The sequence below is a fragment of the Marmota marmota genome, unplaced genomic scaffold (assembly GCF_001458135.2).
Source record: "Marmota marmota marmota unplaced genomic scaffold, marMar, whole genome shotgun sequence".
NCBI classification, from domain to species: Eukaryota; Metazoa; Chordata; class Mammalia; order Rodentia; family Sciuridae; genus Marmota; species Marmota marmota.
In genome coordinates, this window is record NW_026000082.1 from 36024874 (window position 1) to 36096962 (window position 72089).

A 72089-nucleotide genomic window follows, 5' to 3' on the forward strand; every position below is an offset into this window, starting at 1 on the left:
CAGCTGCAAGATGTCCCCCTTTCCTTGAGCCTGGGACACTACCTTTAAGTCCCTTTTGAGGGACTTACATCACCCACTCTGGGCAGGGGCTTGTGATGCCAATGTCCCATGGGTGGAATGGACCTCTGCTCAGTCATGGTCCCTTGTGCTAAGGGGGTTACAAGATCATCTGGGGTTTGGGGACCAGGTTCTGAGGAATGTGGAAGAGGGAGCCAGGGGGAGGGGGAAGGGCGAGAGGCTGGGCAGGAGACATGAGGGAGCTCCAGGCAGCGGGGCTGCAGCCAGGTGCTGGGCGCTCTACCCCCGGGGCCCCTGCCCAGCCCCCTGCCCACGGTGTCCCCGTCCCCATTGATTCCAGCTCTTGTGGAAAGAACAGTAGGCAGACACGTATGGAAAGACAAGAAATCTCATTTTGAATCCAGATTCCACCCTACTCTTCAGATGGGGAAACTGAGGCTCAGAGGCCTTAGAGAGGCCCTGAAACCCAGAGCCGGTGAGTGTCCACCAGGATTCAAACCCACTGTCAGTCAGGGGGTAGAATCTGTGTGCTTAACCCCACCCCTGAAGGGTTCTCTCCCTGCCCGTCCTACCTTGCCCTCAGGGCCTAGCTCACAGTTGAGCTGGGGGCCTGAGTGGGCCTGAGGCTCTCCAGAGAGGGCAAAGGGCGGGAAGGAGGGAGGTGGCCAGGCTGGCTGATCTACTGGCACCTGGAGAAAGCGGGGCTCGGGATAGAAAGGCTGAGAACTTGGGAGTTGTGAGCTTCCACTAAGCAAGTGGGTTTTATCAAAGGGGTGGAGAGATGGGGAGATGGTGGGCAATGACTTCGGTATCTTCAGTGGGGTCTAAAAGTCTTGTTTGCAAAGTTTTGTTCATCCCAACGGAAAACAAACCTGTGACTTTGGTATGCTGCCACCAGGTGGCAGTACAATTTGGCTACCCGTAGTAGATGCAACCCCATTAAAACAAACATTTCAGTCCTTTTCCAAAAAGATCCGTGTATTTAAAGAATCAGGATTAGGGACTCCTGGTGCTGGCCGCAGGCTGTGTTCCTCCACCGACTGTGTAGACAGAGGAGGCAGAGGAAGCCTACCCCAAGTGCACCTGCCCGTGCCCTGTGCCTCATCTATACTGTGAATGGGGAGATACGGGGGGATTAGATTTATATATAGTTTAAATTAAATTTCTTAGATTAAGATATTCCAATGCCTGTGATGCAATTTGCTTCATTCTTCCCTGACCCTTAACTTTGATCTTTCTGCCCTACACCGTGGGCTTCCTGATGGTCTGTCTTCCCCTTTCTGTCTGGATCTGGTCAACGACTGGAGTCCCCCCTAAATGGCTTCATGCCAACTGCAGATACTGGAAGGAGCAGGGGCAGAGTCCGCTGCCACCCTCCCCTCAGTTGACCCAGCTCTGAGGTGACAGCCCACTCTGCCAGCAGACCTCACGGGCACCGTGGCTTCACCCCTGTGGGTGCAACTCTTGACCACCTGCCCAAAAGACTGGTCCCTCCAGGCAGAGTCCCTGGCTCTTTCACCTCGGTAACTGTCCTAGGTCCTGACCACAACTCTGCCGATGAATGAACCGCCATTTGACGGCCCAGGAGACGGCTCCCAGAGGGAAAGGAGGCTGAGGAGGACAGTGGCGGGCAGTTACTGTGAGCCTACAGCGTGCCTGACAGGGACTGCGCAGCTAGTCCCCACCACATCCCAGGAGGTAGCGCCATTAAGATGTCAGCGAGGAAATGAGGCTCAGAGACTGGGACGGGGGAGCAGTCGAAGGATGCGTAACATGTCCCGGCCACAGCGTGGTGGCGATGGCAGCAAGCTCGCCCAGCATGCTTGGCTGAGTTAGGAGAGGCCTGTGGGGTTAGCACTTATGGGATTCCTAGTCCCTGCTGGGCTGTGGGGTGTCTGAGCTCACAGAGGTGCGACAGTCCCCTGAACACCCTCTTCGCTCTGGCTGGGGTTCAAAGCAGCCGGGACCCAAGCCTCAGCACCTTGTAGACCCACCCCAAGGGCCAGCCCCCCCAGGTCCCCGCAGCTCTTCCCACATGGCCCCAGATGGCCTTGACCATCTTAAACTTCACATCCTCGCCCCACAAGGTCCGGGCAGAGAGCCTCCAGGTACTTCTGGAGGGAAGGCCAGGACCTCACAGCAGCTGGCCAACCCTCCTCCAGCTCATGGGTCTGTGTGCGTGGAATGTCCACCTCCAGACCAATCAGGGTGGCCTGAAGGAGGGCTGGGTGGGTTAGCTCGGCCCTGAAAGCAGGACGAGGCGCAGGGAGTCTCCCCAAGGAAGGTCGGGCCCCGCGGTGGCGGGAGGGGATGGGTGCCAGGAGGCGGCACCTTTGATTTCTATTTTTCCCAGAGCTGAGAGCTCACGGGTGGAGCCCACCATCTCCAAGGGAGCTGCTGGCCTGAGCCCAGCCCTGAGCTCGATTCCAGGAGAGAGCTTCCTGCCCAGCTGCTCCCTTGTTGACTCGGGGGGCAGGGATGGGGCCTCGGCCTCCTGCCTGCACAAAGCTGTGGTGAGCGTCCAAGTGACCCAGGAGGCACCGGCCGCCCTGGCTCCTCCCCCCACGGCCGATGCCCGGCTGCTCCCAGCTCAGCCAACCTGCACACAAAGCCTTCTGCCTGGGCCTGGCTTTCCCGGCAGTGAAATGGCCAGAGGAATCCTAGGTGGCCAGGGATGGGGCCTTGGGAGACTGGCCCACGGAGGACACCACGGCCGTCCTGGAGAGGGCAGGAGGGCCCCTCTGAAGGGCCTGGCGTCTGTTGCCCACCCTGCGCGGTGCCTGCCTACTTTTCTAATAGTAGTACCCAGTTTTCTCGGGCACAAGGTGGGCTCCACCCTAGCTGTGAGCCACCAGTGTGTGGCCTTCCCTGGGGACTGTTGAGGGTCCAGGCAGAATCAGCACAGTGGCCCTCAGACCTCTGCTTCTTTCCCATGGAGATACGGAACTTGGGGCTGCTGCCACCATCTCGTCACCATGTTGCCACCACCAGTGAAGCCAGCACCCCCAAGGCCAGAGGCTGGAGGAACCAGATCCGGTGGCAGCCACGCCCCTTTAGCTGGCCTAACGCAAAGCCAGCTGCGCCTTCTGGAAATTTCAATGATAGGAGTCAAAGAAACTCCTCTTTTCTTAGCCTGTTGGGTTTCTGTCACTGGTAGAAGAGCCCTTTGGTGATTTGTCCTGGGGCTGGAGGACAGAGGGGGAGGCGGGTGGTGAGAGAAGGGTGGGGTCCCGCTCTCTCATGCAGACATCTTCTAGGCCCTGGGGCAGAGCTGGGCAGAGGTCCCCTCCTCCTGGCCAGGCTGATAGTATCAGCCACAAAAGTTCCTGGAGACAGGTGACTTCCAGAATGAGCAGAGGGTGTTGGTCCTGGCAGCTGTGGGTGTAGCTCACAGGTCCTCCTGGACAGGCACCTGTGGTCTGACTGAATGGAACAGCTGTTTGGCCAACACCAGGAGCAAAAATTAGGGTGTGGTTGGGGGGAAGAAGCCATTCAGTGGTAACATTGGGGACACCCTCACCTTCTGAGTGACCTCTCCCTCATAGGAGCCTGAAAGTGTCCTGCCATGGGAACAGCTGGGACTTGCCCCAGGCCCAGGGGGACACCGCCATGGCCAATGTCATGGCTACCGCACTGGGGTTTCAGGGCCAGACCAGACTGGGTGTAGAGCTCAGCCTCTGTGCTCCCATCTGCATGACCTTGGATAAGGCCCCTGTGCCTCTGAGCCTCAGTTTCCTCATCTACAAGGTCATGATAGACCAACTCCTGGGTTGTGGCGGAAGCAAATGCGAAAAGCAGACTCAGGACCTGGCACGGGGAAGAGCTCAGAGAGGTGGCTCCTTGTTGGTGGCTCTGGGATGGGCAGCTCTGAGGAGGAAGGAGGTGGGGTGAAGATGTGGGTGGGATGAGCAGCCGGAGGCTCTGGGTTCCAGTGCTCCCTCTCCCAGTTGGCAGACATTTACTGAGCATCTACTACATGCCAACATGTTTCGTTTTGTTGTGGTCCTAGGGATGGAACCCAGGGCCTTGCACATACTAGGCAAGTGCTCGACCACTGAGCTACGTCCCCAACCCTCTTTACTTTATTTTGAGACTGGGTCTCACTAAGTTGCTGAGGCTGACCTTGAACATGTGATCTGAGTGGCTGGGATGACAGGCATGTGCCACTGCTCCTGGCACCAGGCACCATTCTAAGGGCCAGGGATACAAAGTGAGCAAAACAGAGATAAACCTCTGTACTCTTGAACCTGGCATTTCTGCCAGGGGACACAAACCACAAAATAAGTAAAAAACATGATAGATGATGGTAATAGACAATATAATAGACTAAATAAAAATAAAATAGGTAGTGCTGAATATTGAGAGGAATAGAGCCGAGAAGGGAGGCCTCACTGAAGTGACACGTGACAATCAGAAGGGGAAGGGAAGGAGGCAGGCATTCTAAACAGAGTGGCCAGGGAGACGTGACAACCAGATGTAATGTGGCATCCCGGGGGATCCTGGGAGACAGGGAGGACAGTGGATGAAACCCAAGGGAATCTGATATCTTTCTTCCATACTCATGTAAAGTGTAAGGAAGTTTCTGTGTATCTTCTCAATTTTTCTCTAAATCTAAAACTGTTCTAAAATAAACGTGGGAGTGGGGGATCAATGAAAAGGCCCTGAGGCAGGAGTGGGCCTGGTGGGACTGACGGGGAACTGTTCCAGGGAGAGTGTGACAAAGGAGGCCAGGTAGGCAGCGGGCGTAAATGGTGAACAGGACTCTGCCCTGCTCGGGGTCGATGTGGAGCCACAGGGGGGCTTTGAGCACAGAAGTGACATCATCTGACCTGGGTTCTAACTCCGTTTCTCTAGCTTGCTGAAATCCGACTTTGTGGGGCAGGGGCTGAAGCAAGTAGGCTCCTGCGAGGTCCGGGGAGAGGATGGAGGGTCAGTCCAGGTTGGAAGCCGTGGAGGAGGTGAGCGCGGCCAGGTTCTGCACATGCAGTGTAGGCAGAGCTGATAGTTAGATGCAGAGAGGAAGTCGGGGGTGAAGAGGCCCCGGGCAACTGGAAGGAGGGAGTGGCCATTACATCAGATAGGGACACAGGTTTGCAGGGAAACCAGGACCTTGGCTCAGACACACTGAACTGGAGGTGCCCAGGAGTCAGGCATTCGAGAGCGAATGTCAAGAGGCCTCTGGAAATTCAGCTCTGGAGTTGAGGAGGGTGGTCTAAGCTGGAGGTGATAAATGTGGGAGTCCTCAGCAAAGAGACGGCGTCTAAATCCGTGGGAGCCGGGGTGTGAGGTCCTTGGGGAGCAAGAGCACAGACGCCTGCGTGCCTGCACCCAGTGGCCCTGAACGGCACCTAGAGATTCACAGGCACGCGCCTGTCATCCTGCCACACTCCCCAGTCTGCGCCTTGCATGCTCCCCCTGCAGCAGCTGGGCTCAGCCATGGGGTGGGGGGAGCACTGGTAATGACCACGCCAGAACCTGTTGGCTGAAATCCCCAGCTGACCTGGGGACCTGGGTGATCACAGAAAGTGAGGCCACTTGGCCCAGGTGTGTCTACCTGAGAGCCTGGAGGGAGGAGGCCTCGCACCCCCTTGGCTCTCCCAAGGAACACAGCTTGCTCGCGCTCGGGGCTGTGGCTCTGGGGAACAGCCTGGCCCGCAGGGTCTGCTGACCCTGAAACGCCCCACCTGGGCCAGTTCTCAGGGCTCTGCGCTCCAGTGCAGCCTGCTCGAGGGACACATCTCAGGAGAGGGAGCACATTAAGCTGTCGGTTCCCATCTGGGGTCCCAAAACAGAGGCAGGAAGGCGGTACCAGCTCCCATGCTATCTTTGCTATTGGAGAAAGCCAGCAGGAGGCTGCACAGGTGACCAGAAAGGTGGCTTCTCTGGCTTTTCTGCTCCGCTGGCCAAGTCAGTGGATCAGAAGTCCTATGAGCAGTGGCGCCCTGATTGACGCAGGGTGGGTGGTGATGGGTACAACAGGTGGTCAGTCTTGTTTGCTGGTAAAACCTTTAAACCCTGGGACTCCTGGGAGATGAGGGAAGTGAAGCGGCCTTGGACGAGGAGGGCTCACCGCCTGGCCTTGGGCTTCTGGAACCACCGGCGTGGGGACGTCGCCAGGTCTCTCGGCCCCTCCTGCAGGAGCATCTTGCTTGCTTTCTCATTCAAACTCCCAATTTCCGTGTGCAGCTTAGGAGGGGCCACAAGCTCTGTCTCCCACCGAGGCTAAGGGGCCTGCGATAGTCGGTGTGCACTGCGATGACAAAGTGGGCGGCTGAAAAGGCAGAGATTCAGTCCTCATGTTCTGGCGTCTGCAGAGTCCATAGGTCTGGTGAGACCGCCTCCCGCTGGGTCCTCCCTTGGTGGAAGGGGAGAGGCAGCTCCCTGGACCTCGCTCATAGGGGCACTGATCCCATTCACAGGGCTCTGCCCCGGGGCCTAAACACATCTCCAGGTTCCACATTCTAATTCCATTTCCCTGGAGTTAGGATTTCAGCATAGGAATCTGCAGGGAGACAGAGTATTCATAGCTGGGCAGGGCCTGCGTCTCCCTCCCAGGCTCCCTCTCTCCAGGGCAGGGCAGGCCAGCTGACTGAAACCTGGGCTCTTCTGTTTGTAGTGGTAACAAACAGCCCCAACCTCAGTGGCTGACACCAAAAACATACACTTTTTCTCCCAGGTCTGAGGGTGACTCTTACTGGCTCAATCCTCACCATCTGTGGCCGCCAACTGGGAATATTGTCCGTCCTGAGGAGAGAAGCAAGGGGCTTTCTGAATCACGTGGGTACAGAAGTTTCTGCTCAGCCTGGCACTGGGATGTCCTCTCATGCTCCACTGACCGGGGCGAGGCTCTGGCCGCACCGTGGGGATGGAATGAGCCCCTGGGAACAATTGTACCCATCTACTGCAGCCTCCCAGGAGGACTCTGGCTTCCACAGGGCTGGACATGGACTCGCTCATGCCAGGGGCAGGGCTACTGGGAGACAGCCCTGCTGGCTGGCCCTCTTTCTGTCCTTTCCACTCAGCTGCCCTCTGGGCTTACACTGGCTACAGTCAGTTTCTATGACTTTCCATATAAAAACCCCAGATAAAGCTGGGTACAGTGGCATGCATCTGTAGTCCCAGATACTCAGGAGGCTGAGGTAGGAGGATCGCTTGAGCCCAGGAGTTTGAGGCCAGCATGGGCAACTTAGCAAGACCCCATCTCCAATGAACAAACCAAAACACAGCTTCAAATAAGAAGAGAATACACACCATAAATCAAGGTGATGTCATGGAAACTCTAACAACTGACATTGGTAAACACCGGTACCAGGGCCTGGAGGGAAGCCCAGGGACCAGAGGAAGGAGAGCTGATAGGGGTCTCCACAGGAAGCAGAGACGGCAGATCTGACAGCCCAGCTCCTGACCCAGCCCCACAAACACCCACCCAGCCTCTGAGGTCTAGACCCCAGCCAGGACCGAGGCTTCCACTTCCCCGTCTAGTCCCAGCTTCTCAATGCTGCTGCCCGTTAGGAAGCCCCAGGGGAAATGAGGCAAGCAGCTCGTGCCCAGGTTCCTCCCAGCTCGGTCGAGCAGGCTCCCTGGGGTGGGCCCTGGACACAGCATTCTCGAGAGCTCCCCAGGGGGATTCTGAGGTGCAGCCAGAGCCGAGACCCACCGTTCTACTTCTCCCAAGCCCTGCAGAGGGTGGAGAGGGAGATGCCATCCCTGAGATGCCAGATCTTCAGTTTTCAACAGAAAATCCTCAAATCTAGATAATATGATATCTCCTTATTTTATAATATTAGTTCAAATGTATTAAATTCTATGTAGATAAAATAAAATAGATCTGCAAGCCACTAAAGAAGCACCTGAGCTATAAAGTCTTGAAATTTTGACATTTTTTATCCTGCTCCCAACCACATGGTCTTTGGAAGTCACTATGCTTTGGCTGGAGCTGCCTGAAGCCAACAAGTCCTAGTGACAGGTGCACTGGAGAGATGATGGACTGACCCCGCACACGTAACCATCTACCCCTTGATCTCAGCCTTGCTTTCTTGAGCACTTGGCTGATTGTGATCCCACTTGAATCCCACCCCCGGGCCGATGCTCCAGCAGAACAAAGAATGGGGGAGGCAAGTCCAAGTGGGGGCTTTCTCCTTATCCAAAGCTGCTCACCCCAAGTTCACTCTTGGGTCTTTCTTTTGAGTTGTTTTGGCTTTTAATAGCACTTAAAATGTATTTTTAAAAATCACCTTTATTGTAAAAATATTATTAAGTTTATTGTAGAAAATTTGGAGATGTGAAGCATAAAGAAGAAAATGAAAATCACGTACATCTTAATTTGAAAGATTCTGGGGTGTTCTGAGAGTGGCCCTGCTGCAGTGTAGATGAGAACCCAGGACCTTCTCCAGTGGGGCTCACTGGTTGCCATTTTCAAGAGCCAGGACATTCATCACCTCCATGGGGCTGACCCTTTTGACCTTTGATACTTGTCAGACAGAGAACACCTCACTGTGAGGTCTACGTTTCTTCTTCCTAATAATAACAACAATTCATCTTACAATTATAGAGATATTTTAGGGAACCACCTCTGCTGTCCAGGGGTGCTGTGCTGATGACTAGAAATGAACCAAGACCTCTGGCTGAGGCTGCATGTGCCCCCTGGTGGCAGCTGGGAGGGATGACTTTGGGCAGTCATGGGTCAAGCTTATGCTCAAGTCAGTGGTTCTGGAAGTGGGGGCCCAGGACTCAGCCTCACTTGGGAACTTATTAGAATTGTGATTTAAGGGGCTGGGGATGTGACACTGTGGTGGAGTGCTTGCCTAGCATACATGAGTCCCTAGGTTCAATCCCTAACACCACTAATAATAATAATAATAATAATAATTTTAAGCACCTGCCAGCTGGTGCATCAAAACTCACGGGGATGCAAGACTCCAATCAGGTTGGGACAAAGGCAGAGGAACTAACAGCAAATGCTGAGAAGGGAATAATGCACAGGCATTCAAAGGACACCCAAGAAGGAAGGAAGCATGGCTTCCTTTGCCAGAGCCTCTGAGACACTCATTCAACAGGTCCCTTCCTGGAGGAAATGCTTGAGAATTCCATTACTGTCAAAATGAAAAATCCCCACACCAACGCACCGGGCAGGGGGCTGGCTCTGGGGGAAGTCAGGTCTACGGCTCCGACAGGGTGAGGAATGGACGTGCCCCCTGAAGGTTCCCTGCAGCAAGGGTTTCCAGACAGCTGACGGCTCTCAGTGCATCCAGCTGTTTAGGAAATCTTTGCACCTGGCTGAGTCAAGCAGGAGTTTGTAGAGAAAATCTGACAAGAAAATCAAGGTTTCAGCAGAAACCAGAGACAGGCAGATGGGAGATGTCATAGCAAATACGCTATTTCAAATTTCTTCTTTTCTTTCCAGAAGCAATTCTGTGTAGACTTGTCATTCTCCTGGTACTGCTGCAGAGATGCTCTGACGACACCATATTTTACACGCTCCATCTATTAATTGACCCTTACTCTTTCAATAAATATTTATTCAGCACCTACTGTGTAGATGTCATCATTCTAGATTCTGGGTTTACAGCAGTAAACAGACAAAAATCTTGATCCTCATGGATCTTTTGTTCCAATGGTGGGGAAACAAATTTTGTAAAAGGGGCACATCTTGGAGAGCTTCATCTCCTGCATGTCTCCTCATCAATGTCCATTTTTTTTTTTGTTAATATTTATTTTTTAGTTTTCCGTGGGCACAACATCTTTATTTTATTTTTATGTGGTGCTGAGGATTGAACCCAGCGCCCCGAGAATGCAAGGCGAGCACTCTACCGCTTAAGCCACATCCCCAGCCCCCCCTTTTTTTTTTGGTACTAGGGATTAAACCAGGGGTGCTCAACCACTAAACCACATCCTCATTTTTTTTTTAAATTTTATTTACAGACAGGGTCTTGCTGAGTTGCTTAGAGCCTCACTAAATTGCTGAGGCTGGCTTTGAATTTGACATCCTCCTGCCTCAGCCTAGAGCCTCACTAAATTGCTGAGGTTGGCTTTGAACTTGAGATCCTCCTGCCTCAGCCTCCCAAGTCACTGGGATCACAGGCATGTGCCACCGAACGTGGCCTCAATTAACTCTTCAATTCTAGATTTTCAAAACCCAAATCTGGGCTTATTCTGAACTAGAAGAAAGAGGGCGACATTGCTGATTCAGGTAAGGAAAGTCAGCATAGGGCAGGGCTTCTAGAACACCATGCAGTTGGGGCTGGGGCTGGGGCTCGGGCTCAGTGGCAGAGCACTTGCCTAGCATGTGCAAGGCACTGGGTTTGATTCTCAGCACTACATAAAAATAAATAAAGGTTTTCTGTGTTCATCTACAACTTAAAAAAAAAATGCAGTGGAATCTCAGGAGATGTGTTCAGAATGCTGATTCAGATCAGGGTGATGGTTCTGGGGGAGAGCCCGAGTTCCTGGTCCTGACCCGGGTGCTGGTGCTGCTGGTCTGCGGCAGCTGAGGACACTTGAGTAGCACTGGTTTAGGGTGGGATCCCCTGTCCTCGTCAGGACTCCTTGCTGCCAGTCAGTGTTCTTTGATCCCCTAGTCCCCACAGCATCCCCTCCCGGCAGGGAACAAGACTCCTTAAAGGTGAGGGAGGAGCACCCAGCGAGGCTGAGGGCAGTGGAGGTCAGCAGGGGCGGGGCCAGGAGCAGATCCCCATCCCTGTCTGGGGGCTTGGCCATGCATGCCACAGGGCTCTGCGGGAACTCCAGCAGAGTGGCCCTCAAGGTGGCAGGAGCCTTTGGCAAGTGTTGCCAGGCCTGTGAAGAAGCCAGCTCGGCTGTACACGTCACTGTCACACCAGCCAGCATTTATATCTCAGTGGCCCTTTAACCCACATGGGCCTGGCTACCAATCCCTCCCCCCACCCCTCGCTCCCCAAAAACAGTTTCCTAGTTCGACTTCACAGAATGGGCTCCGGGGTAGGTTTTCTTCTATTTCTCCAGCTCCCTCTGCTGTGGTGTGAACGGCACCAGCAGCGATCTGATGGCAGCTGCTGGAAACATTCGGTCCGCCTGGGTGGCCTTGAGAGCCGGGTTCAGGTGCCCAGTGAGCATGGGGGAAGAGGATGATGGGAGAAAGGGCCATTCCCTTCCTCCAGACCAGGAGGCAAGGATTTTTATAGGACGCCTTGGAAAGACCTTCACAGGGAGGATGAATATATATAAAGTGGGGAGATGTGGCTAAAAAGAGGTTCTTCAGTGAGTCAAAACACACGCAGCCCATTCTTCCTGTAAATGTTTGACCATCTAGAGTGGCAAACAGGGCTTGGCGGCATGTAATAAACACAACGTACTAAGATGTGGAGGCACTTTATCCTGGGCCTAAAATAACAAAGACAACAACTCAAGATTTCCTTGGTGGAAAAGAACGTGCCAATGAGAACTCAGTACCGGGCACATTCCTTCAGGAAAGGCAAAGGCAAAAGCCCAGCCCAGCCCCAGCGTTTCCCTGGGGAACTCTGCTCATGGTATTAAGTGTGGTGTCTGCAAGAGACTTACTGGCCAAGACTCAGGCTATCCAGCAGCAAGGACAGAGGGTGAGGTGCCAAGAGCAGAATTTTCCAAAACTCAAGCCAAGATCAATTGTAACAATGGCCAAGAGAGGAAAACACGGGCCAAGAGAGGCAGCTGGCTTCTCAGAAGATGAAAACAGACAAAGCCTTTAAAAACAAGTGAGGATGATGGAGGCACTCGGGACTGCAGCAGACAGGGCACCCAGCAGGACACTGGTCACTAGGTAGCCAACAAGATTCTGGAAAACGGGAGAGGGCAAGGCATGGTGAAGGAAATTTGCCCTTGAGATTTTCTCACCAACTATATCCCCCAACCGTGCTCTTACTTGCTTTCTGAGGAAAGGAGGGTCACACCAGAAAACAAGGCAGTGCTGGCTTTCATCAGATGCTGGGGACAGGAGAGCTGGGAGAGCACCCGACAGAAACTACAGCAAATGAAGACCCTCTGTCCCTGGGCAGTGGCCCTGCCTCGCCACACCTGACGTGGGCAGGACAAGAGAGAACAAAAGGACAGCCCTCTCAGCCCCACTCGGACTGTCTACCTTGCTGTGTCCTCCTGAAAAGTTAAAAAGGCAGAAAACTAGTTTTATCAGTAAGAAAATGTTTATTCTTTTGAACCCCACAGGGGGAAAAAATAAAAGAATGCAGCCAAGACCAAGTATTTAACGAAAATAGTGTCTGAAGGGCAGCAAAATGGGGGAAACCTCAACACAAAGTCAGTGACAATTTTCCATGTTTTTGCACAAAGATGAAAAAATCTATGACAATTTTGATAACACTTTCATGGTGACGATTACACAAGATGATTCAAAAATGCAAATGGCAGCAACATGCACACCTGGCTAAAGCTAGGAGTTTTTATTTTAATCCCAAAATAAGATCTGTGATTAAAAGGATGATTCTTTTTAATACTTCTAGTTCACTGACTTGTCCTACTTAATTTGCTTTAAATGAGACATACATGCCAATTAACAGGAAATTTTAGAACTATGTCCTTCCAGGACCCATGGCAAGGAAGCAAAACCAATCTATTTGGTTTCTTAATTTTTCCTAGTTTCCAATACAATTTTGCTTTGTCCCTCTCTCCCAGTCCCTCCCCCCACCCCACCCAGATTTTAAAACACTTCCAAAAGTTGCCTGTGCAAACACTTTTTTCTACCAATGTATAATACAGAGTTGAAACCAATATCTTTGTGCAGTTTTGATTTTAAAATTCTTAAAAAAACAAAACAAAAAAACCAACCCTCCTTGGCACAAGAGCTGAGGAATAGTCTCGCCTCTTTTAAAGTGTCAAACACAAGATGATGAAAAGTCGATAAAGCACAGTTACGTGAAATGAGGGGGAAAAAAACCAACCTAGACCACAGCTTTTATTAGCCACATTACAGTCTCATACACAATCGCCACCAGCTTCCTCCCCAGGCGCTCGACACAGCACAGGACACCAGGTGCTTTCCATCAAAGGGAATGGAAGAGGTGGCCAGGTGGCAAGGGACAGCCGCTACCCGCCAGTTTCACAGCAGGATCTGCGGTGAGCTTGATACAGACAGGAAAGAGATGACTGAAGGGGGAAACAGTTTAGAGTGGTCAAGTTTCCTCTTGAAGTCTTTGCCCAGGCACTGTGAGAAGACTGCTGCCCGCCATTTCCTAGGACTAAACAGTGTTGGGAGGTGAATGTTTGGAACGGAACCCTGTTCGTCCCTACGCTAGTCACCTCGCTCAAGTCTCTCAGCCTAAATGATGCTCCTTGAATTGGTTTGGTCCTTGGAGGGGCTATCAATTTTCACTTTCTATAATATGGATAATCATCTTCTTTAATGCAGCTATAAATCAAAGCTGTTAGGTAACTTAACCCTTCACTCTAAAAACTAAGCTTCTGTCCTCATCCCACGTAAATCCAATGTGCAGTTTTTGCTTATTTATTTAAGAATAAAGCAAAACAAAGTGTTGAAAAGCAAAAACTCTGCTTTTTTTTTTTTCTTCAAGAGGAAACTATTTAAGAATACAGAAAAGGCAAAATTGGCTACTTGAAATCCAAGAATGGTTTTAATGTGTTGGCCAAGAAAAATAAACTGCAAAGTTCTGTGAGGTCTTCTAAAAATTTACAACTGATGGGCAGTTCTAATCAGACTTGGATGTCATCTTCCCCCCTTTTAAAAATGACAACATATACAGTCTCACAAAATACAATATAAACTTTTTTGTCTTGACTGCCAGAGATGCTGCTTTGTGAGGCCTTCTGGTAACCAAATGGTTGGGCAAACCCACAGCTGGCCTTCATTTCTTCAGGGGCTGGTAGACAGAGGCATTGGGATCAAGTCCAGATGGGCTGGTCTCCACAAATTTGGAAGAATAGTGGGGGGAAACGGGGCTCAGGGGGCTGGTGGTGGCACTGTACGTTATGCTGGGCATGACGGCCATGACTTCGGCTATCTTCTGTTTTAGGTCCTTGATTTCCTGGTCTTTCTGAAGGATTTGTCCTGTAAGATCAAAGACCTGCCATTAGGAAGGAGGGAGGGCTCACTCGGCACAATGCTCCCTTGGGCCAACCCCAGAGTGGCCTTGGTTCCCCTGGAACAACTCCAAGGCTTATGAGGCTTATGGCTTAAAAGAGCAAAGCAGACTTTTCCTTTACTGTAAAGGTCACATAGTGAATATTTTAGGCACTGTGGGCCGTGTACTGTCTTTGTCATTGTTTTCTTCCCCAACCCTAGGAAATGTAAAAGCCATTCTTAGTTCACAATGGTGTAAGAATAGGCAGAAGGCCAGATGCGGCCTATGGGATGCTGTTTACTGATTCCTAGCTTAGAGGTAAAAAGCGATTCTGCTCACATATGTGTGACAAGAGTGACAAAATCAATTTCCAGGAGCCACATCTTGAACTGGCAGTCATCTCCAACAGCCTAAGAGGGGTACTGGTTCTGAACTGTAGCTCTACCCACTGGGCTGGAATTCTTTCCTGGGGGGATGGGCTGAGCGTCAGACCAAAGAATATAAAACTGAGGCCTCAGAACTAGTGGTGCCAGATTCCCTCACAGAAGCAGAAGCTCTGGGACTGCTGCCCTAGGGAAACTCTCCAGTGGCCAAGGCTGCCATTGTGTCCCTGCCTCTTGGCACAGTGTGCCTCTGACCACCGCCCAGTGTGCAGCTGGCTGGCCATGTTAGCACCAAGATCCCGTTCAGCTTTCGGCACATCCTCCCTCTGTGTGATCACTGGGCCTCAGCTTTGTGATCTGATCAGCTCTGGCTGCTTCACGGCCTGTCCCCTTTGGGTCTTCTCCTATTGTCCCTGCCCCACTAACTTGAGGGTTTCCACTTCCTCAGCAAAGCCCTCCTTGGACCTGCCATCTAAATCAGCTCCCCAGACTCTCAGACTCTCAACCTGCCCTAACAACCTTCCTTTCTGTCCCTTATTCTCCACAATAATCATGATGACAGTGACTGACTCATAGGGCTTCACAGGTGCCAGATGATGTTCTAAGTGCTCACATCTACTAGCTCATTTCTTTCTCAGGACAACCCTAAGAGGTGGGAATTGTCATCACCACCCATTCTGCAGATGAAGAAATCAATGCATAAGAGGGGTCGAGTGACTTGCCCAAGGAATACAGACAGCAGAGAGCCAGGGCTCGACTCCATGCAGCCTGCTGCAGTCTACACTCCCAGCATTCTTCTGCCTCCTGAAACTAATTCTTTGAGTGATGATCTGTGTCCATCATCTCCCTGCTCAACTTAAGCCCTGTGAGAGCAGACACTGCGTCTCCATTTTTTCCCATCACCATCCCTCCACTGCCCAGCCTAGTGAAAAGCGGAGGCTCTGCAAGCTCTGAAGCTCACTCAAAGTCACTTAGTTAGCAAGAGCAGGATTTAAGCCCAGGATCACTATGTTCAAAAGCCCACAAGACTGCCATCGTGTCATGTGGCTCTGAGGGGAAGTAAATAAGAAAAGAGAGGGGCTGGGGCTCAGAGGTAGAGCACTTGCCTAGCACATGTGGGACACTGGGTTTGATCCTCAGCACCACATAAAATTAAATAAGTAAATAAACAAAATAAAGGTATTGTGTCCATTTACAACTAAGAAAAAGAAAAAAAAGAAAAAAGGTTGACTGTGAACTGCCCTTATTTTGACCGCTCATGAGTCCCCGGGAAGAGGACCGTGTACTTGGAGTGAGAGTGCTTGAGGCACATGTTTTAAAAGGATGTAGTAGAGATGAAAGTCATTTTGTGACCAGGATGAATCAAGTGATACAGAAAGGAAGGAGAAAAGCAACGGGGGGTTTTGATTTGAATTACAAAGCTGGATTCTTATTAGAATATTCTAAGCAGGACAGGGGAGGCGGGCAGTGGGGAAGGCAGCAGCCAGGAGCAGTGTTTGAAAGGGACTGCTCCCTCACTTCCTTCTTCTCCCCTAAGCTTCAAATGAGCATCAAATATCCTCCTCCGCTTTGAACAAAATAAGCTTCAGATGAATAAAATACCTAATGGCATCTGATACGTGAGCCACTCTATCTTTTCCAGTGCAGATTTGAGTTCTTTCATCAGGAACATGAACACATCTCACAGGTTTTGGGAAAGAGCCCCCCTCACTCCCGAGGATTCCTGTGCTGTCAGCGAAGCACAGCTGGGCTGGGAAGGCCCCTTGGCTCCTGAGACCAGGTGCTGCTTCCCCTCCAGGGGATCTTTTCAAGGATGCAAACCCAAGTGAGCAGGGGTGCAGTAGCCGGGTGCCCATTCCCCAGGGAGCTGAACCAGGCAAGCAAAAAGGCCGGTAATGGGTCAGAAACTCAGCTTCAGAGGTGGCTTCTCAGGAACCTTTGTTCACCACACCTTTCCCCCAAGTCCACAGACTAAGGCAGCCTGGTGCCCAATCCCCTTCTCTTGTCAATCATCTGGGCCGTCCCCAGCTACTTCTGTGGCCTCACTAACTTCCCCCAACTTCTACACCCACCCTTCACCCCCAGGGGTTTGGCTTCTCTCTCTGGTTTAGGCTGAAGGTTCCCACTGATTGACAAATCTCTCCTATCTGGGTGTCTGGGGCGCACCTCTAAAACAAAACACCCCAAACCAAACTCATGCTCCCTAAGCCGTGCTACCTCCCTTCCTTGGCTCCGGCTGGACCTCAGGCATCTCCTGACCTCAGGACCATTCCCTCTCCAGGAGTCAACTCCCCGGTACTTCAACTCCTGCACTGAAGACAGGAGAAGCTCTCACCTGACCCCTCTGCCTCCTCTCAACCTCACTTCTCAAATCCAAATTAGCAGCCAGAACACATCACCTCACACCTCTGGAAAATCTGGAGAATATATTCTCTGGCACGGCTTCATCAGTGTCCTCTTAACCTTCCACTCTTTTCTTTCATCCCCCAGCTTGAGGCCACTAGATTACTCACCCAGACATCCCCAACACTTTCTTTCTCTTGCTTATACTACTCCTTCATGTAACAGCGTTTCTCCCTGCCATTCTCTGTTCTCATTCATCCTTCCAAGCCTAGTCTTCAAAGCCCCCTCCTCCAGGAAGCCTCCCTGAATTCTTCTCTGGCCTCTCCCGCCCTCTGCCTCTGCTTCATGGCAGAGGCCATCTGCTTGGCTTGCCCTCGTGCAGCAATTCTGGAAGTGCAGGCAGGGTCTACAGTGTCAGAACTGCCTCGATAATAACACTAAGACAGCTCCTATTTGGGTGTCTGGGGCGCACCTCTAAAACAAAACACCCCAAACCAAACTCATGCACCCTAAAACATCAGCTGGTTTCTTCATCCTCATTTTGGGCGTGTAAAAATCTTTTCTACATTTTTTTGTTTTGGAAAAAAGTTTTTTTTTTTTTTCATAAAAATGTTATTTATGTAAAAATAGAATATGTTTATGTTATTTTAAGATGGATTAATAAATAATAGATTAATAAATAAAAATTTTAAGTTTTAATTTCAAATAGGTAGATGATGATAGATATAATCTACTTGAAATAAGCCTATCTGGGCTACACAATAATTTAAAAAATTTGCACACCACTGCCCTGGTAGATCCCCCACTGATCTGCTGTGTTCATCTCTGCCTCCCCTGGAGTTTTCAGGATAAGGATTTGCAGAGTACAGTTACTAGAAAAGTCCTGATGAAACAGTCTTTCCCATCTACTAAGCCAATTAACTGGAGGTTTTTTTCAGTATCCCACTCAGGAATCTAGTCAATTAGGTGGCTATCATTTTCTTGAAGAAAATCCAATTAAAAAAAAAAAAAGCCAAGGACTTTAACTATCTATCTATCTATTTATTAATTTCTATGTGACGCTGAGAATCGAACCCAGTGCCTCACGCATGCCAGGCAAGTGCTCTGCCACTGAACCACAACTCCAGGCCTCCAAATTTGTTTTCATCAGGTCACGTCCTGCCTCAGTTCAGATGTCTTCCAGAGCTCCTCTTGTCTCTCAGAGTAAAAGTCCCCAGTTCTTTCTGGGAACCACAAATCCTATAGAACCTGGTTGCTGCTATTCCCACCCTTGATATGATGCTGCATTCCCCGCTCCCTGCAGGACTTTGTACTTACCCTCCACCTTAGTGCTTTCCTCCAGCTACCTCCACTCTCTGCTCAAATGCTGCCTATTCAAGGGAACTTCTGTGATGCCAGAAGCTCCCCCCCCCCCACATGCCCTTGGCACCACTGCTTTATTTTTGCCATCAACCTTATCGTCCTTTGACATATTGCCCACTGGCTTGTCCACTGTCCCTCACCAGGGCTAAATCCTCGAATCCCCAGGGACTCTCGGGATGCCTGGCACACAGCAGGTCTCAGTGACAATCTGCTGAGTGGATGTCCTGCTCTCCAGACTCTCTTCCCACAGCTCCATCCAAGCACAGCCAGCTGCAGTTCCGAAGGCATAAGGCCCTGCCTCACCTCCTGAACCCTTGTGCTCCACTATGCTTCTTATTCACTGTGCCACCCCTTCCCATAATTCAAGCTCTAGCTCAGACATTAGTTCCTCTGAGACATGGCTTCCTCTGACTCCCCAGACTAGTTTAGTCCCTACCTCTCTCTCTGGATTCCCACAGGGCTGGTACATGCTGCTATGTCAGCACCTTTTGATGACTTCAGAGTCACCTACTTGTTCAACAACACCCTGAGCTCCTAGAACGTAGACACTCATAGTCTTTTCTGTACACCCTGCACTTAATATGCTTCCATCTCAAAATATGTCTGCAGGGCACTTACCAAACCACTTGAAGGGAAAACTGAAATGCCCTTTGGTTCAGAGCTCTATGGGGGAGGTCTGCTCTCCGAAGCCCCACCACCCCAACAGGGCCCACCACTCTCCTACCCTGGGCAATCTCAAGCTGCCGTTTTGCGTCGCCCAGTGCAGAGAACAGGTCCAGTTTGATTCTTGTCTCTGCGCTGAGGCTGTTCTCCAGGTGCTGTGTCTTATCTTGCATGGCGGAGAGGGCTGACATTAGCACCTCGGTGTCCTTCTCATTTTCCTTATACTTCCGAAGCTCCTATCAATATCATCAAAACAGCAATGCTACATGGTAGTTTTGGCATCGATGTCTAAAAATTAGCCTGAAATCACAAATTAAATCCCACTATTCTTGACCTGGCCAATAGAACACAGAAATCTGGTACTTTCATGGTATTCTCACTAGTTACAAGCATATGGCAAATGTATTTATATGGTGACATGTATACACAAAAACATTTAGTGGATAATCATTTGACTATATGAGGCACAATCTAGCTAAAAATGGCCTCTGCCTTCAAAGCAAACTCTTTCTTGCAAGCCTACTTCGGAACCATGGAGAACTTTTCCCTGCTGACTACTTGCAAATGCTGGTGTAATGCTGCTGTCAAATTTGCCAAAACTCTTCTCTAAACTTGCACTAAAAATTGCAGAAATATTCGTTATTTTGACAGGACAAACTGTAAAATAAGCCCACTTAAAATAGTTGGGAATATAGCCAATACAAATATATTTGAACTTTTTCTTTTAAGAGAGAAATCCAAACCTATTATGGAGACTTTAAAAATACAGAAGAGTTCAAAGAAAATGCAAATTACCCATAATTACACCACTGCAAAATGTGATATATTTTCTTTGAGCCTTTTTAATGTTTATGTGTATCTTTTAGCATAACTGAAATAATACATATATAATTTGTATAGCCTTTAAAAACTTGTCCTCTCAAATATTCTTCCAAAATAAAATTGTTAATAATATATATAATACTCCTATATGTGTATATATATAATAATTTGAATGAATCTTCCATTGTTAAGTTTCCTTTTTTTTTTTTTTTTTTTTTACATTTATATACCACTACACAAAACATCTTTGAGATATCAATCATCGGTAATATTTTTCAATATTTGCCTTAGGGCTGAATTCCTAAAAAGGTAAATACTTAAAAAATACCTGATTTTTTCCAGAAGTTTTATTTCCATCCACCAGCAATGCATGAAGCTATTTTGTAGCATCTTCACCAAGACTGATACTATCACTTAAAAATTCTTTGCCAGTTTCACAGAAGACAAATTATTTCTAATTTTAATCTGCATGTCTTTGATGATTAATATATTCTTACATTTTTTCAGTCATTAGTATTTCTTCTGTGAATTATCTGTTCATATTTTTGTTTATTTCTTTATATTTGAACTTTTCTTAGTTATTTTATGAGCTATTTACATGTTGAGGATATTCAGTAATTATTTATACTTGCTGCAATATGTATACCTTCCCCAGCTGATTTTATTTTACTCTGATTTCTTCCATTGCTTTTAGGTTTAGAAAGTATCCCTGTTTCAAGATGAAGTCTACTATGTTTTTGCTTAGCTATTTTGCATGCAACCCTTTATCTAGAATTTCTTTTTGTGTGCTGTGAGATGAGCTTCTAATTTTATTTTTTTCATCACTTATCCAGTTCCAAAGCCTGTTACAGACTCCTGCTCACCTCTCCTGGCTGCATTACCTTTACTATATACTTGAGGCTTTGTCTCCAGGTCATCTATTCTACTCCACTGACTTGCCAGTAATTCTTACCATTTGCTCATGATGTAAATTACTGTAACTTTACCATATATGACATTAATGAAGAGCTGATGGTAAGTACCTGTTTAAGGTACACATGGCCCCCTAAACTGGCTACACCCTGTCCTGGCATCTTTCCTCACCCTGCACTGCTCAAGACTACAGACTCTAAGGTTCAGAGTCATCCAGCAGGATCTGTTCCCTGGCAATGGACAGACAGACAGTTAGGCTCAGGAAAGATGTTAGGTCCCAAAGGACACTAATCTGGCCTATAACCTGAAAATGTTAAATGGATCTACAGAACGTCAAATCCTGGTGTAAAACATGTTCAGGGATTGCCAACACTTCTGGCTTGTATCAGAATCTGGCTATAATATGAAATGAGCTAGACAAAATTAAGAGTTCAATCTTTTTATCACCTATGAATTTTTAGAGCCATGGGATTTGGTCTGTATCAAAAGGCACTGTCTCCACCTTGCGGCACAGCACACAAAAATCTAGACTGAAAAAGGAGTTCCAGGTCAAGAGGAGACTTTTGTTTCCTCCTTACCTGAACTTTCAATTCTAGTTCCCTGATCTGGTCTTCTTTCACCTTCATGTCCATTGTGAGCTTCTTGCCTTCTGCTTCTAGTTCTCTGATCCGATTCCGTAAGGTTTCAGTGCACTCTCCCCTTTTGAAAAATAAGAGAAGGAAATAAATGAATTTCAAAGACTACAGGTTTACAGTTTTCCCTCTGTATCCATGGGGGATTGGTTCCAAGATTCCACGAATACCAAAATCCATGTATGCTCAACTTCTGTATATAAAATAGCTTAGCGCTAGCATATAACCTCTGCACATTCTCCCATATTTTAAAACTATCTCTAGATTACTTATAATACGTAAAGCAATGTAAATGTATGTACTTGTTATATTACATTGTTCAGGGAATAATGATAAAAATAAAAAGTCTGTACATGTTCAATAAAGATCCAGTTTATTTTTTTCAAATATTAACTATCTTGAGATGGCTGAATTTGCCGATGCTGATGGAGCCTACAGCTGTGGAGGGCTGACAGTACTTATATTATAGGACTGAGGTTTTTTCTTATACTCAAGGGTCTGTAAGTTTTTAACTTTTGGCTCAATATGTGCAATAACTGTCATCAACTGAGTGTCTCTACAAGCTAGGTACTTTACCCAAACTCCCTTTAGTACATTATCCCATTTTCCAGATAAGAAAGCTGAGGTAACACAGATAAAGTAGTCTCCTAGTGTGTAGGTCACAGAATTGAGATAAGAACAGGATTTCTTGCTTCCCAGTCCAGCATTCTTCCCACCAGGCCACAGTGACTTACTACACACAGAGCAGAGCTGGGTAGAACTGAACATGTACTATCTCTAGTAAGGCTCAATAAACACACAAAAATCCCTTGTTTTTCCACTTTTGGGGGATTATGCACTGTAAATTTCACCTTTGGTTAGTCACAAAGTTGCTGCAGCCTGGAATAAACAGAAAAACAAAAGAGCAACATTAGGCTGCTTCTCAGGGCTAAGGATGAGCTAAAGGGGATGAGGCAGTCCAGAGCTGCTGAACTACTAAGTGTTGAGGTTCCAGGCCTGAGAAGTAGGTGTCCTCTGATTACCAAAGGAAGATCCAGGGAGAGACGTGCTCAAGAGTAAAAGCCATTCCACCTAAGAGACGGCAAACAAGAGCCCTCCAAGGACAAGACCCAAACAAATAAGCTTAACTGGAAGCAAAAGCGATTTAGAGTAGACCCTGAAACCAACTGACTGATGACTCTCAGGCATGGGAGACACTAATGATGTGGTTAAGGTACTGCTGTATTGTGGCTCAGCGGTAGAGCGCTCACCTAGCACATGCGAGGCCCTGGGTTCGATCCTCAGCACCACGTATTAATAAATAAATAATAAAGGTATTATGTCCAACCACAATTAGAAAAAAAATATTTAAAAAAAAAAGTACTGCTATATCCTACTACGTAGAAGGTTTTAGAAAAGGTAGGTGCTAGATAAGTTAAGGAAAACACAGGCCATGCTGGATGAATATTCAAGTAAATATCCTGCAAGTGCAAGTGTATGGGAAATGCTAACACACACCTTGACACAAACAACCCATATCAGCAGCAGGCAGTCAGGGGTCTGTCTAGATCAGAGTCTGAGTCTGTCTAGATCAGATGGCCCCCAGTCCCCCAGTCTCAACCACCTGCAGTCTACAGTCTGTAGGGGGCGGCACACTGGGAAGAAACATTCTCACTATTCACTGCTATTTCCTGAAAGGTGACAAGATGATTCACCAATTATTCTGCAAATGCCAGAACCCTAAAGAAGGTTATTAACATGCCAAAGGTTGGCAACTAAATTACTTGTTTAATGCAATAAAGTAAAACTCAAGAAAGAATTGTGGTTGAATTATACCACATAGATACAAATTAGGACAAAAATTCAGCATGAAATAAAAAATTTACCCTCATTCTGTATCTGCAAGCCCATAACTGACCCCAATCATGCAGATGGAATTCAGGAGTCAAAAAACAAACAAAAAGAAGGTGAAGCAGAAACAAAGGAGTGGGGGGGGGGGAGACTGAACAATCTTCCTTCTTTACTGGAATTCATATGGCAGTTACATATCAGTTTTTGAAATATCTGCATGCAGGGGTACTTCTCAATGGTATGAGAAGTAGTTCCCAGTTTTCATCACCCCACACAATCTACACAAATATTTCTTTCTTGCTTTTCCTTCTTTTTCCTTTCCTCCCTCCCTTCCTTGAGTACTTTACACCACTGACCTACATCCCAGCCCTTATTAAAGTTGCTTAGGGCCTTAGGCTGGCTTCAAACTTGCAGATCCTTCTGCCTCAGCCTCCAGAGCATCTAGGATTATAGTCACTGCCATCATGCCTGGCTCAGCACTCCACAAATCTAATAGAAACTTGTATTTCACCTTTTTTTTTTTTCATCTATTTGATAGTTTGCTGATATCCAACAAAGCCAGGAGCAGTTAGTACACAGTGCCTGGGTAACCAAGATTCTATCATTCTTCCATTTTAAGATAAAAACTCAGAAACACCCACACTTAAGAGCCTTATAAAGGGAATAAAATTCCAGATGGGATCTCTCAACACATTTAGTAATCAGTTTTTCTGAAAGTAACTAGAGGCATTCTATAAGCAGCACTTGGTGCAGGGATGCTAAGTCCACTTTATAAGTGAGGTCATTAAGGAATGAATTTGTTACAAGACACACAGCCCTTAAAAGCAACCTATCCATGCAAGATTGTGGTCTGTCCAATCCTACCCTTGGCAGCAAATTCCCACATATGTCTTGGGACAAGGAAAGCCAACCTGGATTATACACTCCGGTGACATGAACTTACCTAGATGCAGCAGCAAATGCAACAGCCCGTGCAGCAGTGGCTTCTTCTAACTTCTTCCTTTTTTTTTCCTCCATTAACTGTTTTTCTACAAAACTCCGTGCTTCCTGCTCAGCTTTTAGCTTTTTCTCCAACTGGCTGATGTTCTGCTTGTCTTTTTGCTTCATTTGCACAGCATTATGTAACCTATATGAAAACAATTGTCATACAAAGTCTTCATAATAAGAAACAGGCTTCTTTTTTCTCATTTTAAGGTCAAGTAAAACGTATGAACAGCAAACCTTAAGTACCAACTTCCTGTGTGCCTGGGAAAACACAGCGTCATAACAATGCCTAAACACTAACAAACAGGCTGCTTACAAGACCCAGAATCAGTCCTACCCTCTGTTTTGTTAAGGTAAGTGATCTACAGCAGGTAGTCTAGAGTATAGGATACAAGAAGCTTCTAACTGAGGGGACAATCATTGTAGAACGAATTCCAGTGTCCTGCAGCACCTTAAAATAATTTTTGTCTGGGTAAAAAAAAAAAACACTGCTGGAACCAGCCCCACCAAAAAGAAAATAAGGCTAGAAGGGAGGAGTCTTTCTTATCCTGAATACAATCATGATGGGACCTACTGCAGACTTTTCTTACCAGCTGTAAGACATTTTCTTAATGTCCCTGAATCAGTTTCTTTGGAGTCACCCATAGCTTTACATATCAAAGTGAGGAGGTAACATTCCTCCTTATCAATGCTAAAACCACCACAAATGTTGGTCAAAAGCAATAGAGAGAGTTTTTGCCTGTAATGCTCAAATTCTGAAGTTACATTTAAAAAAATGCAGGACTCCTCTTCCAACAGGAAAAGCCCAGAGTCTATAATCGTAATCACTATGATGGGCACATATTGCTTAGATATTTAAAAAAAAAGACAGCTCTACATTGAGTCAAGTAATTCCAGAATGAATTAATGGAAAGCTTAAAAGAATTCACCCAGATCTGGCTTTTTGATTGCCTCTTCAAGAAAATCAAAGTTTAATGTCATTTTTTAATTCTATAAGTCAAAGTAGATATAATCTGCCCCTCTGGAAATTGTCACTCAGAGGAACAAGATTTTCCAACTGTGACTACTCCTAACAACTTTACTTATCATGGAAACTATTTTAAATTATTAAATGAAAAGGACAAAATATGAATAAACCTTTGTTGCAATGAAGTAAGTTTTTATAGATCTTGAACATCTGGTAGTACATTAAATATTTTAAACATTTTACTTAGAAACTTCTCTGCCAGGTCCCTTTGTCACCAGGAGGCTTGTGCTCCCACCCCTGGGAACATATAAAAACACTGATGGTCATTTTATATGGGGAACTGGGGAGGGTGCGTCCGGCCACCAGAGACCCGCCAGGTGCGCGTACTTGTTCTGCAGCAGCTCGTTCTCCTGCCGGAGCTGGCCCATTTCTGAGCGGATCCCTCGTTCGGTGCTGGAGAGGGAGCTGATCTGACTGCGGAGCTCCTGTTCCACTTGCCTGCTGGCCTGCAGGTCAGCCTTTAACTTTTTAATGTCTTGTTCCAGCCTAGGAGAAGGAGAAATGTAGCATTTTCATCCGGGAGGGGACATACCCAGGGCTGGGTGAAGGACACTGCCTGTAGTCCTGAACTGCTGGGTGGGTGGCAAACTGTCCCACTGGACTTCCGTATGAAATCTGCTTAGTTTTATCGCAGGATACCACCTAAGTCCCTACCCTTTCCTACTAAGGGTAATTTGATTTGCCCCAAATGTTTGCGACACTGATGGGTAAAGATGGTACTTGTGCATATGCTAATAAAGGATAAGAGAAGGCAGAAAGTGTGGCTGCAGGACACGGTGGCCTCCCTGTGGATGACTTTTCCATGCCTCTCAGCAAGGGGAGTATGTTAAAACAACCAGCTCATGACCCACCCCTTACAGTTCTGAGATACTCTGACAGCTCAGCCTCTAGGGTCTGAAATTCCCTCCCACCATGGCTGAGAAGGAAACAATGTTCACATCAACATCCTGACATGTTAGCTCCTTGCTAAAAATGTTTGTGCTAGTGGAGACTGTGGAAAAGAATGAAAAAAGGAACAACTGACATGCTCTAAAAAGGAGGCTATGATAAAATTCATGCTAGAAGGAATAAAAAACAGCAGCTGCTGTTTCATAAGGACGGATAGACCAGACCCTATCCTACGGGTTTAGTGCTGTGCACTCATTTTATCTCCATACTGGTAAAGTGCAATAAGGATTCCCATTTTTCTAGATGAAGAAATCCAGGCCAGGAAAACCTAGCAGCCCAAGATCCCTAAGGCAGCAGCCCCAGAGTTCCACGCTCTTTTCCACAAGGCCAAACGCAGTTGCATCATCCATAGCACAAGACAAGTGCTACCTGAGCTCTGTGGAGACAAGGCTGGGACAGGCTTTGCCAAGAGAATGAGAATTGAGTTGGCCCTGTAGGCTGGACAGGATTCGGAAAAGCAGAGGGGAGGCCGGACATTCTAAACTGGGGAGAGTGGTACATAGTCAAAAACTCAGAGCCAGGAACAGCCATAGATATCTGGGGGCAAGCACTAGGTGTGGCCTCTTAGGAAGGCTTGTACTGAAATCAGAGAGGGAAAGGATGTGGTAGATGGGACTGTGGTGCTGACGGTCAGGGTAAGAACATGCCATGTGAGACTGAAAAGACACTTTCTACCAGGATACAAACTCACAGGTAGACAAAGGTCACTTTGTTCTATTTATTTATTTATGTATTCATCTTTAGGTGCTGAAGATCAAATCCAGGGCTTTTTGCATGCAACACACACACTCTACCCCTAGGCCACATTCCCAGCCTCTGATTAAAACCTTGAACGTGGGGGTGGGGGTGAGGGTGGGGGGTGGGGGGACACGACATAGCTCAGTTGCTAGAGTGTTTGACTCGCATGCACAAGGCCCTGGGTTCAATCTCTAGCACTACCACCAAGAAAGAAAAGAAAAGAAAAGAAAAACTTGAACATGTCACTAATTTAAGAGAACCAAGATTTCTGCAAAGCATTGGTGTTCTCTCGAGAACTATGCACTCCACAGACGTTAGACATGTTTTACTAAGCAATAAATCTCTGGGGACTACCACAGTGACCCACACTTACTCAATAATGACCTCCCTTAGAAAGCCAAAGGGCAGCTTTACTCCCCTATCTACCATTGAACAGCTTGAAAATTCTCAAGTACCCCAAATCATGAAACACTGATGGTCATTTTATAGGTGCAAGCCCTAAGTGTCCCTGTCCAGTGCTTGGAAGCATGGCCAAGAAACACGGCCTGGGAACCTTGTGTTCCAGAAGCACTGCTAGGTCTCCTGACACAGCTCACTCCCACAGGAGGGGTCACCAGTTGACGTCATGCTACACTTTCCCTATTGCCAGGGTTATTCCAGTTCAGAGTACTCTTGGACTACTCTGAACAAGTACAGATTAGCATTTATACCATTGCCACATCACCCCTCATTCACCTGAAGCAACCCAAGGGACATATTCCAAAACAATTCAATGCTGTCAGGTTATCCCCATTAAGAACTTCAGTTGAAAATAAGTTAGATAATCACTTTCCTTAATGTCAATGTCGGCTGCAGTTAAAGGATTGCAGTTTTTAGTAGAAAAGGTAAATTTTCAGTTGAGAAAGGAACTTGGCAGGATTTGAGGTCAGGGTTCTGGACTTGGCTCTGGTGCCAACTTTGTGACCCTGGGCAAGGCTGTCACCTTCCAGGCCTGTTTCCTCATTTGAGTCTGGCACTCTCTAAAGTTCTTCCGGGGCTGGTCTAGGATTTCCAAAGCTGACATGTTAACAGATGCCTGCTAATTTGCTGCTTCAGATTAGCAAACTAAACTGTGTTCTATGCAGATGCACAGGAATCAAGTTCCACAGCCCAGCCCACTGAGGCAAAGTCTGTGCCACAGCTGGGAATGACAGCAAAACTAAATCTGCAGAGGCTACAGTCAATTGTTTTGTAGTTACTGCTTTCTTTCATTTTTAAATCCTGAAAAGCCATTTTTCTACCATAAACTAAGAACAACAATATTTATTCTGCAGCAAATTTCAGAGTTCCTAGAAAACTGCAAAATCCAAAAAGCTAAGGCAGTTAGTTATAAGATCAACAAGTGCAACACATAGCTTCTGAAACCCACCAAACACTCAACAATGTATTTTTAAAATGTGGAACTTCTATGAAAATTTTGTCAAAGACAAACAGCACACTATCAATAAAAGACAGAGTATGTTCACTTTGTGAAAATTCATAAATTTTACATGTAAAGTTTGTGCAGAGCTGTGTATGTGTGCTACACTGCAAAATAAAGGGTTTTACTTATTTGTTTATTTGTTTGTTTATTTATTTATACTGGGGATTGAACTCAGGGGCGTTAACCACTGAACCGCATCCCAGCCATTTTTCGTATTTTATTAAGAGGCACAGGGCCTCTATAAGTTGCTGAGGCTGGTTTTGAACTCGTGATCCTCCTACCTCAGCTGGGATTACAGGCGTGCACCATCACGCCCAGCAGAAAAGTTTTTCTTTGGTTATTTTTTGTTTTTGTTCTTAATAAAATATACTTTCACAAGATGTACAAGTAAAATACTTCATGATTTTTTTAACTGCTATCATTCACTTCATAAAATTATGAATTACTGTTTTCTAAACTGTTGAAGTAAACCTCTGAGTTAACATCAGCTTTCCGATTTAAGAAATAGTGAACTATAGGAACACTGACTAATGACATATAAAATAACTTACAGTGCTTAGTAGCAAAACTCTCAGGAACTTTTAAAATTATGATGAGCAATTTTTCACTGCCTCTCTACAGAAAGCATTAATTTAACCTTGAAGCTTCACTACCTATTTCAAATCTTTACTGAGGTAGGCAGTAAAACGATATACAACCTCATATCGGATTTGTTTTTTATTGCAAGAATAATACCAAGTCAGAGCAGGGCAGAGTGCTGCTTGCCTGTAATCCCAGCAGCTCAGGAAGCTGAAACAGGAGGATGGAAAGTTCAAAGCCAGCCTCAGCAACAGCAAGGTGCTAAGCAATTCAGTGAGACCTGTCTCTAATAAAATACAAAACAGGGCTGGGGATATGGCTGTGGTTTAGGGTCCCTAAATTCAATCCCTGGTACCCACCTCCCTCAAAAAAAGAATGATACCAAGTCAGTATAAAAAACAGAATACAATAGGAAAGCGTCGAGTATAAAAATGTAAATAACTCACAATCCATTCACCCAGACAGAACCATTCACTGTTCGTATTCGGTATACTTCTGTATGTCTTTTAAGTTTTTTCCACACATGTAAATATATTTCATATCGGTAAATGAGTACCACATATACAACTTATATATCCTAAGTATCTCTCACACTATTAGAAAATTTTCATATAACTAATTGCTGTATAGTGTTCCACTGTACGGATACACTCTACAATTCTATTTTCTAAGATATGGTTCAAACTTTGCATTTTCTCAGTAGATATGTGCCACGAGTTTTAAAAGAACTGCGTGAATTAATAAATTGAACCAAATAAAGCCAGTCAAGTGCTGGGGCATTTATTGAACAGATAACTCCTATTTCTCTTAATGGTGTACTTAGTTCCTAGGTGGTGAAGGTCAATACTTCCCAGGTAAAATACAGATATAGAATTAGTATTAAGTACTAAGCAGTTCTGATTAAATAGAGTTAAGAGGTTAGTGCAAAATCTTCAAATGTTATTTTTGAGATTTTATTAAACTGTGAATAGCTACAACCTAAATTAGAAGCAGGTGGTCATAAAGAAAATGAGCTAGAAGGAAGAGTTTATAACACTTGAAACTAATTTCAGTAAATAAAGAATTGAGGAAAAATATTCATCTATAAGTTTGGAACCTTCTTATCAGAGCCAAGTCCTATTCTCTTCCCTACCTTATGGAACCTGAAAGGATAAAAGAGAACTTTCTCCAGAAGAGTTACAATCTCATCCTCCACCCATCCCCCCAAAATATTGGGCCAGGCACTTAATCAAACTTCAGTAAGACTTAACCAGGAAGCATGCACTTCCTGTTTGCCCAGCTCCTACGGAACCAGTTTTCACCCTCACAAAGGCCTGCTGAGTGTCATCACCACTTTGAATACAGAGGGCCCATGGCAAAGGTGTAGTCTACCTGTACCAAACTATGTTCATTTTTGCCCATAGATTCTAAACTTTTATATATTATATATTAGGTCCAGGTAAGCTTTCTAGCTATCTTATTGATAATTTAAAAGAATATTTTTTATTGATAATTTATAAGGATGTTTTGAGGTTACCTCTGAATCCTGGCGTATTACTAATAAAGGCAGGACCATCTACAACAGTGCTTCCTCAGGTCCCCAAGTCAGATGACAAGGTTGACTTCAAAGCAGATTTATCAAATTGAGGCTTCCTCTTACCCACTCTAACTCATAACTATATTTCAGCTTCTTCCCAATGCAAGCCATATTTTGTAACTGATAATTAATTTAACTATAAAAGGAAAATATTTACATTTTAATAAGGAATAATCTCCTAACTGACCAAGAGAAGAAAGTCGAATATTAGCCTTAGACAGGCTAAATAGCAAAAACATCTTTGAGTATCTGGAAGGACAGCAGGTAGAAAAACAAAGTACAGTATACAAGTGTCCACTTTTATTTGAAAAGGGTATTTAAGTATCTGAAAAGGTAGAGAGATACTGAGTCTAAATGTTTGTAATTCTTATCTTTGATAAATGACTTTAATTACAGCCCACAACAAATACTGTAACTTCTTTGAAGTTTAAAGTCTCCAGTGTGCCCTGACAGTAAGTTCCTGCTTTTGAAGAAATTGGGAGCACAGGAGAAGCTGAAGGCGCAAAGGCAGAAAATTTACACATGAAGCCAATTCTGTAAAAAAGAGGCAGAGCTACTCTACATAGGCTTTCACCTAGGATGACAGGCTCTCTGCGCACTCTAACAGTCACGCCCACATGCATTCCAGAAAACCACAGGCTTGGTTGCTGGCTGGACCCCGTGAGCCCACGGGAGGATGAGCCTCAGCTTGGCTTTACCTCTGTGCACTAAAAACTGGCAACAGGGATGCACTCAATCAATCCTGCTGCTAGCTCTGAGGGAAAAGGAGCTTTCAGAAAGCCCTCTCCAAGTTACACAGCCCAGGGACCGAGGCAGGTTTCCTTCTGAACCGCACACACCAACCCAAATGACCCACTCCTTGTTTTCAGACAATGAGTGCCTTCTGCCTTAATGATGTCACCCCATGAGAAGAAAGATCTCCATTTTTCACTCTTACCCATTCTTTAAGGCCTAGTTATAAAACAACCACAAAAACTAATTTGCATGAGGTACCCCAGGTTCGTTCTTGTGGAGCCCTAAAGCCCTCACTGCTAGAACTTCATGTCATTCTGGTGTTTAATCTTTTCCTGTGTTAGGTATCTTATTTCTAAGAAGACTGTAAGTTCTTTGGAGCCAGAAATTGACTGTGCTGTAAAATTAGAAGCAGGAACTGTATTTTCTTAAGTTTCTCTAATTCTTACAGATTAATCCTCAAGCTGTGCCCGTCTCTTCAATGCTCAGAACAGAACACGGGTGGTGTCATGACATAGGAGGCTCTGGAAGTTATCTACAGCAGACCATCAAGTTTTTAACTTAAATAGCAACTGAAGGAGACAGGGTGAGATCTGCTTATGAAGAAAGTAGGTGAACAAGAAAGGAACAAATGAGCCAGCATGTTGCTGTACACCTGTAATACCAGTGACTCCAGAGGCTGAGGCAGGAAGATTGCAAGTTCAAAGCCAGCCTCAGCAACTTAGCAAGGCCCTAAGCAACGTAGCCTCAAAATAAAAAACGGCTGGGGATATAGCTCAGTCGGTAGAGTGCTTGCCTCACATGCACAAGGCCCTGGGTTCAATCCCAGCGCCACTAAATAAATAAATTTTTAAAAATAAAATAAAAAGAGCTGGGGATACAGTTCAGTGGTTAAGCGCTTCTGTGTTCAACCCCTGGTACCAAAAAAATTAAAGGAATGAATAAAGAACAACTGCTTCATTTGGATAAGTACCTAATTCCATAGGAATCCCTGGTATACACTGATCACAAAGACAAGACTTGAGGAAACGCACAGCTGAAAATTGAGCTCACAAATCAAAACTCTGTCCCCAGAAGAAATACCAAATATCCTGTGTCCCAAATGCTCCTCTGGCCTCTGGGTCATTCACACAGATGGAAAGTGGAAAGGACAGCATATGGGTCATTCACTTCTGTGAATGATCAAGTACGTGCCAAGCATATGGTGACACAGCCCATCCACAGTGAGGATCACACTAACTTGAAGCAATGCTGTAGTACATTCTATAAATCACAACTTTGGAAACACCAAAATGAAGCTGCCTCGGGTCTCACTGTGGTGACTACAATGCTTACCAGGCACAATCATCCAGAAATAGTCAACAGCCTGATGACCTCATTACTAGGTGAAATCATATTACAAAGTACCTTATGTCTCTGCTCCACAAAAGGAAACACATTAATTTTCCTTAAAGAATGGAAACAGAGACAGAAAAAGAATTCTAGAAAAAGAGACAAAAAAAGAATTCTTTCACACAACTGGTCATTCAGGATAATACGGTGCAGACTTCTTGAAGCTCTTCAGGAACAAAGCTACTAGTGTCAAGAACGAGCGGTTTTTAATAAGGTCCTTAAAGGAATGTGCTCAGATTTGATGATTTGTATCAAATGTCTAAAATGCTCACAGTTGTGGCAAGCCAAGAGGCACAGGAAGATTTGTGTAAAAGCATGTTTGTTGTAAAACCAAACATGCTGAATATACAATAACTTAACAGAAGAACTTAAATATTTAACAAACAAAAACAGAAGAACTTAAATATTTAACAGAAAACCAGCTAAATAAGTTATTGTATATTCATGTATCTGAATGCCATTAAAAACCTAAGTCACTGAAAAATCATTGAGGCTTTCACACAACTTTTCATCTCAGCAACTTGGGAGGCTGAGACAGGAGGATCACAAATTTGAGCCCAGCCTTGGTAACTTAGGGAGACCCTGGCTCAAAATTAAATAAAAAAAATTAAATAAAAAAGGGTTGGGGATATAGCTCAGTGATGAAGCAACCCTGAGTTCAATCCTGAGTACTACAAAAGAGGGGAAAAAAAGAAAGAAAAGTCACTAAAAATAATTTGATATATACATGATAAAGTCAGTGAAAAACAAGTTATAAGACATTTAAATATAATGTTTGTATATATAACACACACACATATATATATACATATATCACAACATACATAATGGTTTAGGTTTTTGTCTTGTTTTGTGGTGCTGGGGATTGAACCCAGGGCTCTGTACAAGAGACGCAAGCACTCTACCAACTGAGCTATATCCCCAACCCTGGGTTTAGTTTTGTAAAAAGATGCTGGGAGGAGCTATATTAAATAGTAGTATCTCTTCACCTTCAGAATCAGAGATAATAAATATGCTATAACATATTTTTAACATTTTAATCATTATTTTTGTAATTGGAAGAAAAATGGTTTTAAAAGAGGACACTGCTTATCTGCTTGTTGTGGCTGTCCAGCGTTCCCCATTATGCTTAGGCTTGCCTTGTCAGGTCAGTTTCAGAATAACCTGAAAGATTTAGTTTGGAAAACCCAAATCCTTTACTTCATAATCTTTTAACATCATTCCAAAGAAGGGGAACTTACCTTTCTGAAACAGAGACTGCCTCAGTTCCTAAATCTACACCAACTACTTGTTATTTATCAGTTCCCATCAAAAGAATGTCTTTTCTAAATCTGTAGACTGCAGAGCTATCGCATCTCATCCGGTTATGGCTTTCTATGGAAAGATCTCTTACAACACCGGACACAGGAGGCAGCCGTTGCCCCAGCAGTGGACTCAGCATTACCACATATTACATTTACCAGGGCACTGCTGAGAGGTCCAGATTCTAAACCAGTGAGCCTGTGAAGTCTGTGAATAACCAGGCCCACATCCTGAGTTTTTTGTTGTTGTTATTTTTAATATTTTTAGTTATACGTGGACACAATACCTTTATTTTGTTTATTTAGTTTTTTTATGTGGTGCTAGGGATTGAACCCAGTACCTCATGCATGCTAGATAAGCACTCTACCACTGAGCCACAACCCCAGCCCACAACCTGAGTTATGCTAGGTTTATGCTTCAAAAACACAATAGGAAAACATTTTGACATGGAAGAAGCCACAGGTGATCTAGCAGCTCTCTGCACTGGTTGAGGAATGCTGCCAGATGGCCCCAAAGTACCCTGCTTATCCCAAGGTTATTGCTTCTCCTTCTCAATTGTCTTAAAGTTTACACTTAAGTATAGGGATTCCATAGTAGGAAGTGGTCTTTCACTCTGGAGAGGTGCTATTAATACGTTGCTTGCTTTTCAGGAAAGCAAAAAGGTCCCATTAAGCATGGCAGATTAGTTTACACAAAACCAGATACTTCCTGATAGAAAAGCCCAAAGCACTTGCTATAGGAGAATCAAATTTTGATTGGCCAGAGAGTAGGAGGGAACAACATACAAGCATAAGAAGGGTAGGGAGCAGAGTTTGCAAACTGGTGAAACAATCTGGCTCATAAAACATGTTTTATTTAGCCCTTTCCAACATGATGCTCAAAGAAAAAGGAAAAAAAAAAGTTTTTAAACTAAAAGATTTCACAAAAATAGATATCTATTTTGGCATCTCCAAAATATTAGAAGATTTGGCAACACTGGGCCTATAATCTCCCATGGCAACAGCTGGCTGAACCCTTTGGAAGAGTTTATGCTCCCAAACTCCTTCTCAAACTCCTGGGTGTGAAGGATGCAGTATTGAATGATGATGGCGACACAGACCCCAGAGCACTCCCCCTCCTGCTGCACTCACTCCTGGGCCTATTTTCCACTCTGGCAGGAGTGTGAGTCTGCCCTAGAGCCTCTGTGTATGTGGGCGTTGGGGGGGGTGTCAATGGAAGCGCTCCTTTCCAGTTCATTGTTTAGTTTCTGTTTTGAATCTATTCCAACATTAACAAGAAAGATGAAATGTATTTTGTGATGGAGGAGAGGAGCTGTTCTTCCTTAAAAAAGAAAGAAAAAACAATTAATCCTAAGAGTCTCAACAGACTAGACAATAAAGCCTCAAGACGATAAGGTCCTCAAGAGATTTTTCAAATACTGAAATATGCCCACACTGGCGGGCAAAGTATCCAAAGGTCCAGTTTCTAAATAACAGCATGAGCAATATTTTAAAAACATGGTTCCTCTTCCTTGAGGTTACCTCCTCTTGAGGGAATCTCCCCCTAATTCCCTTAGCTGGAAATTTCAATTCATTATGTGCCAGCAGAGGCCCTGACTCTGTATTGAACACAAAGCCTTTCCAAAACCAAAAGTTTTGCAGTAGTTCCTTCTCAATTCTAATCAGGAAACTTTCAGAAATCACTGCTTTGATAGAATATACACCCAGGACTCAACTGTACAATGTTTCTTTTGTGGACTCCTCCAAATAATTTGTGGGTTATTTCATAATCTACACAACATAATCTCCTTCCTGTTTTGACTCCTTGGATAAGGAGACGTTAGGTAATCTGCTTGCTTAAATTCATTTATACCTGGTTTCTAAGATGCTGTATGGTTTTCAAGTCAAAAAATAGCTGTATTTAAGTAAAAAATCATATTTACATCACAGAATATTATGGGTTTTAAAGTCCTGGGCTGGGATTGTGGCTCAGCAGTAGAGTGCTCACCTACCATGTGCAAGGCCCTGGGTCCGATCCTCAGCACCACATAAAAATAAATAAATAAAATAAAGATATTGCGTCCAACTACAATTAAAAAATATTTTAAAATAAATAAATAAAGTTCTGCAATGGTTAAAATAAACTCCAACTCTATTATAAATTAATATAAATAGGGTTAACTAAATAAAACTATGGAAACTAAAATATTACGAACATAGCAGTAAATAAATCAGGTCTGCCAATGTATATCTGCACAGGCACGATGACAAACTAAATCAAACACGTTCCAATAAAGATGAAATATACATTAAACTTTCTAAATACATATACAGCTTTTCAACATTTTTTTCTACTTAATAATTTCTAAATTATTTAGTAGCATCTCACTAAATAACTAGACAAACACTCTACTCCTGAACTACATCACTAGCCCCTTATAGTCCTTATTCTAAAATTTCATACATTTTTCCTCTCAATTAGAAATGATGCCATTACAAATCATTACTCTATGCCTATAGAAGCAGAGGCCCATTTCGGTAGCCATCACTCGCAGGAGCCATCACCCCAGCAGCTGTAGAGCAGGTGGTGAGTGCAAGAGCAGCAGCCAGGGGAAAGCCCCTGAAGCCCAAATCACTGCCTCCCAAGATCAAATGTTCTTTCTCAAACTATTCTGACACACAGGCAAAATATATTCAAATGCATAAGAGAACAAACAAATGCACCGTTCTCTTTCCAGCACTGGAGGTAATATATGAGCAGACAAACACATTTCCTCACCTGGGAGATTTCCTTGGAGAGAAAGGTGGAACAGAAATGTGGAATCTGAACTCTCTTCAGCTGCCACAAAGAGAGGATGGTTCTGAGCTGACAGATAGACAAAGAACCAGACCCACTCCCAGGACAGAGGCATGGGACAAGGCAAACGGAGGTTTCCTGCATGTTCTTGGCTGAGAGCATAACCAACCCACTGCCAGAGAAAATGGCCTGTGGCCTGCTTGATAGCAGTCTCTCAGGATTTCACTCCCCTTGTCACACGTAATTTACAGAATTTCTTACACCTTCTGCAAAGCCTTGAGAAAAAGTACTGACAGACTAACAAACTCTACAACTTCCTGGAAAATACCATGGAAAGGTGTGTGAAGCAGAAGGCCTTTCCTCTTCTTCTTCTTCTTCTTTTTTTTTTTTTTTTTGTAGTAGATAGATTAATTTTTTAATGTGGTGCTAAGGATCAAACCCAGTGTCTCACACACGCTAGGCAAGAGCTCTGCCCCTGCCCCAGCCCTCAAGCCTTCTATTTTTAAAAAAATAAAATCAATAATGACCTTCTCAAAAACTACAAATCATTTGACACTGGATGTTGGTCCTCAGTAATATTTACATTTCCTAATGTCAAAAAGCCTTTGAGTTGCACTGTGATGAAATTACTGAGCCCCAGCTACCTCCTCTCCACTATTTTCCCTACACAAAGGAAATATTCATTCATTCAACAGATATTAACCAAGCACCTATTCTATGACAAGGTCCATGTATACTATAATGGTCAAGAGGAAAGGAAGTCTCTGCCCTCACTGAGTTGACATTCTATTAAGTCTCTGCCCTCACTGAGTTGACATTCTATTATGGACATAATAAGCCGGTTGTAAAAATTCAAACTATCCAGAAAGAAATGATACAGGAAGTAAACATCCCCTAAAACTACAACTGAGCATCTTGTACATTTTAAGTAATTTTTGTGTACCTTAAAAACACATCTACCCATATTTTGTAACGAGTTCATACTATATAATCTGTTTTTCGACTCCCCGACTTCCCTTTGACAATCAACCCTAGGTTTTTTTCCATTTCATTACCTTCTTCTTTGTTTTTTTTTTTTGGTGGGGGGGGGTACTGGGATTGAACTCAGAGGTACTTAGCCACTGAGCCACATCCCCAGCACCCCCAGTTTTGGGGTTTTTTTTTTTTGGTATTTAGAGACAGAGTCTCACTGAGTTTCTTAGGGCCTCACTAAGTTGCTGAAGCTGGCTTTGAACTCATGATCCTCCTGCCTCAGTCTCCCAAGTCTCTGGAATCACAGGCCTGTACCACTGCACCAGCTCATTGCCTTCTTTTAAGACAGGTTTCCACTGTTCAAGAGAATCTGTTAACTTTCTTCCTTAAGTGCTGATTCCCCACTTTGGACTATTCGAAGTCAAAAATAAGGCTCAAAAATAAGGCCCCCTCCTCCTAATTCCCAGTCCAGGGACTGCTCAGAGCTTCTAGCTCCTGAACTACCTGCTCTGCCAGCTTCCTCCGAGTCACATCTTAGCTTTAGATTCTACTCTTGCTTTGTCTCTGAATGTTCTTCCACACTTTCTGTAGCAACTTGGCACTTTCTGTAGCAACTTCCTCACTTTCTGTGGCAACTTGTAGCACCATTCTTGCTCCCCGCCCCTGGGGCTAGGAGCCATTCCCATCTACTGTTTTTTTTTTTTTTTTTCATTGAAAATATTTATTATATTTTTATCTCTGTTGTTTTCCTGACTTTCTACTTGCTCTGACAATTGCCTAGAATATCTTTCTTGATCAAAATTTCATATCCTCTCTTCTTGGGTAATTCTTGCTAATATGTCTGAATTAAGTCAGACTCCTATTACAAAGATTTTCCTGATCCCCTTAAATTAGATTAAGGCATGATACAGATCTTTTTTAAAATATCTTTATTTTTTATTTTTAATGTGGTGTTGAGGATCGAACCCAACACTCCACGCATGCCAGACGAGTGTGCTACCGTTTGAACCACATCCCCAGACCCGATACAGATCTTTATATACCTCTTTTCCTTTTTTTAATACCAGTTATCTTACAGACAAAAAGAACATTTTTTACCTACAATCTGTAAACTACAACAATATCTTATGTAACTTTTTAAAACATTTTGATTAGAATTAATATAGTAACAGATTAAGGATTTTATACATTACAAACCTCAATCTTCACAAAGGCAAGAATTGTGTATATCTTTCCCAACATCATATTCTTTTTTAAATTTTATTTATTCTAATTTGTTATATGTGACAGCAGAATGCAATTCAATTCATATTACGCAAACAGAGCACAATTTTTCATGTCATTGGTTGTATATCCCATCTACTCTTAACCCTGATCCATCCCAGGGTTAAGAGTAGATGGGATATACAAAAAAAGGGATAGGAAAGATAGAAAGACAGATAACAGTAAGAAGAATTAGGAACTTTCTGTTCTTCCAGCAAAGAACATTAGCTCTCAATATTCCTTTTTGCTTTGAAATACTTCTCAAAGATCACAAAATAGGGCCTCCCTAGAGTATTCCTTCATTTTTGCTCTGTTTCATAGTTATTCTCACCAAATTATACTGAATCTACTGACAATTAAAAATCAGCATCTAAAACTATGCCTCTTTCAGCTGGACATGGTGGCACACGCCTGCCTGTAACCCCAGTGACCTGGGAGGCTGAGGCAGAAGGATTTCAAGTTTGAGGTTAGTCTCCGCAACTTAGCAAGACCCTATTTCAAAATAAAAAATAAAGGGCTGGGGATGTGGCTCAAGTGGTAGCGCGCTCGCCTGGCATGCGTGCGGCCCAGGTTCGATCCTCAGCACCACATACAAACAAAGATGTTGTGTACGCCGAGAACTAATAAATAAATATTAAAAAATTCTCTCTCTCTTTCTCTTTAAAAAAAATATTTAAAAAAAAAATAAAAAGAGCTGGGGATATAGCCCAGTGGTAGAGTGCTCTGGGTTCAACACCCCATATCTATCTATCTACCCATATATCAATCAATAAATAAAATAATGCTCCTTCTTTTCAGTGGATATATCATTTTAAATTGTATGCAGACATCTTACATAATGTGGGCAAACAGAAAACAGGAAACACTATAAAGTGTGCAAACACCACAAGCACACACACCAAGGAGCCTTCTAACAGTAAGGTTACACAGAGATCTTAAATCTTCGTATCAAGAAGACAATTAGACAATTAGATTCAGAAATACGAAAGTCTGTGAACTATCAGTCAAATCTTCACATCTGAACAATCTGTGCCAACCACAAGTTAGGGGGAAAGCTGACTATTTTTTGGTTTTTGCTGTCTTTGTTGCCTTTCTAAAGAGAAACTTAAAATCATAAAATATAAACACAGGTTTATGTGGGCCAGAAGGCCAATATTTTGCTCAACAGCTTAAACAAGAAATACACATAACAAAGACTACTAAGTATATAATAGAATATTAAAACAAATACTAATCAACATAACTCATTGATGAATTAGAACATTATATTGTAAATTATATTTTTAATCTATAAACTCTAAAAGCATTTCTTTAAGATCTGGATCTGATAATGTTCCTGGATATGCATGTAAGTTAAATATCCTCAGCGCAGATGAATAAATTGAAATCTCTGTAAGCATTTCCCTATTTTCCTCCTCGGAGGCAGGACATCACTTGTTAAAGATTTCAGGAAAAATCCTGGGAAAAGTTTTCTCCACTCTCCCTACCCCACCCCCACTCTGGGCTTTCAAGTCAACAAACAGAATTAATTGTAGGAGCAAACCAAGTTTTAGTAATAACATTATGGTGTGCCTAAAACAACTGCAGGAATTTTAGGAAGAAATAAGAGTTGAGTGTTCAGTATGTTACAACTTCACCCAGATTTCCATTTTCCCCTTAAGACAAGGAACTTCCCTCTTCCACAGCTCACAATTTTAGGAACTTACCATCACAGCAGTGCCCACACCTGAGGAACCCAGGCCTCCTAAGCAGAAAGAGGAATCTGGTCAATAGGGGCCTTTCTGCAGGTAAGCTAATGCTTTCACCCCTGGTCTTTCCATTCGGGTTCTTAGGTCTGCTGTTGCCAAGCTAAAACTATTCAAGCAATTAATGGCAAATCCTATGGTGGGTTGCTCTAGGTTGTGTGGACCAGACTGATTCCTAAACTACGCCTAATATGAGCTTTTGAGAACACAAGTAGCAGGCCACTGTAATTTATTAGAGGTAAGTATATCCTTGTGTCTTTGGCAAGAGCAAAAAATTTTAAAACACTTAGGACGTCACCCTTCTAGCAGAAAGGAAAGTAAAGAAAGTCTAAAGTTCCAAACATTTCTTCCATAGATTTCAGCAATGAGATCATAAAATTGAACTCTGGTGCCAATCCTTGAGCCAATGTTGGTTGTATGTACATTTAAAATAAAACCACAAAAACATGAAGCAGAAAAACAAAGGAGGTTGACAAACTTTTTAAATGCAGGATGTATAACTGAAAGTGTAGAAGTCAAGAAACTTCAGTATGGTCCTGGCACTACCACTCGAGCTGGGCTCCCTGCACTAGCTACTTAATCTTCTACAACTCCTTTACTTCACAGATAGAAAGCAGTGGGGTCAGGGAAAACTGGTCTAGATATCTTCCAGTTGCCAAAAAAAAAAAAAAAAAAGATAAGCCCAAACAAAACAAAACATAAAAACCTGTTCTTAATTCTGCTTAGTTTTGTTTGTGATATTTTGCCAAGTGAACTCTGGATACTTCTTTTTTAATGACTCTTCACACCCGATACAATACAACCACTTTAATAAATTGATATCATATTAAAAACAACATTAAAGAAAAGAGAATCTTCCATTTTGGATACAAAAAGCAATAGAATGGAAATCAGTTTAGAAGAGAGTTTGCTTCAACATTTCTACAGAATAAGGATCACTTTACATTTTGTTAACCTGGAGTTTTGAATTCTCTCCCTTACCCAGAAAACTAAAACAAGTAACCATTACCAGAAAGTAGCCTCACTGTCTTGGGTAGTACTTAAGAGGAGGGAGCTTTGTGCCAAATGCAAATCAAACTGCTGATCCTCTGCCTGCAGGCCTCCCAACCCCAGGTAGCAGGTTCAGATGTCCTACCTGATCTGCCCATCTTAGACAGCAGCTGCAGATGGCCACACAGAACTGTCTTGGAATATTCCACACCACAAGAAAATGAGGTCAAGTTGGGAAAATGATTTTGATACAATTTAAGTGAAAAATTAAGGACACAAAAACTACGCATACAACTTTAATGAAAGGAGGCATGAAAGAAAGAACTGGAAAGCTGGATTGTCACATATTTATAGCAGTTTTTCATAATTTCCAAAACTTAAAAGTAATAAAGATGTTCTTCAGTAGATGAATACATAAATAAACTATGATACTTCCAGACAACGGGTCATTCAGTCCTAAAAAGGAATGAGCTATCAAACCATGAAAAGACATGGAGGAATCCCCCACTCCCACGCCACCCAAGGCTGGGAATTAACCTCAGCAGTGTTTGACCACTGATATATATACCCAGCTCTGTTTTTTTTAAGTTTTGAGGCAGGGCCTTGCTAAGTTGCCCAAGCTGGCTTCGAACTTTTCAATTCTCCTACTTAAGCTTCCTAAGTACCTGGGATTACAGGTGTGTGCCAATCTAAAATGTATGTTACTAAGTGAAAGAAGACAGTCTAAATGGGCTATATACTATATGATTCAAATAATATGACATTCTGGAAAAGGCAAAACATTAGTAAAATAGCACTGCTTGACAGGGATTAGAAGGAAGAGAGGAATGAATAGGCTTGAGAAGGACTTTTAGGGAAACTACTCTGGATGCATCATGATGGTGCATAACTGTTGTTGTAAATTTGTCCAAACTCACCTAATGTTTACCACTGAGAGTGAATCTTAAGGCAAACTATGAACTTCAGGTGATAATGATGTGTGTCAAAGTAGGTTCATCAATTATAACAAATGTTCCACTCTGGCAGGGAATGTTGTTAATAATGTCGAGACAGGGACCAACGGGAAATCTCTGTACCTTCCACTTCATTTTTCTATGAACTTTAAACTGCTCTAAAAAATAAAACCTTAAAAAAACAAAACAAACAAACAAATAAAAAACCCTACACAAATACCAAATACTATGGCAACAAGTAGCAGAATTAGCTGATAAAAAAAACACAATACAACAAGGGCTGAGGCTGTGGCTCAGTGGCAGAGCACTTGCCTAGCACGTGTGAGGCACTGGCTTTGATCCTTAGCACCACATAAAAATAAAATAAAGGTATTGTGTCCAGCTACAACTAAAATACATATATTTTATATATATTGGGTTGGGTTGTGGCTCAGTGGTGGGGCGCTTGCCTGGCACAGCGAGGCACTGGGTTCGATCCTCAGCACCACATAAAAATTAAAAAATAAAATGAAGTTACTATATCCAACTACAACCAAAATAAATATTTTTTTAAAATAATATATATATATATATACATATATAGATATTTTTTAAATACAACACAATTTTAACAGTGATTTGTGTTATAGTGGTGGGACTATTCCCCCCCCCCCCCTTTTATTAGGAACTTTTTTCNGACTATTTCCCCCCCCCCCATTTTATTAGGAACTTTTTTCACAGCTGGGCCTTGTGGTACACACCTGTAATCCCAGCTACTCAGAAAGTGGAGGTAGTACAATTTTAAGTTTGACGCCAGCCTCAGCAACTTAGTGACACCTTGTCTCAAAATAAAAGATAAGGGGGAAGGGCAGTGTAGTGCAGTGGTTGAGCCCTTGCCTAACATGTGCTAGGCTCTGGATTTTTAGCCCCAGCACAGGAAAAAGAAAAAAAAGTACTAAAAAAAAAAAAAAAAAAGGGAGAGGGGGCACTGGGGATATAGCTCAGTGACAGAATGCTCTGGGTTTGATCCCCAGAATTAAAAAACAAAACATAACTTTAAAAAATTTTTTTGCAGGGGCTGGGGATGTGGCTCAAGCGGTAGCGTGCTCGCCTGGCATGGGTGCGGCCCGGGTTCGATCCTCGGCACCACATACAAAGATGTTGTGTCTGCCGAAAACTAAAACGTAAATAAAAAATTTTAAAAAAAAAATTACAGATCAGGGCTGAGAATATAGTTTAGTCAGTAGAGTGCTTATTTAAAAAAAAAAAAGTTTACAGTATTGAGGAGACTTGAAATATATTTTAATTGACCACTGGAAAATTTTAAAATCTTATTCTAATTTACAATATTCTTTCAAACATTGCACTTAGTTAAAATGACTGATTTTCATTACTTTGTCTACTTTTGGCTAGAATTTTTCCGATAAAATTAAAAGTCTGTTTTTAAATACCTTGGGTAAAGAATTCATTAATTAAACTAGGAAAAAGAGTCATTTCGTAAGGTATGTATTTCCCCAACCAAAAGAGGACTTTGGACAGGCTTCGGTAAGTTCTCAGAGTTTTCCAGGGCAGAATATAGGTAACACTTATTATTCCCAAGCTCCCCACATTCTCTCTTATTCCTTTCCTTTAGCAATCTGCTTCTCTTTTTTTTTTTTTTTGAGGGGGGCAGGTGGTTACCCGGGATTGAAATTGAACTCTGGGGTACTTGACCACTGAACCACAGCCCCTGCCCTGTTTTTTTTTAGAGATAGGGTCTCACTTAGTTGCTTAGTGCCTCATGGTTGCTGAGGCTGGCTTTGAACTCACGATTCTCCTATCTCAGCCTCCCAAGCTGCTGGGATTTCTGCTTCTTTGTAGACTAAAGCCTTCTGCCTTGGCTCAGTTCCTTGCCCTCATGTTATTCATTTATTCAACAAATATTCACTAAGAACATTAATTTTGTTTTGTTTTGCATACTGTACTAGGGATTGGACCCAGGGGCAAGGAGGAACTGAGTTACATTCCTGGCCCTGTTTTATTTTGAGACAGGGTCTCACTAAGTTGCCCAGGCTGGCCTCGAACTTGCAATCCTCCTGCCTCAGCATTCTGAGTAGATTATTAAGAACTTTATATTTACAGAGAAATAAAAAAACAAAAGAGGCCTTGGTTCTGTCCTCTAGAGCTCACAGTCTAATAAAGGGGAAAGATCCTCCAAACAAATAACTACTGTACAATGGAGGTCATATAACTTTTTCTGTACAGTGCCAGAAAGTATTTTTGGCTTTGCAGGTCATACAGTCTCTTTCACAGCTACTCAACTCTGCCACTGTAGCATGAAAGCAACCACTGGCATTAAGTAAATGAATCTGCATGGCTGTGTTCCAACAAGATTTATATTTACAAAAACAGGCAGTGGGCCAGATTTGGCTTGGGTGCTACTGTGTCTGCCAACCTGTGGTATACAGCATCCTAAGGAACATCCTTGAAGCCTGGAGAGTCTGAGAAAAGACCCGCAGGACTGCAGGCCTCTTACAGTGAATGCCATCGCATCTTATTTGGACAGACACAACAATCCACAAAAAATTCTCCTTGGAAGTGGTGAACCAGGGGCCAGGCATGGTGGCTCACACCTGTAAATCCCAGCCTTGGGAAGTTGAGGTAGGAGGATTTCAAGTTTGAGGCCAGCCTGGGCGACTTAACAAGACCCTGTTAGAAAGAAAGGGCAGGGAAGGGAGGGAGGGAAGGAAGAAAAAAAGAGAAGGAAGGAGAGAAAGAAAGAAAGGAGGGAGAGAAAAAAAAGAGGGAAAGGGAAGGAGGAAGGGTGGAAGGGATGGAGAAAGATGAAATAGGGAAAGAGGGCGAGAGGGAGGTAAAAAAGAGAAAAACAGGTGGACTAGCAATTAATTTTCTACTCAAAGTCACTGAATTGGTCCCTCAAAAATAGCAGCTCTTAACCTGGTGTTAAGACAAACGGGTATAGAATGTGTTGCAATTAATTTATTATTATAGTAGAGTTAATGATTAAAATAATAAATATTAGTTTTCAAAATTTTTCTTAAACATTTGAAAGAGGACAGAAAGCATCTCTGTGGAAGTTATAGCCCCTGGTGTGCCTGCAGAAGCAAAGGGCATGTGTATTCAGTGTCGGCCCAGGTGTGTTCGTGGCAGAAGGAGCCCTAGAGACCACTGAGTCTAGCCTTCTCCATCTGAAGATAACAAACACCCCCTAGCTAGCAACTCAAACATGGCAGATTTAGATCCATCAGTCTAATTACCATTCTTGAAAACATATGAAGTCAAACTGGAGGAGACAGGCAAGTATGGAAGGAAGTGAGATAAGGCCTCTCCAGGCCAGCTGCATAATATGCTGATAAGTACCTTTCCTTCAAACTCTTTCACTGTTGTTCCTCATGGAAAAATTTTAAAACGTGGGAAAGTAAGAATAAAAAATAAATGTCCAGTATTGTCATGGGCAATAACTTGTAACACTTTGGTTCTTTTCCTTTCCAATTCTTTTTCTGTGTATATAAGAAAAAAATTATTTTTAATTAAAATGTTTTTTCCTTTGTTATGAAACATACCATGTATATTCTCATATATTCTTTAATAAGGCTCAAAAAATTTGTAATGTATTAAAAGTCCACCAAGTGAATGGGCCATATTTATTTAAATACTTTGCACTATTGGATATTTAGGTTATCTCTTTATTTTTATACTGCATTAAAAGTTGAAAATAAGCCAGGTGTGGTGGCACCCATCTGTCGTCCCCAGCGATTTAGGAGCTGAGGCAGGAGGATCACAAGTTCAAGGCCAGACTTGGTAATTTAGCAAGACCCTCTCTCAAAATAAAAATAATAAAAAGAGCTAGGGAAGTAGCTCAGTGCCCACGGGTTCAATTCCCCAGTACCCCCCCCCCCAAAAAAAAATAAATAGCAAGTTGAAAATAATCCCATGGAAGCTTACAAAACTACTTAAATGTAACATTTTATATTTATTTGATAGCAAGTAGTTCTCTAAAACAGATTAATGCCCTGGGGCCCTGTAGGTCAAGGCATAGTACACAATGGTGACCACAGGAGGAAGCATACCTCCCAGGAGCAGACAGGGGGGCACAAAAAACACAGCATCCTTTCTAGTTTACTGGCCAATTAGCCATTTGGGCCCTCAATATTCTCTACTAAAGATATATGAGATAGCAAAACCATTAACCTCACCACCAGGATCCAAGTATCACAAGGCTTGAGGTTTTTTTTGTTTGTTTTTGTTTTGGTTTTGGTACCAGGGATTGAACTCAGGGGCACTCAACTACTGAGCCACATCCCAGCCCTATGCGTCTCAAGCACCTCGCCTTTGCTGAGGCTGGCTTTGAACTTGTGATCCTCCTGTCTCAGGCTCCCAAGCTAATGGGACTACAGGTGTGTGCCACCGCACCCCACAAGACTGAGTTTTAACCACTCTCAGCAAAAACCAACAGAGGAAAACTCTTTGGCTTGACTACTATTATTAAAATCATATAGAAGAAAGGGATGTTTAAATAGCTTGTGGCAGGGCTGGGGTTGTGGCACAGTGGTAGAGCGCTTGCCTCACATGTGTGAGGCCCTGGGTTGGATCCTTAGCACCACATAAAAATAAATACATAAAAGTAAAAGACATTGTGTCCCTCTACAACTAAAAATACATATATTTTAAAAAAAGCTTGTGACAGATTTTTATCTATAGCATCTAGTAGATTTGTAGGAAATTCCTTTTGAAATAGAAGGTCCACTAACAGGTCTTTCTCCCATGGAGAGGAGAGGGTTCTCTGCTTAGCATTTTCTCTGTAGGGCATGATGGGGGGCAGAACCTCATATAAACTTGTGAGGATGCCCAACCCAGCATCAGCCATGTGGGCTTGCAAAAGTAGCATGGAACTATGAAACTTCTAGAGCCTATACCAGTAGAAACTAAATATATTTCCCTTAATCCAGTTGCCAATCAGAAAATTAAAACAAATTAATAATCTGGTTAACAAAATTTAAAATACTAGAAACCCTCCCTCCTACAATAAATTATACTTGGCCTTTAAGTAAGCCACCGGAAGTGAAATATAATTTATGGATGAGTAGAGTTATAATTGCCTGCTTGAGTTAGCAATAACAAGAAAAGCTCCAGTTCAGATATCAGTTTCCAGATAAAGATTTTAGGTAAAAGCAACATATTTGTGTTTGCCTAACAGTCTGAACCAGGCGGGGTCATATAACAATGGTATTCTTCTAATTAAAGATGAGAAAACAAACACTTCTGATTAAAATCCCCATCTAAACTTGTATTTGTCTATGGACATTTTACAAAGAGATTACTTTTCAAACCTAATTTTACCAGAGTTATCTAGGAATAATTCACATTCTATGTGCAGAAAAACAAACAAAATAAATAAATCAAGCCCAAGGTGGTAAAGAACTTTCTGACCCCACCCCTACTATCTATATCTGTTTGACAAATAAAGAAATTTGCATGAACAGGGCAAAAACTCTTGTTTTTGCCAAAACAACTTTGGATATACAAACATAAAAGGACATGGATTATTTTGATACCTATGAGAATGGTTACATGTAAATTTGTCAAGTATGGAAGTAATCACCATCATCGCTTTTTTAGAGCACATGAAAAAGTTAAGTCAATGCTGCAAGACAATGGCATCAGGTGGTTAACAAACCTATGCAAAACAAACACCAAATATCACCATTCACCTATTCACAATATCTGATCACCAATAGTTCCTACAGGCCCATAGGGGAGACTGTTTTTCAAGAATATATCAAGTTCATTGGAAAGTGATGGCAGGGACACAGCACACACACTTACCTTACCAGTGCATCTGGTTTGCTTAGCTGGTTATTAGGAATACAGTTTTCCATTAAGTCCTTGTGTGAACTTGGGCTCTTGCTAGTGCACTTTTGCTTCTTTTCGTTTTTACTAGATGAGGAAGGAATGCTCCCATTTGTGGCGCTGTGACTTCGAGGTGAGGAGTTCACAACTCCACTGGCATTTTTGTAATTTTTGGAGGAAGCAGTGCATGAGTCCTCTTTCAAGAGATTTTCTGTACTTCCCACAAGATCATTATTTAATCTTTTACTATTGATATGGTTTTCCATATACTCAATTTCTTGTATTTTAGAGTCTACGGGTTGTAGTATATTGTTGTTATTTATTCCAAGGTTGTGTTTTTTGGCATCCTTGTCCTTTTCTTTCCCTTTTTCTCGATATTCTATCTCCGGCAAAGTTGTGGACAGTTTTTTGTTGGCGGGGATGCCTCCATTGTGGTGTATAAGGATCGAGGAATCCATATCAGGTAATCCTTTGGCTGCTACAATACCAAAAACAAACCAACAGAAAAAAAAAACCATACCGGAATATTTAGTTTTTTAAAAACATATACTGTACTGATTCAACAAATTGTATTAGTTATGGTTAGAAATTTACCATATAAATATGCAAACTCATTCACCATATAAATATGCAAGAGTCACAGCACACTGTGTTGAATTCAAGAAGCCAATCTAAACACATTGGAGAAGTTGCAAAATTTGAAAATCATCATCATTTATCAAACACCATCACATATGAAGTCATTTATGGTTGGGCCTTAAAGTAGGATAAGAAATTTTATATTCAAGTCATACTTCATATATCAGTCAAATCAAACTTGTCTGTCATGGGGTTAAGAAAATAAAGGCAGATTTTCTCCTAAGAGGCCCTATTTAAAAGATGCCTATTGAATAAATTTCTAGCAACTTCACAGACATGTTTACAGAAACACAGAAATTAAATAAAATAAAAGAAGATGTATGATTTTAAGATGCAGAACATATATCCTTTTTCTTAAGTCCAGTGCTGAGGTAATAGTCTGTATTATTTATTAGATCACTAGTAAAGAATACTCTGTATCAGCTCTATACATTCCAAGTTGTTGAAGGTCTATATAAGAGATTTCTGTACCACAAAGAAAAAGATTTTGACATATATTAATTAACAAAAAACATGACCTCAAACTTCCAACTCCTAAACTGAGAAAACTAGTATTACTGTGAATTCATCTATCTCTGTTGGTTAAATGCCCACAAGACAAGTTCCATTAGATATGGTCCAATTTAAAATCCACATTATCCTGGGCGTGGTGGCACATGCTTGTAATCCCAGTGGCTCAGGAGGATTGTGAGTTCAAAGCCAGCCTCAGCAAAACCAAGTGCAAAGCAACTCAGTGAGACCCTGTCTCTAAATAAAATAAAATTAAAAAATAGGGCTGGGGATGTGGCTCAATACCCAGAGTTCAATCCCCAGTACAAAAGGAAAAAAAAAAAGGAAAACAAAAAATAATAATAATAATAAATCCACATTACATTGCAAGAAACTCAAGAATAGAACCTATCAGTCTTGGCTCTACACTGAAGACTTCTGACATATAAAACTCAATTTCCTATGTCCACATCTCTATCTTGCTTATACTTTGGTTCTTGGCTTGTTTTTTTTTTTTTTTTTGGACATAATACCTTTATTTCACTTATTTATTTTTTTTACGTGGTGCTGAGGATCGAACCCAGGGCCTCGCATGTGAGAGGCGAGCGCTCTACCACTGAGCTACAACCCCAACCCTCTTGGCTTGTTTTAATTACAAATTTACAGTTAAGTATTTTGTTTCCGAGAATAAGTGTTTAAAAAAATTTATGACATAAAATAAGAAACTAAAAATAAAAATTATGAAATAAGCATAGTTATAATTATAAGCTGATGGCCTTCAGAGAATAGATAAAAAATTTCATCAAGGGCTGGGGTTGTGCCTCAGTGGTAGAGTGCTCACCTAGTATGCATGAGGCACTGGGTTCGATCCTCTGAACCACATAAAATAAAGATAGTGTCCACCTAAAACTAAAAAAAAAAAGTCATCTACACTCCTTATTTTACAATCAAACAATGGCCCTGAGAAGGAACACCAGAAAGTAGAAAAATCTAAAATTCTAGCTATTTTTCCTTAAAAGATAATTCTACTGAGAGTCAAAAACCACAACTAGCCTTTTAGTCAACAGCTTTAGGGTAAAGACCTACCTTCCTCTGCCTCTTTTTCTTGCTTCTGTAGCATCTGCTGCTCTGGAGGGAGGGCCTGCTGAAGAAGCTGCATGTAAAATTCGTTCTCCTTTTGTACTTCCTTCTGCTTCCTTAACCGCATTTTGTAGCTCACATAACTTTTGAAGCCAAAGCCCAGAGTCACCACAGGGTACCCAATACTAGAAAACAGATAAACAAACTTTAAAATAAACAACACATGCATCAAGCACATGTGGCTATTCATGATTTAAATGAGAAAATAAATTCCTAGAATCAAAAAATAAATTTTAGTTGATGATGGTAGTTGAAGAAGTATTCAATAAACACACAATTGTCATGTCTACATTTATTAAATGTCTGTGGAAATCTGAAGTAGCTGCACGGAAAACAAGCCCCCAAAGGATCAACAGAACTCCTAGACCAAAAGAAAACCCTTCCCATCAGACTCTGGTGAACTACTCAAGGAGTCACCACCACAGCTGACTCTCAGATGCCAAGCTAATGCCTTGAAGAAACACTGACCTGCCTTATGCATTGAAACTGAGACATCTGTATGCTTTTAAAAATTGAAAGGGTAGAGAATTTATGGGTGGCCACAAGTAAACATTCTATGTATTAAAAATTCAAGGGGCTGGAGTTATGTCTCAGTGGCAGAATGCTTGCCTAGCATGTGTGAGGCACTGGGTTCAAATCTCAGCACCACATATAAATAAATAGATAAAAATTCAAAAAGACGTCATTTGGGTTTTAATACTAGAAAGCAGGGTCAAATTTAGGTAACTACTTTGACACAGTCTTGCTGTCTCAGGGGTAATGACACCATATATTCCTGGAAAATTAGTCCACAAACACTGTCACACATAAATTCCAGAATAATTTAAATAAGTATCTAATATGAGAGCTAACATTTGGGTTGTGCCACCAAATTAAACCAAGCGTACCAACAACTTTAATTTCTGGAATAGAAAGTTGAAATATTTAATTCAGCTCATCACCTGCCTAATACTGTTTCAAAAACTCTTCAAATATTGTGGAACATACATTAAGCTTCATTAACATTAAACCTTACCAATTTGTAATTAGTCTAAATGTGGTCTCACTACAAATTTAAAGTGACAAGTTTTAATGACCAGGTTATTTAATTCACTTGTTAGTGAGAAGACTAAAAATATTGGAAACAATTATTTATTTTTTTAGTTGATTCCTGTTTATTTTAGGTTTTCCATAAATATTAGCAAATAAAAAATGGTGTGTTTAAGAGAAACATACATTTAGTGGTGATTTCCATAATAAATGCAAACAAAAATCATAATAAATGCAAAAAAAGTTTCTGGAAATAAGAAGTCTCTGGGGCTGGGGTTATGGCTCAGTGGCAGAGCACTTGCCTCACACATGTGAGGTACTGTGTTCGATCTTCAGCACTACATGAAAATAAGTAAACAAAATAAAGATGTTGTGTCCATGTATAATTGAACAAATATTAAAAAAAAAAGAAGTTTCTGATCAAGCCTAAATGAAAAATGACTTGATATTCATTTATATTTCGTAAGAAGAAATAATATTCCTTGAAGAATTATTAGTAATATTCTCTTACTCTATAAATAAGGAAATTCTAAGTTCTTTTAAGCTTCATAAAATAGCCGTGTATTTCTCATGAAGACTTTTTGGAATCATATCAGATTATAATAAAAATAGTTAACATTTATCAGACTTCAATGTACTTGGCATTAAGTTAAATAGTTTGCATGTATCACCTCATTTACTCTTTCCTGTGACCCCAGGAGACACAGGTAAGAAAGTTGAAGCTTAGAGCTGTTGGAACAGGAACTGGGATTCCAGCACTCATCTGCCTGAAAAGAGGGTCCACGCTATTTACCACCAGTGCTGTTCTGCTCCTGGGCTCACAATAAGAAAAAATTCACAGCTAAACTTACCATTCCACTAAGAAGTGAATTATAGATTGAGTATAGATAATACTTACCAGTGAGCAGCAAATGGACGACAAAGGTCTACGTGAAAATTTTTGAGATCTTTAAATCTAATTGCTGCTTCAATATAAACAAAGAGTATCCAGAGGGACACTGTAGGCAAACACACTCCCCTTTCTGTGGGAAAGCAGCAGAGAAACAAGCATCAATGAAACATTAACTAACACAACAGATGGGTTATTTGGGACACTGATTCAACTACAATAACTTTCATTGAGACTTTCCACTAAACTAAAAAGCAATCTGATGCAAATTAAAAGCTCTTATATGACAAACATTTTCATAGAATCACTGATAAAATAAAAGGCAATCATTCTGGCAGAAAATACATAAAACAAAATATTCATAGTCCTAACATACAACAAGCTCCTATAAATCAATTAAAAAAAGGTACTGAAGACAGTGGGGGTGGGGGGGGTGCCCACATCTGTAGTCCCAGCCACTCTGGACACTGAGGGGGAAGGATCACTTGAACCCAGAAGTTCTCAGCCAGCCTGGGCAACACAGTAAGACCTCATCCCAAAACAAAAACGAGTGTGTGGATGTCAGGGAACTGTAATTGAACAGCGTAAAATGTGCCTAGTATGTACAAGGCCCACTGGGTTCAATCTTCAGCATTGTCGCCACCCCACCAAAAAACAAAAACAAAACAAAAGGAACTGAGGAAAATTTACAAGTCACAAAACATAGATGACTAGAAGAAAATATGAAAAAGTACAATTTAGGGAAATACGAAATTAAAAATAATTACATTCATTTTTTTTTTAACCCACTAGAGAAAAAATTTTAAAGTCTAATAAATGTACAAGAAAGGTGTGAGGAAAGGTTTAGCCTCGTACTTGACAATAATCAAAATTGTGGCAACTTGTACTTCTTTGGTTTAACTTGTACTTTTTTTCTTTTGGGTACCTAGGATTAAACTCAGGGGCACTCAACCACTGAGTCACATCCCCAGCCATATTTTGTATTTTATTTAGAGACAGGGTCTCACTGAGTTGCTTAGCACCTTGTCATTGCTGAGGCTGGCTTTGAAGCCCCAATCCTCTTATCTCAGCCTCCTGAGCCACTGGAATTACAGGTATGTGCCACGGCACCCAGTTTAACTTGTACTTTTATTCCAGAAATTCTACTTCTAGGACTCTACCCTACAGAAATATAAGAGCCCTGAGATAAATGTTTAAGAATATTAATCATAGTATTATTTGCAATAATAAAAACTTTATTTTAATTTAAATGTCTATCAATAGGCAGCTATTTAATTGTGATAAATGTATTTATATATTTAAATAGATTGCAGATTATCTGAAGAATGGAAAAGATCTGTATTCTCATGGAATGATGAGTTTTTTTTTTCTTAAAGTATTTTTTTTTTATTTTTTAGTTGTAGTTGGACATATACCTTTATTTTGTTTATTTATTTTTATGTGGTGCTAAGGATTGAACCCAGAGCCTCGCAAATGCTAGGCAAGTGCTCTACTGCTGAGCCACAACCCCACCCAGAATGTTTTAAAAAATAAAATTCTTAAGTATGAATCAGCTGTAACAGTAAAACAATATAGCGTTTTTTGGACATTTAAGTACTATTTGAAAATGTGTTTTTCTTAACCACAGGTCATACTCATTTTGTAATTAAAAACAATTTCCAAGGGAGGAAAATCAACCTGCAACAGAATAAACAAGATGTAAATATTGGGAAATGACTTGGACTCAAAACCTGCAGACTAGATTCATTTACATTAGGACATGATTAACAATGGGATAATTATAAATGTGGACTACATAGGCATAAGGGGGGAAAATTAGGGACCTAAAGGCTTTCTGCTATGGATTTTTGAGATGAAAAAAATCATAGGGGGCTAGGGATGTGGCTCAAGCGGAGCGCTCGCCTGGCATGCGTGCGGCCCGGGTTCGATCCTCAGCACCACATACAAAAAAAGATGTTGTGTCCGCCGAAAACTAAAAAATAAATATTAAAAAAAAAAAAAATCATAGGATCTTGAAACTAGGAAGATCATTATGCCTAACTTCCTCATCATGTTGAGGAGAAAAGTAAAGGCCAGAACTTAAGCAAAATTTGGTTCAGGTTCACAGAGATAGTATTGAGTCTGCTTTTAAGAAAAACCAAAGTCCTCTTAAGCCTGGTCCCTAAGTTAAATCAATAAGGGAAACTCTGTGAAGGTGATTATTGACTTCAAACATTCTTATGGACTTAACACAGCAAAAATAGGTACTTTCAGAATATAGAAAGAAAAATAGCAACCTATAATATAAATTTTTAGAATCATTTCAAAAATTTATATTCCCTATTTCCTGTATGAATGTATTAAGTTATTATAAACATAATAAACAGATTACAGAAAAAAGACAAATGTTCATATTTCTACATCTACTCAGTAAATAAAGCTACATTGGAAGCATTTTTTAATAAGAGTAATAATTCTATTATAAATTCAGTTTTGTATCTTGGCCTTTTTTTCTCTTAATAGCAAGGAAAAAGGTTACAACAGTGTATTATCATTATTTTGTGGCCATATATAATTTGTATATTCCTAACATTCTTTTTTTGAGAGAGAATTTTAATATTAATTTTTTTAAGAGAGAGAGAGAGTTTTTAAAATTTATTTTTTAGTTTTTGGCGGACATAATATCTTTGTTTGTATGTGGTGCTGAGGATCGAACCCGGGCCGCTCGCATGCCAGGCGAGCGCGCTACCGCTTGAGCCACATCCCCAGCCCCTATATTCCTAACATTCTTAGGAAAGAATTTAAAATTTTAAGAACTAGAGAAAAAATTAGCCCCAAGTTATACAAATTGTACTCATTTGTCAGGCCCAATAAAACTACAAGTTTTCATTTTATTTTGCTTGTTTTTTTCAGTACTAATTATTCCAATTTAAAACATATTTCACAATTTAGTCATTTTAATGAACTGAGCCAAGGGCTGAAGAGAGCCAAGTATCATTTCATGATGTAACTACCTGCTATCTGGTGGGTCACTCACTCAACTACAGTTCCTGAAAGGTTCTACTAAGAGTTATATGCTTAGTTTCCTCTCTCTTACTAAAATATTATTGAAGAAATTTAGATAAAAGTTATATGCTTAGTTTCCTCTTCCTTACTAAAATATTATTGAAGAAATTTAGAGAATCACCATAGTTCCTCAAAGTCCCAAAATATTTGCACTGGAAGGGTCTCTCTTTTACATTATCTAGATTATTCCACCTCCATATGACAAGACATGAAACTGAGACCTAGAGAGAGGAGCTAGTGTAAATGGCAACTCACTCACAATTATGCCTAACCTCCTCATCTTGTCGACGAGAAAAGTAAAGGCCAGAACTTGGTTTAGGTTCACAGAGATAGTATTGAGTCTGCTTTTTAAGAAAAACCTAAGTCCGGGCTGGGGATGTGGCTCAAGCGGTAGCGTGCTCACATGGCATGCGTGCAGCACCACACACAAACAAAGATGTTGTGTCCGCCGAAAACTAAAAAATTCTCTCTCGCTCTCAAAAAAAAAAAACAAAACCCAAGTCCAGGCCAAGGACACATAAGTAAAAACTGGTGCAAAGAAAAATCACTCTAATTAGAGGACAACAGACTACAGACAGCTCATGGTAGCTTATAAATCAAGTCAAATACAAAAGAGTGCTCAAGATGGAGAAAATCAAGCATACAGTGGATAGTGGATACTTTGAATAACAGGGCTCAATTGTGTCTTCTAATCAGGCTCACATCATCCTCTTAGGAGCTTTTGGAAGAGTATGAATGCTGCTCCAGAGAGCTTTTATTATTTGGCACTCTCTCAGTGGTCAAAACCCTACAGGTTACAGCTGAGCCTAAGAATTAAGTTTCATGTAACTTTGTACACAAGTGTGACTCTGAGAACCAATCCTCAAATCCCACTGCATGCCACTTTCCAGCTAACACAGTGGGCTGGAGCTGTCAAAATATCTCATCTTTCTTGGTTTGAACTAACAGTGTAGCTCTAAGAAGGCAGCAGGTAGCTGTGAGCTCAACTCTAGTTAGAACATACCTGAAATATAATACACAGAACCTATAAAAACTGGAGAGATCAGGTTAGTGACGTGTGCTTGAAATGCCACACAGGGAAAAACTGATGAAACCAGGCATTTTCGCCAACAGAAAAGACTTAAAAAAGGATATGACAGGAACTTCAGATCTCTAAAGAAATGTTAACTGGGAAGGGAGATTACACCCATTAAGGTGGGAGAGGTTTAGTTTTGGCTTGAGGGGATGGTCTATAGACCCCTTGAAATGTTAAGGCAAAGGTTTTCACAGACCCATATATTTTTCTGGTGAAAACCCTTTCAGATCCTCTAAGAATCAGTGAGCTTCCAAATAGCTGAGACATGTTGGGTTAAAAATAAAAGGAGGATGAGTTTGGTTCACTATGAAGAAGAACTTCCTATCACAGCAGCCCCAAAATGGGTAATAGAGTACCAGGAATGACAGTTAAATTCTTTATCACTGTAGGTTTTCAATCAGAGTTAAAACCCTCATGTGCCAAGGCTACTGTGAGGATTCTTTTGTCAAATTATGGGTTCACCTATTCTAGGAACCTTTTTTAAAATTTGGCACACAGCTGTCTTCAATTGTTTTTAAACAAAAACCACTTCAACTTTTTTTAAAAAAAGGATATCTTCATAATAAGAGTTGGTGATTAAAATGTCTATTATAGAGATATCAAATCATAAAGGCTTAGACTTTTGATTGAAATAATACAAAACAAATTTTGTAAAAGTATATTATAATCTATTAAGAAAAGGCAACTTTAAAACATTCACATAAAATCAATTGTAAATAATTTTTTCAAAGAAATGACCATATTTTAAAAACTTGAACCTAAAATTTCTATCCATCTAAGAAATCATTAACACTTACCTGTGTGCCATACGTACTGAACCCATACATATGTGCTAGCAGCAAAAAAAAGCCATTGTATGGGAATGAAGAGCAGACATATTATATTGGATGTGAATGCTACACAAACAAAAAATACTGAGAAGGCCTACGGGAGAAAAGAAATCACATCTTAGAACTTGTTATTTTCAAACACTGGTTTTTAAAAGCTTATTGAACAAAATTAATGAAAACAGAGCAAATTAATAACAGATCATTTTAAAACATTTAAAATCCATATAAAAAAGTAGTGGTTAACTCAACATTAAAGAGTTAGTGCCATTTATGGTCTTTCAATCATGAAGAACTAGACCAGAACAAACTGAGGCTAGACCACAATGAGCTATGGGAGGGTTACCTGAAAGAATAAGAATTTTAACCCAGAAAAGCCTCTCTCCTCACAAACCACTCCTAGATAGTCTCATTTCTGTTTTCAGTGCTGGTGACTGAAGGCAGGGCTTAGGTATGCTGGGCAAGCACTCCACCAGCAAGCCACACCCCAGCTAAAAGCCTTTTTATTTGGGAAGGGTGGGCACTGCGGATTGAACCCAGGGGTAATTTACCACTGAGCTACATCCTCAGCTCTTTTTATTTTTTTAATTTTTAGACAAAGTCTTACTAAATTGCCTAGGGCTTTGCTAACTTGCTGCAGCTGGCCTTGAACTTGCAGTTCAGGGATTACAGGCATGTACCACCACACCCAACAAGAGTCTTATTCTTAAAGGATAGGCTTGTTGGAACACAGGTGAACCATAATATGAGTAAGACATAAGCTGATGTTACTAATCTTAATAATGTAGCCTTCCTCTGGTTACCATCCTCTGGTTACCACTATCTATTACCAGCTGGACATGAGCTTGACACCATCTTTTTAAAGCATGGATTTGCTCTGACCAAAGCACCAGGCCTGGTTGGAGATTTACGGATTTAAGGTGTGGTTATGAAACAACAATGGAACCAACACACAAACCCAAAGAACAAGCCCTGGCCTGTGCCCTTGCTAACCCAGTAGTTCTAAAAATTCGGTCTGGGGATTTCTGGAGGGTCTCAGATCCTTCCAGATGGTTTTGAAGTGAAAACTGCTTTTGTAATAATACTAAGATATAATCTGACTTTTTCACACTCATGTGTATAGTAGAAATTTCTAAAAGTTACATGACATTTGGTATTGCAATAGATTGAGTTCAGAAACATATATGAAAATCTAGCTGTCTTCTATCAAGCCAGACATTACAGAGATTTGCAAAAATGAAGCCATTCTTCTATATTTTAATATATTTTTTAATTTTTTTGTTTGTTTGTTTAAAAACATAATTTGTGGGCTGGGGTTGTGGCTCAGCAATAGAGTGCTGTGCAAGGCCCTGGGTACAATCCTCAGAACCACATAAAAATAAATAAATAAAATAAAGGTATTGTGTCCAACTACAACTAAAAAAATAAATATTTAAAAAAACATAATTTATATTAACATGTAATGGGCTTACTACTGTTATTTTCAGTAAGTTAATATGCATTTTAATTTTTGTTTTAATTTATAATATTAAAAATATGGATAGATATGATCCACATGAATACTTCTCTTTGAAGTACTCAATAATTTTTAAGAGTGTAAAGGGGTCTTGAGTCAAAAATTTGAGAATCACTTTTCTAACTCCAATTCCATTACTACCAGGGATTTCAGAAGCACTTCTGTGTAGAACTGAACAATTTAGTGCTTCCTCCAGGACTATCTCCTTACTTAAGTGTCTATCCAATCTCTTCCTTCTACTTGAATGGCTAGAAGGAAAAGATATGAATACCTGGGGTTAGATAAAATAGCCCAAGAGGCCAGTTTTCAGTCCATAGACCCTATTAGCTCATTCCAGTACAGCAGTCTCCTAAACATTGCTTATAAAATCTACTGTAAATAGGTCACCATCAGATATTGAAGATTTTCTGAGAAGGGTCATTAAATCCCTCAGTGTTGGAGAGCATATATTAGTAAACATACCAGTCCCTGGTATCTGAAGGAATCATAGACGCTTCTGATGAAAAGCCAGAATGGCCACAGGTATTCAAATCTGAACTCCAGGACAAAATCTGCAAGGAGGACAAGTGCCCACACTACCAGGAATTTCAGGTATAAAAATGTACTGCAAAATATAAAAATAAAGAATTAATTCAAGGTCATTTGTGAAGAACTAGAAACAGAAAATGCACTGTTTCGGTTTAAAAGACACAAACAAAATAACTTTTTTACCATGAGCGCAATAGAGATAAAGCACAAATAGAGATGCTGCCATTGGCCTATCCAAATTTTAAAAAGCACTAGTGTTCATTCTGAGACTCATAACTATTGAGATAAGATGATGACCAAAATTGCTTAATCCCATTTAAGATGGAAAAAAAAAAATTTAAATCTCAACACTATTTTAAAAATGTGCTAAGTGTCTGACTTTAAAATACTGCAACACTCTCAAAATTATAGCTTTCAAGCTGTTCTTCATTAGCAGAAAATGTCATGGTTGAAAGACTTCAAATGTGCTGCTTCTCCACCCCTCTACATCTGTTTGAGAGTCTTTGAAATTGTTGATGCAAACCCCTATACGCTTGAAGAATTCTGTCTTTTTTCCCCCTTCTCCTGCCTCTCCATATAGTTTACATCTGCATTAACCAAACAAAAACCAAATGACTTCCCAAAATAGAAACTAACTGAGGGAGCAGATGCCAATCACTACCAAAGGACTGTGAGGGTGCAAAAATACATGTTGAAGAAAAAACTCCTTAAGTATCCAGGCCTTGTTCTAGCTGAGAAGTAAATGTATGTGTTCCTAGTTCCCTTAGGATTTATGTTAAACAGAACAACTTTGACAAGCCAGTCAGGATACAACTAACCACTGCACTAAGCTCAAAAAGAGGTAAGGACATGGATAAAAAAATTACTATTTTTTTCATGAAATCTGAAAGTCCATTTTCCAGTCCATTAGTTGTACAATGGATAATACAGGTCTTTAAATTGTACCTATTAATAAACTTTTATTTATATGTTCCCAATCCTGATGATTCTAGAGCAGATCAAACTGAGGTATTAAAAAAGGTTCTAGGGCGGGGCACAACACCTGTAATCCCAGCAGCTCGGGAGACTAAGACAGGAGGATCACAAGTTCAAAGCCAGCCTCAGCAAAAAATGAAGCTCTAAACAACTCAGTGAGACCCTGTCTCTAAATAAAATACAAAAAAATAGGGCTGGGGATGTGGCTTAGTGGTCGATTACCTCTCAGTTCAATCCCTGGTACCCCCCCCCAAAAAAAAAAGGTTCTAGGGCTAGGGACATAGCTCATTTGGTAGAGTGCTTGCTTCTCATGCACAAGGCTCTGGGTTAAATCCCCAGCATACACCCCCCCCCAAAAAAAAGGTTTCAAAATAAACAGATTGAAAATACCTAAAATTCACTTTGACTTGGGCTAGAAACTTGCATGGCATTTTGCAGTGCAAACATTCCAATACTGAAATGGTCAAATTAGTTATTTGAATAAATATCAACAAAATCAAAAATTTGTTGTTGTTTTTGTTTGGGTGCTAGGAATTGAGTCTAGAGCCTTATGTATATTAAAGTATGTCCTACTACTGAGCTATACCACCAGCTCAAATAAGATTTTTAATAAATAATTTTGAAGGATATTTCAATAAGATACAAAAAGAGTTACATGGGAGTGGGGGGCAAGATCCAGCATTGAGGATTTTTTCTGCGCCCTTTGAAGCCATTAGGGTAAAAGATATCAAGAACAGACACCCTTGCCCTTCATGATATAATATTCATAATGAGGCATATTTTGTCATCTAGGATTTATTTCTAATGTTAATTCTTGAACTTCCATAGAGACTTGCCTAAAATCAAGAAACCCTGAGCAAACCCGAAGAACACATTCTTGAATTCTAAGAATTCTTTTAGCTTCACTCACTACAGTTCTACCACCCTGTTGAAGACAGAGCCCTCAATCTCATTCTCTCATTAAGTTCAAAACTGACCCAATAGAGAGCAAAGCACATTTTATTAGAAGGAACATCTGAGTCAGGCAGGTATTAGGGATCACAAATCTAGTTTGAAACTAGATTTCCAACCTACATGACTTTAAAACTAAAAGGAATTTTCCTTGTGTCTAGAACTGTTTCTACCTTAAACAAGGTATAATAGCCTCTTGGTCATCTTTTTAAAGCATTTAAAAAATAGCATAGGGCTGGTTATAGCTCAATGGTAGAGCATTTGCTTAGAATGTGGTAAGGCCCTGTGTACTATCCCCAACACTACAAAATTAATTAATTAATTAAAAGGGGTATGAAAATGTATTAATTTTCTGGTTAATCCTTTTTCCCATGGAGCTGTCTCTGGAATGTTGCTGAATGAGACATGTGTACCTCATGGTACCATTCCCCAGCTAGAAAAGGAACAGTGATAACAAATGCTCTCTGCCCAAAATTCCCCCAAGGCATGGCAGAATCCCAGTCTAGCTGGCAATACTCCATTTCACTGTTTAGAAAGCATTATCCAAAAGAATAGCAGCCTGCTCTGAATACTTTTAGCAACTGGATCATTTAAAACTAAGGCAATACAAAAACAATCATCCTTGTTGGTGACTATTCTTTTTCAATTTTGTAACTTCAAGGTGAGGGGTTTCTTATACATTTAATTGCTCAAGCAACTGCTTTTATACCTTTGATGTTCTAGACTCCTAGTTCTTAATGAGTCTTAGTTTAGAAGTAAAAATATCTAATAAGGAAACCTGATCATTTACAAACATATGCCACACCCTCAGCTTTCCCCAGGCTCCCCTTTCAGGTGGGCCTACTTCTAAAATCAAAAGACAACCTAATTAACAAAGCTGATTTTCTCAAGAAATAATCTTAAATTCTATTGAACCATTTCAATCTTAAAAGAGTTTTAGAAAATTTAAGAAAGCTGCCTGATTCAGTATTCATTTAGCTTTTTACATCAGAAAATCATGTTTATCCTTCTGTAGGTACATATAAAAAGTTAAAAGATAGTAATCTAAAATGACTGCTCATCAGTGTAGAAACCCTGACTAATCCTTCTCCATCCAAATTCTGAAGGTTCTAAGATTTTTGCCAAATCCAAAGCGATGATATTCCACAGGGAAATTTAAACCATTATGGAATTCCAAAATATTTCTTTTAAGCCATGAAGAAGATATAATTAAATATACTTTTATATGGGTCATATGACTTATGGCTAACTTGATATTATTTTGAGTCTCCAAATCCAAGTAAATTTGCTAATAATGATAAAATAGTAAAGCCTAACCGCAAAAAAAAAAAAAAAATTATTCTTCAAAATTATATATTGAAACAGGGCAGGCCAGTAATATCTTTTGATGGTTTGTTAACTATTCTGAATGCCAATGAAATAAAGAAAAGGCAAATGCAATTATTAGGCTTATGGTGTCAAGTCTTCAAAGTGGATATTTTCTATAAATTTTTTTATTCTATTCCTATTGTGCTACTTACAACCATTTTTTTTGCCTGAATTCATTTAGTAATACTCTCCATCTACAGATTAATAATCTATGATTAATATGAAGTGGTAATGAACATTCTTCTTTTTCCAAGTAAAGTGCACCTTCTCTTCAGTATCTCTAGCTGCTTGTCACCTTCATCATTTTCTGGAGACCACATAATTACCATAAGAAGGCCATCAATCCTCAGTACCTGACCTTTTCCCTACACAGACTAATGGCCATTTAGTTCACTTGGTCCTCACCACAGAAATAAGCCTGTGGAATATTTCACTGACTGTACTAGTAGCCATCTATCTCAATCCTAGCTTTCCTGACCTCTTGGTAATGGCAACTGTAAATAGCCTTTAGCATTCAGTATATGGCAAGATACTTCCTACACCCAGCTGCTTTGTCTTATCTCTTATCCAATACCTCTTCCTACTGGACATCATCTCTAGAATATTTATCCAGCCCCTTATATGCCTTATACTCATGCTAAAGTTTCACGTGGGCTGATGTAATTACACACAGTCTTGCTACTCAAAGTATGGTTCATGACCCAGCATCATCATCATATATAAACTGTTTAGAAAAGCAGAATTTCAGGGCCCAATCCAAGCCTATTTAATCTAAGCCTGTATTTTAACCAGACCTCTAGGCCATTTATGCATACATTAAAATTTGAGAAAAACACAAGTTCCATGCCATAGTTTGAAAATCTCTCTGAAATTCATGTTGAGATTTAATCCTTAAATTCACATACCAGATGCTATTTGGAAGTGGAGCCTTTGGAAAGTATTTGGGATTAGATAAACTCATCAGGATGGGAACCCTATGATAGGACTGATGCCTTTATGACAAGAGGAAGAGCCAGGATTAGTGGCTCTTGCCTGTAATCCCAGCTACTTGGGAGGCTCAGGCAGGAGGATTACAAATTCAAGGCCAGCCTGGACAACAAAGTGAGACTGTGTGAAGGAAGAGGAGAAGGAGGAAGAAAGTGAGAGAGGGGAGAAAGGAAGAGGAGGGGAGAGGAGGAGAAAAGAGAGACTTGAGCAGTTATGATACAGCAAGAAGGCCCTTACCAGATGCCAAACAGATGCTAGAACTATGTTCCACAACCATAAGAAATAAATTTCTGTTTTTAAATAAATTACTCAGTATCAAGTATTCAGTTAGAGCAAAAGGAAATGGATTAAGGCAACTTCAAGCTGTCATGGAACTTCCATTAAATTCCATGTCTCAGAAAGAAGACAATCAGTACAGATAATCAGTACTTATCTCCAAACTGTTAACCATCCTTCCCTCAACCAGAAAATGTTCAGGGTCAGTTCTTCCATTTTTCTACAATTCTTTCTGAATCACAGAGAAGATCCCATCTAAGTACAAATAAATATAAAAGAATAACTTCCATTGCTGCTCATCCTTCAGCACACAGCATGAGTATCATATCACTTCCTCAAAAAAGCATTACTGGCCCCCAAATAAATACTGGGACCCCATTAAATGCTCACAGAGCATCCTGTACTATAAAAGTATTTAACCAATTAAAATTAAATACTATTTTGTATAATTAGCTGTTTAGATGTAAAGTCTACACAAACAAAATGATCTGGCCATTGTGTTCCCCACTTCATACCCTCAGTGCCCAGCACAGCAGCTAGCACACTACATTACAGGAACTTGAACTTCTTTCCCCCAACAATTCTTGTTGAATGAATGACCTGCAATGTAGAAGAGTTTAGGACCAACAGGGCTTTTATCAATGTGCACAGTTAAAATGAAAATAGAAGAGATGATGCACAGGTGACTAAGAGGGTGTCTGATCAAAACAATAAATACAGCAACAAAGATATCAATACAGCATCTGCCTGAAGGATTACCATGCACCTGCTTCCAATCTGTTCTGCCTGTTCCTCACTAGAAAGAAACAAATGTAATCAGCCTTATTCTGGGTGCCAGACTATCATCCCATTTGGCCTACCTGCTACTGGGTCTGACTCCAGCAATGGTTCTCAAAGTATCCTTTAGTAAGCCAGAAATTTAAGAGGTACAGAAAAATATAAAATCACACTTCTTTTCTAATGGGTTCATCATTGTGATTTTTAAATGAACTAATAAATGTTTTCAATCTTTGTCATTTTAATTTCTAATACAATAAATATCGATAGATTAAAAACCAAAGCTCTTTGAGGTTCTCGATCTTTTTTGGGTAGTCCTGGAGACTGAACCCAAAGGTGCTCTACCACTAAGCTACATCACCAGTCCATTTTATTTTTTATTCCGAGACAGGGTCTCACGAACTTGCTGGGGCTTGCCTTGAACTTATAATCTTCCTGCCTCAGCTTTCTGAGTCGCTGGGATATAAGTCTGTGCCACCGTGCCCAGCTTGGCTTCAGTTGTGTTTGTTTGTTTGGTTTTTAATACATTTTTTTTTAGATGTAGATAAACACAGTATCTTTATTTTTATTTATCCATTTTTATGTGGTGCTGAGGATTGAACCCAGAGCCTCACACATGCGAGACAAGTGCTCCACCACTGAGCTACAACCCCAGCCCAGCTTCAGTTATTTTTAAGAGCATTAAGTAAGGTCCTAAAACAAAAACAAAAAAAATTTCTGAGAAATCTGAATTATGGATAATTGTGTGCAAGCCTCTAAATAACAATGAGGAGAACAGGGCTGGGGTTGTGGCTCAGTGGCAGAGCGCTTGCCTTGCACATGTGAGGCCCTGGGTTCCATCCTTAGCACCACAAAAAATAAATAAACAAAATAAAGATATTAAAAAAAAAATTAGAACCACTGCTGTAGTCTGAAAGCATATCCTGGTGTACAATCCAGAAAAGGGGAGCAGGCTGAGATGATCCAAGCTATTCTATATATCTTTTTTCTATTTTAAGCCTCCTATAAAGGAAGCCTTTCTAGAGTCAAACACACACAAACACAAATACAGACACATGCCTGCACACACAGACACAAATACCTAAACAGCCACTGCAACGACTAATATAACAATGTGAAACAAAAGAAAAAAGTTACCCAGAATGGGAATAAATTTTAAAAGTTTATAAGAATTTTGTGATATAGTATTTTTATAAAGGACTATATATACTACAGAGATACCAAGTATAGCAATGTATTATAACCTAATCTATGGGCTGGGGATGTGGCTCAAGCGGTAGCGCGCTCGCCTGGCATGCGTTTGGGCCCGGGTTCGATCCTCAGCACCACATACAAACAAAGATGTTGTGTCCACCGAAAACTAAAAAATAAATATTAAAATTCTCTCTCTCTCTCTCCCCCTCCCTCTGTCTTAAAAAATAAATAAGTAAATAAATAAAAAATAACAACCTAATCTAAGTGGAAAGTTTGGAATTTTAGAATTTCTGCTTCAAAAATACTTTCTTCTTCTTCTTCTTTTTTTTTTTTTATACTGAAGATTGAATCCACTGAGCCACAATCCCATCCCTTTTTATTTTTTATTTTGAGACAGTCTCACTAAGTTGCTTAGGTCCTCACTAAATTGCTCAGGCTGACCTTGAACTTGCAATCCTCTGGCCTCAGTTTCCCAAATCATTGGGGTCACAGGAGTGTAGCCAACCCACCCAGCCAAAAATACTTTTAACAGTGTGAAGTCTATGGGGCTTAGGATGGGGAGAGATAAAGAAACAAAATAGAAAAATAAAAATAAAAGCAATGCTTAGGCCCTAAAAGAGCAGTGTCAACATTGTATAAATATTTGAAATTCACTTCAAAAGTGAATCAAATATTACTATCATTGATAGTGATAATCTACTTAACAATACCTTACATTTTTAATCACACTTGTAATCTTTCCCAAATGCTTTTTTATTAATTATCTCATTTTATCTCCACAACTGTGAAGTAGGCGAGACAGTTATTGTTATTTTATAGGAAAAAATCTGAGGAACAGGGAACTCTAACAGGCTACAGGAAACTGTTGAAAAAGCACAGAAAGACAAGTTAGGAGACCGACCACAAAGAACTGTGTTCATTCTGCATGGAAACCTGTGATGTTTTTATGGTGAATCCCTATATAAAGAAGTGAACATGTAAAATAGAAGCCTATTTTTGTCAAGTAAGAAATATACATTTGTTTATATAGAGAAAAAAACCCTATATTTATAAGTCATACAACAGCAACTATGCGAAGACAGAACTACGAAGGGATTTCACATTATTATTCTGTATCATCATACTGCTTTTACTTGTTTTTTATCAAGCATATGATACTTCTTTTCAACTTTTCATTCTGAAATAACTTTGGGACTAACACAAAGAATTCCCTTATACATTTCACCCAGATTCCACAAATGGTAAGACATTCAAATTTGTTAACATTCTCTCCCTATATATGTTTACATATGTTTCCTGAATTATTTGAAAATAAATTGTAGATGTAATGCTACTTTATCCCTAAATTTCTCCAAAAGAAGAGCATTCTCCAATGGGACCACAATTATCAAAACCAAGAAATTGGGGATGGGGTTGTGGCTCAGTGTTTGCATAGTATGCTTGAGGCACGGAGTTCCATCCTCAGCACCACATAGATGTAAAATAATGATACTGTGTCCACTTAAAACTAAAAAATAAATATAAGAAAAAAGAATCCTTGTAAAAAAAAAAAACAAGAAATTAACATTAATATAGTACTATTTATTATCTGATCTATATCTGACCTTATTCAAATTTCAGTAATTACCTCACTAATTTCTTTTATAGTGAAAGATAAATTAATCCTGGTCCAGGATCATATTTTGCATTGAGCTGCCATGTCTACTTTTTAAAATCTTAATAGAGAGAGATCCTCTTTTTGAGAAGGAAAAAAGATTAATGGCCTTGGGCAAGCTACTCCTGATACCTACCTATTGTTTCACATGGAAAAATGAACATTATGACACTTGCCCTGTGTGTAGAAGGAGTTTGAGAGGATCATATAAATTATGACACATAAGCACCACTCCGAAAGGATGAAGGGACACAAAGCAACGAAACAAAAAGAGGACAGACTTTGGAATGAGGAGATATATATCTCTAGCAAGAAACTAAACCTCTGGCAACCTCAGTTTCCTCACCTGAGAAACTGAAGCTAATGCCTTTAATGAGACTAAATAAGATAACAAAGATAAAGGCAGTATGACAAGTATTTTTTTTTATTTTTAAATTTTACATATTCTAATTAGTTATATATGACAGCAGAACGCAATTCAATTCACATTATACATATAGAGCACAATTTTTCATGTCTCTGGTTGAACACAAAGAAGATACACCATTCGTGATTTCATACATGTACTTAGGTTAATGATGTCTGTCTCATTCCACGATCTTTCCTACCCATATGCCCCCTCCTTTCCCCTCCCTCCCCTTTGCCCTATCTAAAGTTCCTCTATTCCTCCCTTTCTTCCCCTGTCCCCATATGAATCAGCATCCTTCCATCAGAGAAGACATTCCGTGTTTGTTTTTATTGGGACTGGCTAACTTTACTTAGCATTATATTCTCCAACTTCATCCATGTACCTGCAAATGCCATGATTTTATTCTCTTTTAATGCTGAGTAATATTTCATTGTGTATATATACACCATATTTTCTTTATTCATCTAATGAAGGGCATCTAAGTTGGTTACACAATTTAGCTATTGTGAATTATGCTGCTATCAACGTGTGGCTGTGTCCCTGTAGTATGCTGTTTATAAGTGGGATAGCTGTGTCAAATGGTGATTCTATTCCCAGTTTTCCAAGGAATCTCCATACTTATGCCAAGTATTTTATGTGACCTTTCTCAATTACAGTATTCCCCCCATATCTTCTAGGTATACTTTCCAAGATCTCCGGTAGATGCCTGAAGCCTTGGATAGTACTTAACTCTATGCATACTATGTTTTTTCATATATACCCATGATAAACATTAATTTATAAATTAGGCACCATAAGAAAGTAACAATAACTAATTATAAAAACAATGTTAACTTACGAATAACTTAAAAACTGGTTATTTATGGAATTTTTCATTAAACATCTTCCAATTTTGGGTATCTATGGGTAATAATCAGAGGAAAGTAAGCCAGGCGTGGGAGGCTGAGATAGGAGAATCACAAGTTTAAAGCCAGCCTCAGCAAAAGTGAGGTCTCTCTAAGCAACTCAGTAAGACCCTGTCCCTAAATAAAATACAAAATAGGGCTGGGGATGTGGCTCAGTGGCTAAGTGCCCCTGAGTTCAATCCCTGGTACCCCCTCAAAAAAAAAAAAAAAACAGAGGAAAGTAGTCTCGCAGTGGCACAAGCCTATAATCTCAGCGGCTTGAGAGGCTGACGCAGGAAGATCATGAATTCAAAGTCAGTCTCAGAAACTTAGTGAGGCCCTAAGCAACTCAGACCTGTCTCTAAAAAAAAAAAAAAGAACATTAAAAAGGGGTGGAGATGTGGCTCATAGTTAAGTGATGACAGGTTCAATCCCCATACCAAAAACAGAGAAAAATCTGAGGAAAGTAAAACCACAGAAAGGAAGGACTACTATAGCTTTATAACTACCCTATAAAAACAGGTATTACAAATGAGAAAACTTAAAGTTAAAATAGGTAAATGACTGGCTCAAGCTCACACAACACAACTGGAAGCAGAGGTATTATCTGAACCCACATCCTTAAGACTTCAGAGCCTGTGTGTTTATCTACCATATTCAACTTTCTTATCCTATTAAATGCTTTCTTCTTTATATAAATATTTTCTTCTTTATATGCCTTCACATATATATGCATATATATATATATATATATATATATATACACATATTCAAATCATATAATTCCTTAATCCTCCAAGAGAACCAAGCCTTTAAAAAGTGAGAATATGTACATTATGAGAATAAACACTCAATATCTTAATTCATAAATTTCCAATTTGTAAACTTAATGTAAATATACTATGACACTGCAGAAAAAATTTCAGGGCTGGGGATGTGGCTCAAGCGGTAGCGCGCTCGCCTGGCATGCGTGTGGCCCGGGATCGATCCTCAGCACCACATACAAACAAAGATGTTGTGTCTGCCGAAAACTAAAAAATAAATATTAAAAAAAAAATTTCAAATTGAATACTTTATAGAAATAACATTTCCAGCTGGGCATGGAAATGGGGTGGGGCACAGCTATAATCCCAGCTGCTCTAGAGGATCAAGAGTTCAAAGCCAACCTCAGCAAAGGGGAGGCGCTAAGCAACTCAGTGAGACCCTGTCTCTAAATACAATACAAAATAGGGCTGGGGATATGGCTCAGTGGTCGAGTAGTCCTGAGTTCAATCCCTAGTACCAAAAAATAATAATAATAATAAAATAAAACAATACAGAATCTCTCTCTAATGTCAGGTTCAACACTGCTGAAGGTAAAGCCTACCATGATTACTGAAATGCTTTTAGGCTGTGAGACTGCAACACTGGTATCTGGGATTCTCGCTGAGGAACACGTGTACAATCAAGGCAGGCAGCCTCTGGTGACTTTAATAACCATAGCCCAAAGGAGTCTAAAACCAGGCTTAAAAAAAAAAAAAGCATCATTAAAGAAACAGGAAAAGCAGTCAAGTGAAATCTCTAAAGACCAGACTATTTAGACAAGGGTCTAGAAAAGGAAAAGTGGGAAGTTGAGGAGGATGCAAATGTGATCATTTAAAAATTTTTTTTTAATATATATATTTTTTAATATTTATTTTTCAGTTTTCGGCAGACACAACATCTTTGTTTGTATGTGGTGCTGAGAATCGAACCCGGGCCACACGCATGCCAGGCAAGCGCGCTACTACTTGAGCCACATCCCCAGCCCAAATGTGATCATTTTAAAATGTCACTTTTGAAGAGTCCCAAAGATCAGAGAACACTTCTTGAAGTAAAGATGAGGAAAAGTATTATATACACGAGGGCAGTCATAAGTTCCTACAAATAATTTTAAGGCATTAAGCTGTGAAAACATGACTTTCAGGCAACACTACAAGCAGAATCAGCATAGGAAGTAGTCATAAATTTACATGGAAGGTATGCTTCCTTCAACCACCAGTAACAAAGATATAAAATATTTCCTGAAGCTAAACATAGGACTTACTTAAAATTCTTAATATATTTGCTGTGTAAGTAATAATTCTAACTGGAGAGACCCAGAATATACTTTTAATATAAATGTTTCTGTCCCATCTTCTATTTACTACATTTTTATCTCCTTTTCTTCCTATTATAAAGTCAGTAATTCCAGGGGATGAGCGGTGGGGAGAAGTATCAAGAATCCCCTATGGCTTCACTATACAGCAACAGTCCCACCTCGCCTGAAGAACTGCTGCTACAAGAGATGCTGCTGGGGGAGTGGCAGGTGTCTGTGTGTGGAGGTAGACCAGGGCAAAGAATCACAAGGAAATCCAAGGACCTCAGAAGAGTAATAGTTAGGGAGACTTTTCATTATTAATAACTTATTTTCATAATTTTCCAAGTATCTATCCCATTTGAGTTAGAAAATACTCCCACACTTAGTGGCAACTGTCTTACTTCATAAAATAGCACAGGACAAAATATACTTGTTAATGTGTCAGGTTTTAACTACCAAAACAGTAAGCTAAAATGTGGCTTAACAGAAATATTTTACCTGACTGAAACTTAAACTTCTTTGGAACCTCTAAACCACTGTATAAATCTAAAAGAATATTACTACGGGGATTATGAGAGGTAGAAAAGGGATGGCAGAAATGAGTTTGATCAAACTATGTTATGTACATTTACAAATACAGCATAATGTATCCCACGATTATGTATGATTATAAGGCACTAACTTTTTTTTTTTTAAAGAGGGTATTACTATGGCCAAGTAGAAAGTAAACTCCTTGAAGACAAGGAACTATGTCTTATCCTATAGCTTTCACAACTCACTGAACAATTAGTTTTTAATGAATGGAACAGATTAGCTTATTTTCATATATTCATTTGCTCACTCAACATTTATTGAACACCAACTGCCTACTCTATGATTGAACCTGTGTTGGTTCAGACTTTTAAAAAACTACACTGAATTTCAGCCCTTAGCAATATGAAAAAAAGAAAAAAAATCACCAAAAGATCTTATTCTTGATTATTAACTGGAATAACATTTCTAAAGCATGCTTGAATTTTCAAATGACAGGCATACATACAAATGCAGATAGCACTAATATAATAT

General features: G+C 41.1%; 1 protein-coding gene and 1 non-coding gene across 2 annotated transcripts; one reads left to right on the forward strand and one right to left on the reverse strand.

Annotated features, from left to right (window-relative positions):
• The first annotated feature begins 1018 nt into the window (after positions 1-1018).
• LOC125610424 lies at positions 1019-1148 on the forward strand. Its single transcript, XR_007340444.1, has one exon. It is a non-coding gene; the product is annotated as a small nucleolar RNA SNORA51 (small nucleolar RNA).
• Positions 1149-12151: 11003 nt separating this feature from the next.
• On the reverse strand, positions 12152-59551 carry Maco1 (macoilin 1). Its single transcript, XM_015484781.2, has 10 exons — positions 59386-59551; positions 57378-57504; positions 52470-52593; positions 50489-50667; positions 48251-48752; positions 25346-25504; positions 23951-24133; positions 21124-21244; positions 18873-19047; positions 12152-14047 (listed from the first exon to the last, which is right to left on the reverse strand). Exons 4-10 carry the CDS (start codon positions 50607-50609, stop codon positions 13845-13847), a joined length of 1464 nt encoding a protein of 487 aa, XP_015340267.2. The 5' UTR covers positions 50610-50667; positions 52470-52593; positions 57378-57504; positions 59386-59551; the 3' UTR covers positions 12152-13844.
• Positions 59552-72089: the final 12538 nt, after the last annotated feature.

Bases quoted from the DNA above. Each gene is read 5' to 3' on its own strand.
- Maco1 (XM_015484781.2), bottom strand. From the start codon at position 50,609: ATGCGGTTAAGGAAGCAGAAGGAAGTACAAAAGGAGAACGAATTTTAC. The intron at 24,134-25,345 runs GTACGCGCACCT...GTTTTCATATAG, and splicing joins AACGAGCTGCTGCAGAACAA to GTTACATAATGCTGTGCAAA. The intron at 14,048-18,872 runs GTAGGAGAGTGG...TTGATCTTACAG, and splicing joins GCAGCTTGAGATTGCCCAGG to GACAAATCCTTCAGAAAGAC.